Consider the following 60,948-nt stretch of genomic DNA (forward strand, 5'->3'; position numbering starts at 1 on the left):
TTTTGGGGAGAGACGCCGCACAGTCACAGCAAGCGACTAATGAGACAATAGCCTATTTCTCACCATCAACCTAAAATACATATCGTGCTTCGTGGTCGGTCTGGAACGTTCCGGGGTTTCCTTTTCGAGAGCGTTCGTCCCCCCCGGTGTGATATTTGACAGGTCTCTTTGTTGGGTGGAGTCAAGTCCGGAATTCTCGATATTGGAATCATCACTGGCATCATTTCAGGTGGGTGAAACAAACCGCGTTCTTTACGCTGTTTTCATGGTTATACTCCTACACGCGTTACGACATATTCAAATATTGCATGTGAATTTTGAAATGTTAATGATGAGCTATAACTGGGTTATCGCTTAATGGCCTTAAAGTATTATAGAATCATTGTAGGCTAAGGAAGGGCGAGTGGCTGTTACTTTCTAGCGGAACATAACCCATATTGCCATGTCGATAACCATTTGCAGCGCCCCAGCTGCACGGTTAGATATGTCGAACGAGTCCCATAATAAGCCCTATAATCAAACCTATGTTTAGTGTTTATAGTGTCCGGATATAAATGTGTGTGTGGGGTTATCAAACCGTAGATGATGGCCGGGTCTGTAACAACGTTATCGGTTACCACCGGGTTGGGCGCACCCACAATGGAAAAGAATGACATTCAATAACCTAGTAGCCTAGTCTCTCTCTAGTACCCAACCCCGGCCGCAGGCTATGCTGGGCCGTGAAGGCCCTCTAAAAAAAAAAGACCTATACATTATACTGAATAGACAGAAGGCTCCACCTCAAAATATCAGGCCTTTATTTCCAAATATGAATAGAGAAAAAAAGAGAGTCCACTGAGACGGTATATGGAGCAGCTGGGGCTCGGTGAGGGTGAGCTGAATGTACTGTAATGGTAGGATGGGCTGTTTCCCCAGTCATGATGGTGATGAACAGGGCTGTAATGGTAGGATGGGCTGTTTCCCCAGTCATGATGGTGATGAACAGGGCTGTAATGGTAGGATGGGCTGTTTCCCCAGTCATAATGGTGATGAACAGGGCTGTAATGGTAGGATGGGCTGTTCCCCAGTCATGATGGTGATGAACAGGGCTGTAATGGTAGGATGGGCTGTTTACCCAGTCATGATGGTGATGAACAGGGCTGTAATGGTAGGATGGGCTGTTTCCCCAGTCATAATGGTGATGAACAGGGCTGTAATGGTAGGATGGGCTGTTCCCCAGTCATGATGGTGATGAACAGGGCTGTAATGGTAGGATGGGCTGTTTCCCCAGTCATAATGGTGATGAACAGGGCTGTAATGGTAGGATGGGCTGTTTACCCAGTCATGATGGTGATGAACAGGGCTGTAATGGTAGGATGGGCTGTTTACCCAGTCATTATGGTGATGAACAGGGCTGTAATGGTATGATGGGCTGTTTCCCCAGTCATGATGGTGATGAACAGGGCTGTAATGGTAGGATGGGCTGTTTCCCCAGTCATAATGGTGATGAACAGGGCTGTAATGGTAGGATGGGCTGTTTACCCAGTCATGATGGTGATGAACAGGGCTGTAATGGTAGGATGGGCTGTTCCCCAGTCATTATGGTGATGAACAGGGCTGTAATGATAGGATGGGCTGTTTACCCAGTCATGATGGTGATGAACAGGGCTGTAATGGTAGGATGGGCTGTTTACCCAGTCATGATGGTGATGAACAGGGCTGTAATGGTAGGATGGGCTGTTTCCCAGTCATTATGGTGATGAACAGGGCTGTAATGGTAGGATGGGCTGTTTACCCAGTCATTATGGTGATGAACAGGGCTGTAATGGTAGGATGGGCTGTTTCCCCAGTCATGATGGTGATGAACAGGGCTGTAATGGTAGGATGGGCTGTTTCCACAGTCATGATGGTGATGAACAGGGCTGTAATGGTAGGATGGGCTGTTTACCCAGTCATGATGGTGATGAACAGGGCTGTAATGGTAGGATGGGCTGTTTCCACAGTCATGATGGTGATGAACAGGGCTGTAATGGTAGGATGGGCTGTTTACCCAGTCATGATGGTGATGAACAGGGCTGTAATGGTAGGATGGGCTGTTTCCCAGTCATGATGGTGATGAACAGGGCTGTAATGGTAGGATGGGCTGTTTCCCCAGTCATGATGGTGATGAACAGGGCTGTAATGGTAGGATGGGCTGTTTCCCCAGTCATGATGGTGATGAACAGGGCTGTAATGGTAGGATGGGCTGTTTCCCCAGTCATGATGGTGATGAACAGGGCTGTAATGGTAGGATGGGCTGTTTCCCAGTCATGATGGTGATGAACAGGGCTGTAATGGTAGGATGGGCTGTTTCCCAGTCATGATGGTGATGAACAGGGCTGTAATGGTAGGATGGGCTGTTTCCCAGTCATGATGGTGATGAACAGGGCTGTAATGGTAGGATGGGCTGTTCCCCAGTCATGATGGTGATGAACAGGGCTGTAATGGTAGGATGAGCTGTTTCCCCAGTCATGATGGTGATGAACAGGGCTGTAATGGTAGGATGGGCTGTTTACCCAGTCATGATGGTGATGAACAGGGCTGTAATGGTAGGATGGGCTGTTTACCCAGTCATTATGGTGATGAACAGGGCTGTAATGGTAGGATGGACTGTTTCCCAGTCATGATGGTGATGAACAGGGCTGTAATGGTAGGATGGGCTGCTCTGTAGGCAGCAACACCAGGTGGGAGAACCAAGCCCACTCTAATTCAGAATGTCCATTGTACAGTTTATCTAACTACCTGGGAATGAAATAGGCCTATCTTTCTGATGGGGATGCAGGATTCCCCATTAAGCCAGTATTTTCCAGTGTCTTCCTCACTAAACACTAGCAGCTGAAACATCAATCACTGGGATTGTGAGACTGTGGGAGTGATTTCATTATTTATTGTATTTACCCTCTGACTAACAATCTTTACTATGCATTTAGGAATAACTCAATGTGGGATGCAGACAGTCAGGCAGACCTGCAGACACTCCTGTTTATTTCCTATCGCTCAGTCAATGATATCACATGATGATATTCCTATCGCTCAGTCAAAGTCAATCACATAGTAACATGGCTTGAACAACAGTAGGGGATTACCAGTCTGTCACTAAATACATTTCCAATGTGTACAGCCATAGCACTTATTTCGGTCTTGAAACAGGCTACGAATGTCAGACCTCTTGGCTCCATGTCTTTTGAGCTTATTCTACACAACTGAACATGACAAGATAATCAACCGACTCTTCTGAACTTTCTGAAGATGATAAGATATTCAACCGACTCTCAGGAAGTTTCTGAAGATGACAAGATAATCAACCAACTCTTTGGATGTTTTATGGTTCTGGCTTCATCAGTCATATTTCTACTCAACCCCAAGATTATCATCAACACCTTGGCAATGTTCCTCAGGTGGTTTGGTCACAATCCTAATGTGTGATTGGAAGCTGAGTTCAGATTCTAAAATAACACCTAGGTTTATTTTACCTGGTGTTTTATCTTTATTACCCTTGAATGAAAATGTGTGGCCAACACACACACACACACACACACCACAGGGGGGGGGGAGACATGCACACGAACGTACATGCCCCCCCCCAAGCCTCTTGACCCAACGTCTCTTTGTGCTCCTATCCCAGGTCATCATCATGAAGGACAGTGTGGTCAACAACAGCACAGCCAGCATCTCCCACGCCAGGAAAGCTGTGGAACAACTCAAGATGGAGGCTTGTATGGACAGGATAAAGGTAAGTTAGTTTGGGTTAGAACTTATACAGCACATTACAGACATGGAAAGCAACGCAATGTGCTATGAAGATAAAAATAAAAAAAAGTGACACAAACTGAACAACTAAAAATCACCCTGAGGAAAAGCAAAGCTAAAAATGTGTTTAAAGATCTCTGGCAGGCTATTCCAGTGGCTGGGGGCATAGTAACTAGAGGCTGGGGGCATAGTAACTAGAGGCTGGGGGCGTAGTAACTAGAGGCTGGGGGCGTAGTAACTAGAGGCTGGGGGCGTAGTAACTAGAGGCTGGGGGCGTAGTAACTAGAGGCTGGGGGCGTAGTAACTAGAGGCTGGGGGCGTAGTAACTAGAGGCTGGGGGCGTAGTAACTAGAGGCTGGGGGCGTAGTAACTAGAGGCTGGGGGCGTAGTAACTAGAGGCTGGGGGCGTAGTAACTAGAGGCTGGGGGCGTAGTAACTAGAGGCTGGGGGCGTAGTTACTAGAGGCTGGGGGCGTAGTAACTAGAGGCTGGGGGCGTAGTAACTAGAGGCTGGGGGCATAGTAACTAGAGGCTGGGGGCATAGTAACTAGAGGCTGGGGGCATAGTAACTAGAGGCTGGGGGCATAGTAACTAGAGGCTGGGGGCATAGTAACTAGAGGCTGGGGGCATAGTAACTAGAGGCTGGGGGCATAGTAACTAGAGGCTGGGGGCATAGTAACTAGAGGCATAGTAACTAGAGGCATAGTAACTAGAGGCATAGTAACTAGAGGCATAGTAACTAGAGGCATAGTAACTAGAGGCATAGTAACTAGGGGCCATAGTAACTAGGGGCCATAGTAACCAGGGGCCATAGTAACCAGGGGCCATAGTAACCAGGGGCCATAGTAACCAGAGGCCATAGTAACTAGAGGCCATAGTAACTAGAGGCTGGGGGCCATAGTAACTAGAGGCTGGGGGCCATAGTAACTAGAGGCTGTCTCTCTATGCCTCATGGTCCTAGGTTTTGGGGTAGTTAAAAGGCCAGAAGATCTGAGGGACCTACTGGGTAGATAACATAAAGCAGGTCTGATATGTATTCAGGGTAGTTAAAAGGCCAGAGGATCTGAGGGACCTACTGGGTACATAACATAAAGCAGGTCTGATATGTATTCAGGGTAGTTAAAAGGCCAGAGGATCTGAGGGACCTACTGGGTACATAACATAAAGCAGGTCTGATATGTATTCAGGGTAGTTAAAAGGCCAGAGGATCTGAGGGACCTACTGGGTACATAACATAAAGCATGTCTGATATGTATTCAGGGTAGTTAAAAGGCCAGAGGATCTGAGGGACCTACTGGGTACATAACATAAAGCATGTCTGATATGTATTCAGGGTAGTTAAAAGGCCAGAGGATCTGAGGGACCTACTGGGTACATAACATAAAGCAGGTCTGATATGTATTCAGGGTAGTTAAAAGGCCAGAGGATCTGAGGGACCTACTGGGTACATAACATAAAGCATGTCTGATATGTATTCAGGGTAGTTAAAAGGCCAGAGGATCTGAGGGACCTACTGGGTACATAACATAAAGCAGGTCTGATATGTATTCAGGGTAGTTAAAAGGCCAGAGGATCTGAGGGACCTACTGGGTACATAACATAAAGCATGTCTGATATGTATTCAGGGTAGTTAAAAGGCCAGAGGATCTGAGGGACCTACTGGGTACATAACATAAAGCAGGTCTGATATGTATTCAGGGTAGTTAAAAGGCCAGAGGATCTGAGGGACCTACTGGGTACATAACATAAAGCAGGTCTGATATGTATTCAGGGTAGTTAAAAGGCCAGAGGATCTGAGGGACCTACTGGGTACATAACATAAAGCATGTCTGATATGTATTCAGGGTAGTTAAAAGGCCAGAGGATCTGAGGAACCTACTCTGTACATAACATAAAGCAGGTCTGATATGTATTCAGGGTAGTTAAAAGGCCAGAGGATCTGAGGGACCTACTGGGTACATAACATAAAGCAGGTCTGATATGTATTCAGGGTAGTTAAAAGGCCAGAGGATCTGAGGGACCTACTGGGTACATAACATAAAGCAGGTCTGATATGTATTCAGGGTAGTTAAAAGGCCAGAGGATCTGAGGGACCTACTGGGTACATAACATAAAGCAGGTCTGATATGTATTCAGGGTAGTTAAAAGGCCAGAGGATCTGAGGGACCTACTGGGTACATAACATAAAGCAGGTCTGATATGTATTCAGGGTAGTTAAAAGGCCAGAGGATCTGAGGGACCTACTGGGTACATAACATAAAGCATGTCTGATATGTATTCAGGGTAGTTAAAAGGCCAGAGGATCTGAGGGACCTACTGGGTACATAACATAAAGCAGGTCTGATATGTATTCAGGGTAGTTAAAAGGCCAGAGGATCTGAGGGACCTACTGGGTACATAACATAAAGCAGGTCTGATATGTATTCAGGGTAGTTAAAAGGCCAGAGGATCTGAGGGACCTACTGGGTACATAACATAAAGCAGGTCTGATATGTATTCAGGGTAGTTAAAAGGCCAGAGGATCTGAGGGACCTACTGGGTACATAACATAAAGCATGTCTGATATGTATTCAGGGTAGTTAAAAGGCCAGAGGATCTGAGGAACCTACTCTGTACATAACATAAAGCAGGTCTGATATGTATTCAGGGTAGTTAAAAGGCCAGAGGATCTGAGGGACCTACTGGGTACATAACATAAAGCAGGTCTGATATGTATTCAGGGTAGTTAAAAGGCCAGAGGATCTGAGGGACCTACTGGGTACATAACATAAAGCAGGTCTGATATGTATTCAGGGTAGTTAAAAGGCCAGAGGATCTGAGGGACCTACTGGGTACATAACATAAAGCAGGTCTGATATGTATTCAGGGTAGTTAAAAGGCCAGAGGATCTGAGGGACCTACTGGGTACATAACATAAAGCAGGTCTGATATGTATTCAGGGTAGTTAAAAGGCCAGAGGATCTGAGGGACCTACTGGGTACATAACATAAAGCATGTCTGATATGTATTCAGGGTAGTTAAAAGGCCAGAGGATCTGAGGGACCTACTGGGTACATAACATAAAGCAGGTCTGATATGTATTCAGGGTAGTTAAAAGGCCAGAGGATCTGAGGGACCTACTGGGTACATAACATAAAGCAGGTCTGATATGTATTCAGGGTAGTTAAAAGGCCAGAGGATCTGAGGGACCTACTGGGTACATAACATAAAGCAGGTCTGATATGTATTCAGGGTAGTTAAAAGGCCAGAGGATCTGAGGGACCTACTGGGTACATAACATAAAGCAGGTCTGATATGTATTCAGGGTAGTTAAAAGGCCAGAGGATCTGAGGGACCTACTGGGTACATAACATAAAGCAGGTCTGATATGTATTCAGGGTAGTTAAAAGGCCAGAGGATCTGAGGGACCTACTGGGTACATAACATAAAGCAGGTCTGATATGTATTGAGCTGCACAGTGGTGGATTGATTTAAAAACCAATAGTGGAATCCTAAAATGAATTCTAACACTCTCAGGCAGCCAGTGCAGAGACCTTAACACAGGTGTAATGTGTCCTCTCCATCTGGTCTTGGTCAGCAATGGCTTTCATGAGTAGACCAGACAGGAGAGCATTACAGAAGTCTAGCCTGCTTGTAATTAAAGCGATGAGTCGCTCTGTATCAGCCTGAGAGAGAAACGGTCACACCTTGGCAATGTTCCTCAGGTGGTTTGGTCACATTCCTAATGTGTGATTGGAAATTGAGTTCAGAATCTAAAATAACACCTAGGTTTTCTTACCTGGTGTTTAATCTTTATTGCCTTTGAATTAAAATGTGCGTCCAGATTCTCTGTCTGTCCAGAAGAACATCATGGTCAACAGTGTTGAATGCAGCCCTAAAATCCAAGAGTACATGGACAGAGAGCTGTTTGACATCTCTGTTGACTCTAGGATCATTTACCACCAACTAAGACTAGGGATCCATTACTAAATCACTAGGGATCCATTACTATGTCACTAGGGATCAGTTACTGTATCATTAGGGATCAGTTACTGTATCATTAGGGATCAATTACTATATCACTAGGGATCCGTTACTAAATCACTAGGGATCCGTTACAGTAACTGATCCCTAGTGATATAGTAACGGATCCCTAGTGATTTAGTAACGGATCCCTAGTGATATAGTAACTGATCCCTAATGATACAGTAACTGATCCCTAGTGATATAGTATCATTAGGGATCAGTTACTATATCACTAGGGATCAGTGTTGGGATCCATTACTATGTCACTAGGGATCAGTTACTATACCACTAGGGATCCGTTACTCCATCACTAGGGATCCGTTACTATACCACTAGGGATCAGTGTTGGGATCCATTACTATGTCACTAGGGATCAGTGTTGGGATTAGTTACTATACCACTAGGGATCTGTTACTATACCAATAGGGATCCGTTACTATATCACTAGGGATCAGTTACTGTATCATTAGGGATCAGTTACTATATCACTAGGGATCCGTTACTAAATCACTAGGGATCCGTTACTATATCACTAGGGATCAGTGTTGGGATTAGTTACGATACCACTAGGGATCAGTGTTGGGATCCATTACTATGTCACTAGGGATCAGTGTTGGGATTAGTTACTATACCACTAGGGATCTGTTACTATACCAATAGGGATCCGTTACTATATCACTAGGGATCAGTGTTGGGATTAGTTACTATATCACTAGGGATCAGTGTTGGGATCCATTACTATGTCACTAGGGATCAGTTACTATATCACTAGGGATCAGTTACTATATCACTAGGGATCAGTTACGGATCAGTTACTATACCACTAGGGATCAGTTACTATATCACTAGGGATCAGTTACTATGTCACTAGGGATCAGTTACTATGTCACTAGGGATCAGTTACTATGTCACTAGGGATCAGTTACTATGTCACTAGGGATCAGTTACTATACCAATAGGGAACCGTTACTATATCACTAGGGATCAGTTACTATATCACTAGGGATCAGTTACTATGTCACTATTGAGCAATACTATACCACAAGGGATCAATTACTATACCACTAGGGATCCGTGATGAAATCACTAGGGATCAGTGTTGGGGTTAGTTACTATATCACTAGGGATCAGTTACTTTATCACTAGGGATCAGTTGCTATACCACTAGGGATCAGTTACTATATCACTATTAATCAGTTACTTTATCACTAGAGATCAGTGTTGGGATCAGTTGCTATTTCACTAGGGATCGGTTACTATACCACTAGGGATCAGTGTTGGGTACAGTTTCTATATCGCAAAGGATCAGTTACTATATCACTAGGGATCCGTTACTATATCACGGGATCAGTTACTATATCACTATTGATCAGTTGCTATATCACTAGGGATCCGTTACTATACCACCAGGGATCAGTGTTGGGTATAGTTACTATATCGCAAATGATCAGTTACTATGTCACTAGGGATCAGTTACTATATCACTAGGGATCTGTTACTATATCTCTAGGGATCCGTTACAACATCACTCGGGATCCGTTACTATATCACTAGGGATCAGTTACCAAATCACTAGGGATCCGTTACTATACCACTAGGGATCCGTTACAATATCACTCGGTATCCGTTACAATATCACTAGGTATCAGTTACTACATCACTAGGGATCAGTTACTACATCACTAGGGATAAGTTACTATATCACTATTGATCAGTTACTTTATCACTAGGGATCAGTTGCTATACCACTAGGGATGATTGTTGGGATCAGTTGCTATATCACTAGGGATCCGGTACTTAACCACTAGGGATCAGTGTTGGGTATAGTTGCTACATCACAAAGGATCAGTTACTATATCACTAGGGATCAGTTACTATATCACTCGGGATCCGTTACAATATCACTCGGGATCCGTTACAATATCACTCGGGATCCGTTACAATATCACTCGGGATCCGTTACAATATCACTCGGGATCCGTTACTATACGACTAGGGATCAGTTACTATACCACCAGGGATCCGTTTCTATACCACCAGGGATCCGTTTCTATACCGCCGGGGATCAGTTACTATACCACTGGGGATCAGTTACTATACCATCAGGGATCCGTTACTAAATCACTAGGGATCCGTTACTAAATCACTAGGGATCCGTTACTATATCACTAGGGATCCGTTACAATACCACAAGGGATCAGTTATTACATCACTAGGGATCAGTTACTATATCACTAGGGATCAGTTACTATACCACTAGGGGTCAGTGTTGGGATTCATTACTATGTCACTAGGGATCAGTTACTATACCACTAGGGATCAGTGTTGGGATCCGTTACTATGTCACTAGGGATCAGTTACTATATCAGTATTGATCAGATACTATACCACTAGGGATCAGTTACTAAATCACTAGGGATCCGTTACTAAATCACTAGGGATCCGTTACTAAATCACTAGGGATCCGTTACTAAATCACTAGGGATCCGTTACTATATCACTAGGGATCCGCTACTATACCACAAAGGATCAGTTATTACATCACTAGGGATCCGTTACTATATCACTAGGGATCCGTTACTATATCACTAGGGATCCGTTACAATACCACTAGGGATCCGTTACTATACCACTAGGGGTCAGTTACTATATCACTAGGGGTCAGTTACTATATCACTAGGGATCAGTGTTGGGATTAGTTACTATACCACTAGGGATCAGTTACTATATCACTAGGGATCCGTTACAATACCACTAGGGATCCGTTACTATATCACTAGGGATCCGTTACAATACCACTAGGGATCCGTTACTATATCACTAGGGGTCAGTTACTATATCACTAGGGTCAGTTACTATATATCACTAGAGATCAGTGTTGGGATTAGTTACTATACCACTAGGGATCAGTTACTATATCACTAGGGATCAGTTACTATATCACTAGTGATCAGTTACTATATCACTAGTGATCCGTTACAATACCACAAGGGATCAGTTACTACATCACTAGGGGTGGTATGTGTGTCTGATTGAAGGATCCCTGGTCTTTATACAGCTTGCTCAGCCTTTCTGTGTCTGATTGAAGGATCTCCTGTCTAATCACACAGGGAAATGTGATCTGTGCTCATGAGCAGTTCTCCACCTCCATCACGAGGATCTGCTGTAATTACAGACAGTCTGGGATCCTCTCCCTCTGTAATGAGGGCTCTACTGTAATTACAGTCAGCCTTAACCACCCTGAATGCTCTCCTCTTGATGACACACCAAGATAATGTTTTTGGGAAAATGCTAAGGAAAGTTTAGTAGAACAGGAAGTAACAACCATTGTCAGACGCTGTTGGTGGATCTGTGTTAGTGGTGCCTGTAGCTGTGTGTAGCAGCTCAGATGGCTGAGGCTTCCACATTTACCCAGAGCCCCAGTCTTTCCTGAAATACAGCTGCTTCTCCTCTCTCCCTTGCTGAACTATAACCCTCATCTAACCTTCTGTCCAGTGGACTATAACCTCTAACCTCCTGTCCAGTGGACTATAACCCTCCTCTAACCTCCTGTCCAGTGGACTATAACCCTCCTCTAACCTCCTGTCCAGTGGACTATAACCTCTAACCTCCTGTCCAGTGGACTATAATCCTCCTCTAACCTCCTGTCCAGTGGACTATAACCCTCCTCTAACCTCCTGTCCAGTGGACTATAACCCTCCTCTAACCTCCTGTCCAGTGGACTATAACCCTCCTCTAACCTCCTGTCCAGTGGACTATAACCTCTAACCTCCTGTCCAGTGGACTATAACCCTCCTCTAACCTCCTGTCCAGTGGACTATAACCCTCCTCTAACCTCCTGTCCAGTGGACTATAACCCTCCTCTAACCTCCTGCCCAGTGGACTATAACCTCTAACCTCCTGTCCAGTGGACTATAACCCTCCTCTAACCTCCTGTCCAGTGGACTATAACCTCTAACCTCCTGTCCAGTGGACTATATCCCTCCTCTAACCTCCTGTCCAGTGGACTATAACCCTCCTCTAACCTCCTGTCCAGTGGACTATAAACCTCCTCTAACCTCCTGTCCAGTGGACTATAACCCTCCTCTAACCTCCTGTCCAGTGGACTATAACCCTCCTCTAACCTCCTGTCCAGTGGACTATAACCCTCCTCTAACCTCCTGTCCAGTGGACTATAACCCTCCTCTAACCTCCTGTCCAGTGGACTATAACCCTCCTCTAACCTCCTGTCCAGTGGACTATAACCTCTAACCTCCTGTCCAGTGGACTATAACCCTCCTCTAACCTCCTGTCCAGTGGACTATAACCCTCCTCTAACCTCCTGTCCAGTGGACTATAACCCTCCTCTAACCTCCTGTCCAGTGGACTATAACCCTCCTCTAACCTCCTGTCCAGTGGACTATAACCCTCCTCTAACCTCCTGTCCAGTGGACTATAACCTCTAACCTCCTGTCCAGTGGACTATAACCTCTAACCTCCTGTCCAGTGGACTATAACCCTCCTCTAACCTCCTGTCCAGTGGACTATAACCCTCCTCTAACCTCCTGTCCAGTGGTCTATAACCCTCCTCTAACCTCCTGTCCAGTGGACTATAACCCTCCTCTAACCTCCTGTCCAGTGGACTATAACCTCTAACCTCCTGTCCAGTGGACTATAACCCTCCTCTAACCTCCTGTCCAGTGGACTATAACCTCTAACCTCCTGTCCAGTGGACTATAACCCTCCTCTAACCTCCTGTCCAGTGGACTATAACCCTCCTCTAACCTCCTGTCCAGTGGACTATAACCTCTAACCTCCTGTCCAGTGGACTATAACCCTCCTCTAACCTCCTGTCCAGTGGACTATAACCCTCCTCTAACCTCCTGTCCAGTGGTCTATAACCCTCCTCTAACCTCCTGTCCAGTGGACTATAACCCTCTTCTAACCTCCTGTCCAGTGGACTATATCCTCTAACCTCCTGTCCAGTGGACTATAACCCTCCTCTAACCTCCTGTCCAGTGGACTATAAACATCTAACCTCCTGTCCAGTGGTCTATAACCCTCCTCTAACCTCCTGTCCAGTGGACTATAACCCTCCTCTAACCTCCTGTCCAGTGGACTATAATCCTCCTCTAACCTCCTGTCCAGTGGACTATAACCCTCCTCTAACCTCCTGTCCAGTGGACTATAACCCTCCTCTAACCTCCTGTCCAGTGGACTATAACCCTCCTCTAACCTCCTGTCCAGTGGACTATAACCCTCCTCTAACCTCCTGTCCAGTGGACTATAACCCTCCTCTAACCTCCTGTCCAGTGGACTATAACCTATAACCTCCTGTCCAGTGGACTATAACCTATAACCTCCTGTCCAGTGGACTATAACCCTCCTCTAACCTCCTGTCCAGTGGACTATAACCCTCCTCTAACCTCCTGTCCAGTGGACTATAACCCTCCTCTAACCTCCTGTCCAGTGGACTATAACCTATAACCTCCTGTCCAGTGGACTATAACCCTCCTCTAACCTCCTGTCCAGTGGACTATAACCCTCCTCTAACCTCCTGTCCAGTGGACTATAACCTCTAACCTCCTGTCCAGTGGACTATAACCCTCCTCTAACCTCCTGTCCAGTGGACTATAACCCTCCTCTAACCTCCTGTCCAGTGGACTATAACCTCTAACCTCCTGTCCAGTGGACTATAACCCTCCTCTAACCTCCTGTCCAGTGGACTATAACCCTCCTCTAACCTCCTGTCCAGTGGTCTATAACCCTCCTCTAACCTCCTGTCCAGTGGACTATAACCCTCTTCTAACCTCCTGTCCAGTGGACTATATCCTCTAACCTCCTGTCCAGTGGACTATAACCCTCCTCTAACCTCCTGTCCAGTGGACTATAAACATCTAACCTCCTGTCCAGTGGTCTATAACCCTCCTCTAACCTCCTGTCCAGTGGACTATAACCCTCCTCTAACCTCCTGTCCAGTGGTCTATAACCCTCCTCTAACCTCCTGTCCAGTGGACTATAACCCTCCTCTAACCTCCTGTCCAGTGGACTATAATCCTCCTCTAACCTCCTGTCCAGTGGACTATAACCCTCCTCTAACCTCCTGTCCAGTGGACTATAACCCTCCTCTAACCTCCTGTCCAGTGGACTATAACCCTCCTCTAACCTCCTGTCCAGTGGACTATAACCCTCCTCTAACCTCCTGTCCAGTGGACTATAACCCTCCTCTAACCTCCTGTCCAGTGGACTATAACCTATAACCTCCTGTCCAGTGGACTATAACCTATAACCTCCTGTCCAGTGGACTATAACCCTCCTCTAACCTCCTGTCCAGTGGACTATAACCCTCCTCTAACCTCCTGTCCAGTGGACTATAACCCTCCTCTAACCTCCTGTCCAGTGGACTATAACCTATAACCTCCTGTCCAGTGGACTATAACCCTCCTCTAACCTCCTGTCCAGTGGACTATAACCCTCCTCTAACCTCCTGTCCAGTGGACTATAACCTCTAACCTCCTGTCCAGTGGACTATAACCCTCCTCTAACCTCCTGTCCAGTGGACTATAACCTCTAACCTCCTGTCCAGTGGTCTATAACCCTCCTCTAACCTCCTGTCCAGTGGACTATAACCCTCTTCTAACCTCCTGTCCAGTGGACTATATCCTCTAACCTCCTGTCCAGTGGACTATAACCCTCCTCTAACCTCCTGTCCAGTGGACTATAACCCTCCTCTAACCTCCTGTCCAGTGGACTATAACCCTCCTCTAACCTCCTGTCCAGTGGACTATAACCCTCCTCTAACCTTCTGTCCAGTGGACTATAACCCTCCTCTAACCTCCTGTCCAGTAGACTATAACCCTCCTCTAACCTCCCTTCCAGTGGACTATAACCTCTAACCTCCTGTCCAGTGGACTATAACCCTCCTCTAACCTCCCTTCCAGTGGACTATAACCTCTAACCTCCTGTCCAGTGGACTATAACCTATAACCTCCTGTCCAGTGGACTATAACCTCTAACCTCCTGTCCAGTGGACTATAACCCTCCTCTAACCTCCTGTCCAGTGGACTATAACCCTCCTCTAACCTCCTGTCCAGTGGACTATAACCTCTAACCTCCTGTCCAGTGGACTATAACCTCTAACCTCCTGTCCAGTGGACTATAATCCTCCTCTAACCTCCTGTCCAGTGGACTATAACCCTCCTCTAACCTCCTGTCCAGTGGACTATAACCCTCCTCTAACCTCCTGTCCAGTGGACTATAACCTCTAACCTCCTGTCCAGTGGACTATAACCTCTAACCTCCTGTCCAGTGGACTATAACCTCTAACCTCCTGTCCAGTGGACTATAACCTCTAACCTCCTGTCCAGTGGACTATAATCCTCCTCTAACCTCCTGTCCAGTGGACTATAACCTCTAACCTCCTGTCCAGTGGACTATAACCTCTAACCTCCTGTCCAGTGGACTATAACCCTCCTCTAACCTCCTGTCCAGTGGACTATAACCTCTAACCTCCTGTCCAGTGGACTATAACCTCTAACCTCCTGTCCAGTGGACTATAACCTCTAACCTCCTGTCCAGTGGACTATATCCCTCCTCTAACCTCCTGTCCAGTGGACTATAACCCTCATCTAACCTCCTGTCCAGTGGACTATAACCCTCCTCTAACCTCCTGTCCAGTGGACTATAACCCTCCTCTAACCTTCTGTCCAGTGGACTATAACCCTCCTCTAACCTCCTGTCCAGTAGACTATAACCCTCCTCTAACCTCCCTTCCAGTGGACTATAACCTCTAACCTCCTGTCCAGTGGACTATAACCCTCCTCTAACCTCCTGTCCAGTGGACTATAACCTCTAACCTCCTGTCCAGTGGACTATAACCCTCCTCTAACCTCCTGTCCAGTGGACTATAACCTCTAACCTCCTGTCCAGTGGACTATAACCCTCCTCTAACCTCCTGTCCAGTGGACTATAACCCTCCTCTAACCTCCTGTCCAGTAGACTATAACCCTCCTCTAACCTCCTGTCCAGTGGACTATAACCCTCATCTAACCTCCTGTCCAGTGGACTATAACCCTCCTCTAACCTCCCTTCCAGTGGACTATAACCCTCCTCTAACCTCCTGTCCAGTGGACTATAACCTCTAACCTCCTGTCCAGTGGACTATAACCTCTAACCTCCTGTCCAGTGGACTATAACCTATAACCTCCTGTCCAGTGGCAGTATGAGATTCCAAGGCCGTGATTCAAAGCAGTTTGATGTTTATTGTCATGAATCTTTCCCTGGAGGCAGAACTGAGTGATTTCCGCTAGATGGGCCAGCTGCAAAGTCAAAATTGGCTGTATTTTATGTATGAAAACAAAAATTAGCTTTTTGGTCTTAATTTAAGGTTATGCATTAAGGTTAGCAGTGTGGTTAGACATTAGGGTTAGCAATGTGGTTAAGGTTAGGCGTTAAGGCTAGGTGTTGGGATTAGCAGTGTGGTTAAGGCTAGGTGTTGGGGTTAGCAGTGTGGTTAAGGCTAGGTGTTGGGGTTAGCAGTGTGGTTAAGGCTAGGTGTTGGGGTTAGCAGTGTGGTTAAGGCTAGGTGTTGGGGTTAGCAGTGTGGTTAGACATTAGGGTTAGCAATGTGGTTAAGGTTAGGCGTTAAGGCTAGGTGTTGGGGTTAGCAGTGTGGTTAAGGCTAGGTGTTGGGGTTAGCAGTGTGGTTAGACATTAGGGTTAGCAATGTGGTTAAGGTTAGGCGTTAAGGCTAGGTGTTGGGGTTAGCAGTGTGGTTAAGGCTAGGTGTTGGGGTTAGCAGTGTGGTTAAGGCTAGGTGTTTGGGTTAGCAGTGTGGTTAAGGCTAGGTGTTGGGGTTAGCAGTGTGGTTAAGGCTAGGTGTTGGGGTTAGCAGTGTGGTTAAGGCTAGGTGTTGGGGTTAGCAGTGTGGTTAGACATTAGGGTTAGCAATGTGGTTAAGGTTAGGCGTTAAGGCTAGGTGTTGGGGTTAGCAGTGTGGTTAAGGCTAGGTGTCGGGGTTAGCAGTGTGGTTAGACATTAGGGTTAGCAATGTGGTTAAGGTTAGGCGTTAAGGCTAGGTGTTGGGGTTAGCAGTGTGGTTAAGGCTAGGTGTTGGGGTTAGCAGTGTGGTTAAGGCTAGGTGTTGGGGTTAGCAGTGTGGTTAAGGTTGGGTGTTGGGGTTAGCAGTGTGGTTAAGGTTAGTTATTAGAGTTAGCAGTGTGGTTAAGGTTAGGTTTATCACACCTGTTCCTTGCTATATCTTTAGCTATGGTCTTTTACCATGGCAGATTCCTAACCATAATCCCCCCCCAGGTGTCCAAAGCAGCAGCGGACCTGATGGCGTATTGCGACGCCCACATACGTGAGGACCCCCTCATCGTGCCCGTGCCCGCCTCGGAGAACCCCTTCCGGGAGAAGAAGTTATTCTGCACCATCCTCTGATGCCCAGTAGGGGGCAGACCAGCCTTAGGCCGGGCCCTGGTTCAGGCATGGAATAACGCCTGGCGTCTCCTCTTCTGTCTTCGCCGTACCTGAAGCTAACAACACGCTGTGAACGTAACCAGGAAGTGACTGCCCTTTCAGCCTTGTAGTTTTTCAACTTTTAGAGATTTTTTGTTCTTTTTTCTAATTTTTTTTCTAAACATGTGAAAATGTTCTTCATTAAAAAAATCTTAATGAAAAGGCATCTGATAGAAGTAAATTCATCCACAAACACGAATATAATTACACATATCACAAATGTTATGATATAATCTTGAAGCCCATTGAAAAGACGAGGACAGTAAAGTGGAAGTGATCATTCCTTTCACAGTGAACTAACTTTACTACCAACTGGCATAACATCTTACTGGCTACTGTTGAATTGAGGTTGCCAGGTACACACTGTTGTTGTTGGTCAGCTCTGTCCCTAGGGGCTGAAGGGTTTCGGTGGATTAGATACCTTTTAGATCTGGCAACCCTAGTGAGCTTTATTTGAGTGTAAAAGTCAGACTCTAGTTATTTGAGAACTTTTCTCTTTGGAAAAACGTTATTCCAAAGAGAAATACATTAAAGTACAACAACAAAAATGTTTAATTAAAATAAAAATGTAGTTTTTTTGTTTTTGTTTTACACAATTGCAAAATTCAAGATGGTCTGATGCTGCACTCTGTTATCAGCCTGTCCCCTTGCTTGAGGAAACGATAGAGCAGTAATTGAGGACAAAAGAGAGAGCCGCCCCCTTACTGTCATGAGAATACCTGAAGCACCTTTCGAGATGTACCTTTTGTTAAGTAACTCATGTGATAAATGAGGTTCTAGGGAGGCTGGAGTGAGTCTTTAACGTCTCCTGTGTCTTTGATAGGTTGGTTATTAGTGTTTTGGTTTGTAAAAGTCTGGTAGCTGTCCTCAAAATGTGCAGGGTTTCCAGAAATCCTGGTTGGAAGATTCCTGGAATTATGAGGGTAAAACAGGAAATCAGTAGTGCTCCAACAATGATTCCTGGAATTATGAGGGGAAAACACAGGAAATCAGTAATGCTCCAACAATGATTCCTGGAATTATGAGGGGAAAACACAGGAAATCAGTAGTGCTCCAACAATGATTCCTGGAATTATGAGGGGAAATCAGGAAATCAGTAATGCTACAACAATGATTCCTGGAATTATGAGGGGAAATCAGTAATGCTCCAACAATGATTCCTGGAATTATGAGGGGAAAACAGGAAATCAGTAATGCTCCAACAATGATTTGTGGTAAACCAGCGAATTTGGGGAAAGTTTCCAGAATTTTGCAACCTTATTTGTTGGTTGTTAGAGAACAGCCTTAATTAGTGCTTTATGATGAGATGTTTTTATTATCAATGTGTATTTTCTGCTTATTATGCTAGATTATGTTATTTACGTGCCTCAGGAAACAAACAAACGCTGGTATTTTTTATTTGATATAGTCTTTAAACTAAAAGCTCTTTGAGTGTTTCCCCCCCCCCCCTCCCCCCCCACCTACCAATCTAACTACTGTTACCCCGCCCCACCTACCAATCTAACTACTGTTACCCCCCCCACACCTACCAATCTAACTACTGTTACCCCCCCCACACCTACCAATCTAACTACTGTTACCCCCCCCACACCTACCAATCTAACTACTGTTACCCCCCCCCCCCACCTACCAATCTAACTACCGTTCCCCCCCACCTACCAATCTAACTACTGTTCCCCCCCCCCACCACCTACCAATCTAACTATTGTTCCCCCCCCCCCCCTCACCTACCAATCTAACTACTGTTACCCCCCCCCCACACCTACCAATCTAACTACTGTTACCCATGATGTGGTACCCACTGTCCATCCCCCCCCCCACCTACCAATCTAACTACTGTTACCCATGATGTGGTACCCACTGTCCATCCCCCCCCACCTACCAATCTAACTACTGTTACCCATGATGTGGTACCCACTGTCCATCCCCCCCCCACACCTACCAATCTAACTACTGTTACCCATGATGTGGTACCCACTGTCCATCCCCCCCCCACACCTACCAATCTAACTACTGTTACCCAGGATGTGGTACCCACTGTCCATCCCCCCCCACACCTACCAATCTAACTACTGTTACCCATGATGTGGTACCCACTGTCCATCCCCCCCCACACCTACCAATCTAACTACCGTTACCCATGATGTGGTACCCACTGTCCATCCCCCCACACCTACCAATCTAACTACTGTTACCCATGATGTGGTACCCACTGTCCATCCCCCCCCACCTACCAATCTAACTACTGTTACCCATGATGTGGTACCCACTGTCCATCCCCCCCCACACCTACCAATCTAACTACTGTTACCCATGATGTGGTACCCACTGTCCATCCCCCCCCACCTACCAATCTAACTACTGTTACCCATGATGTGGTACCCACTGTCCATCCCCCCCCACACCTACCAATCTAACTACTGTTACCCATGATGTGGTACCCACTGTCCATCCCCCCCACACCTACCAATCTAACTACCGTTACCCATGATGTGGTACCCACTGTCCATCCCCCCCCACACCTACCAATCTAACTACTGTTACCCATGATGTGGTACCCACTGTCCATCCCCCCCACACCTACCAATCTAACTACTGTTACCCATGATGTGGTACCCACTGTCCATCCCCCCCCCACCTACCAATCTAACTACTGTTACCCATGATGTGGTACCCACTGTCCATCCCCCCCCCACCTACCAATCTAACTACCGTTACCCATGATGTGGTACCCACTGTCCATCCCCCCCCCCACCTACCAATCTAACTACTGTTACCCATGATGTGGTACCCACTGTCCATCCCCCCCCCACCTACCAATCTAACTACTGTTACCCATGATGTGGTACCCACTGTCCATCCCCCCCCACCTACCAATCTAACTACTGTTACCCATGATGTGGTACCCACTGTCCATCCCCCCCCCACCTACCAATCTAACTACTGTTACCCATGATGTGGTACCCACTGTCCATCCCCCCCCCACCTACCAATCTAACTACTGTTACCCATGATGTGGTACCCACTGTCCATCCCCCCCCCACCTACCAATCTAACTACCGTTACCCATGATGTGGTACCCACTGTCCACCCCCCCCCCACCTACCAATCTAACTACCGTTACCCATGATGTGGTACCCACTGTCCATCCCCCCCCCACCTACCAATCTAACTACTGTTACCCATGATGTGGTACCCACTGTCCATCCCCCCCCACCTACCAATCTAACTACTGTTACCCATGATGTGGTACCCACTGTCCATCCCCCCCCCCACCTACCAATCTAACTACTGTTACCCATGATGTGGTACCCACTGTCCATCCCCCCCCCCACCTACCAATCTAACTACTGTTTCCCCCCCCCCACACCTACCAATCTAACTACCGTTCGCCCCCCACCTACCAATCTAACTACCGTTTCCCCCCCACCTACCAATCTAACTACCGTTTCCCCCCAACCTACCAATCTAACTACCGTTTCCCCCCCCCCACCTACCAATCTAACTACCGCCCCCCCCCCCCCACCTACCAATCTAACTACCGTTTCCCCCCCTCACCTACCAATCTAACTACCGTTTCCCCCCAACCTACCAATCTAACTACCGTTTCCCCCCCCCCCCCACCTACCAATCTAACTACCGTTTCCCCCCCACCTACCAATCTAACTACCGTTTCCCCCCCCACCTACCAATCTAACTACCGTTTCCCCCCAACCTACCAATCTAACTACCGTTTCCCCCCCCCCCACCTACCAATCTAACTACCGTTTCCCCCCCACCTACCAATCTAACTACCGTTTCCCCCCCACCTACCAATCTAACTACCGTTTCCCCCCCCACCTACCAATCTAACTATCGTTTCCCCCCAACCTACCAATCTAACTACCGTTTCCCCCCCCACCTACCAATCTAACTACCGTTTCCCCCCCCCACCTACCAATCTAACTACCGTTTCCCCCCCCACCTACCAATCTAACTACCGTTTCCCCCCCCCACCTACCAATCTAACTACCGTTTCCCCCCCTCACCTACCAATCTAACTACCGTTTCCCCCCAACCTACCAATCTAACTACCGTTTCCCCCCCCACCTACCAATCTAACTACCGTTTCCCCCCCCCACCTACCAATCTAACTACCGTTTCCCCCCCTCACCTACCAATCTAACTACCGTTTCCCCCCAACCTACCAATCTAACTACCGTTTCCCCCCCACCTACCAATCTAACTACCGTTTCCCCCCAACCTACCAATCTAACTACCGTTCCCCCCCCCCCACCTACCAATCTAACTACCGTTCCCCCCCCCCCCACCTACCAATCTAACTACCGTTTCCCCCCCACCTACCAATCTAACTACCGTTTCCCCCCCCACCTACCAATCTAACTACCGTTTCCCCCCCCACCTACCAATCTAACTACCGTTTCCCCCCCCACCTACCAATCTAACTACCGTTTCCCCCCCCACCTACCAATCTAACTACCGTTTCCCCCCCCACCACCTACCAATCTAACTACCGTTTCCCCCCCCACCACCTACCAATCTAACTACCGTTCCCCCCCCCACCTACCAGTCTAACTACCGTTCCCCCCCCCCCCCCACCTACCAATCTAACTACTGCCCCCACCCACCTACCAGTCTAACTACCGCCCCCCCCCCCCCCCCCCCCCCACCTACCAATCTAACTACCGTTTACTACCGTATTAAACATCCTGCCATTTGACAGGTTGATTAAAGTCAGACAGGTTTATAACCTTTTGCCATATTATCTTTCTCTCAACACTCTGTTCTATTTTACAATATACTCTTTTCTGAATACATACTCAATACTCTAAACAATTGTGTTCTTTGACATTTAGGAAAAGTGTGGATGTTGTGAACGTGTCTACATATTTATTCTGTTTTCAAGCTACAGGAACCCTGTGCTTGAGTCCCATCTGTTGATATAGTGTACCACACATCCCTTTCATATACAGACAAATCCCCCTATTTTAACAGCTTTTTATACCAGCTCTTTTGTATATCTGAAAGGGGTAGTGGGTAAAAAAAACAAGGAGAAATAAAACCCACCTAAAGACCTAGTTGCGATTCCTGCATTTTCACAGACCCTGTAACCAACATGCAGGTATCAGGTCTGTGCGAATGCTTCTCTGCTTTTTTTGTAGGTTAATTCATTAACACTTCCATTGTTTAACACCTCCCTAACTTGAAAAGCAACCAGCCCCCATGGTTTAACAACTCCCCACCCCTCCCAGTTTGCCAGTTACCCACTGATCTGTATTAAAGGGGTGTACCTGCAGGAAAGGGGTCAATAAGGGGCTCATATAAACATGACCTTTTCTTCTTTACAGGCAATATACCACGTCTTATGTCTGAAATGTGTAAAAGAGATGGAATAGTTGTTTCTCTATAGAGTTCACTATGGACAGCTGTCAACTCTGGGCCAACCCCTCTCATACACACCTGAGCCCCGGTTCACTATGTATGGTTAGACTCAGGTGTAACATCCAACGAGCAGTTATTCTAACCAGGCAACTAAAAATTAAGACACGTTTTAAAGGCATTACACAGTATACAGTTATTATACTGTATACATATTACATCTCACCCTTACTTACTCCTCATCATATAGGATCTTACTACTGGTGTCCCCCAGGGCTCTGTACTAGGTCCTCTAATATCTCACTACTGGTGTCCCCCAGGGCTCAGTACTAGGTCCCCTTTAATATCTCATTACTGGTGTCCCCCAGGGCTCAGTACTAGGTCCTCTTTAATCGATCCTACATCAATCTGATGCCAAACCAGTCTATCCTGCTTTAACTGCAGAACATAAACATTTTGCCCAAAGCCGTCTGATAATATTGAACTTTACTATTTTTGACATAACTTTTCTATGTTTCTTATTCCTTCGTTTTATTATAAAAACCGCTTCATTTGTTTCCTGAGCCTGTTTCTTTTTCCTATCTATTTGTTGCCTGTTGTGTCCTGAGTGAATGGTTGAATGGCAAGTTTTTATACCTTACAGCCAACCAACCCAAGGCCTGCATGTTTCTCTCTATGCTCCATCCAGGTCTAGGATTGGTCAATTACGGAAACTTCGCCAGGATTCCAGATTTCCTGCTGATTTCTTCCAACTGGGATTTCTGGGAAAAACCTTGGAATTTTGGGAAGGTTACTGGAAATGTCTTACAGTCTCCTCTTTTGCCGACAGGGTTCAAAGTGTTTTAGAGGGTGCGTCCGAAATGGCCCCCTATTTCCTATATTAGTGCACTACTTTAGACCAGGGCCCTGGTCAAAATAAGGGCACTATATAGGGAATAGGGTGCCATTTGGGACTCAGCCAGAGTGTGCAGTGTACAGTCAGTGTGTAAGTCATCAGTGGATGTTGGAGGCCTATTCTCTACGACACTGGCAACCCAAAGGCTTTTATTTTGTTTTCAAAAAGCACAATGTGTCAAAGCGTTTCCTGTTCGTGGTGGTAGATACCTATTTAGCACATTTTTTCAAAAACAAATACAAAAAATATTATTGGTATTATTAGTTGTATTTATTATTATTATTATTATTGTAATATATCTGTGGCACAGCACTGACGATGACAACATGGTGTGTAGTGCTACTGATTGAGATTGTATGATACTTAGGTTTAAACCATTTATAAAATGTGTGATTGATACTCCTGAGTATTTTTTAACAAAAACTAATATAAGGGTCTGTTTACATGTTATATGATCCCTTTTTATGGTTCAGGTTTCATCTGCTTCAAACACTTTACATTCTGTAAAAAAGGTTATCTGCTTCAAACACTACATTCTGTAAAAAGGTTCATCTGCTTCAAACACTACATTCTGTAAAAAGGTTCATCTGCTTCAAACACTTTACATTCTGTAAAAAGGTTTCATCTGCTTCAAACACTTTACATTCTGTAAAAAGGTTCATCTGCTTCAAACACTTTACATTCTGTAAAAAGGTTCATCTGCTTCAAACACTTTACATTCTGTAAAAAAGGTTTCATCTGCTTCAAACACTTTACATTCTGTAAAAAGGTTCATCTGCTTCAAACACTACATTCTGTAAAAAAGGTTTCATCTGCTTCAAACACTTTACATTCTGTAAAGAATCAAATTAAAATGGTTTTGTTTAGGCTTGCAAAATTCAAATAACTTTTTCAAAATTCTCACGTTTTCCAGAAGTACCGTTGTAAAATGTACAAAAGAAGGAGGGAATAAGCAGCAAATACAGACTTCACAAGGATTTCAGGAAAATCTGGGAATTTTTGGAAAGTTACCAGAATTTTGCAACCCTGTCTTTTGTTGTTGTCGTTGTTCTTGGTACTTTACAGTAGTAGCCTAGTGTTTCCTCATTAGGTATCATGCATCTTTCCTAGCCTGCGTACCAGTCTGTTTGTGCCATCCTGCCACTCTTTGATACCCAAGCTACACAATTCCTTGAACTGTCCTAGAACAGTCACTGAAACCAGATATTGGACTTAACTCAGACTTCAGTTTGTGTTTGTGTGAACTCTTCAGGGTCTCAAATCCAACAGACCTCAGTTAAAGGGTGGTGCCAAATCTGAACATGAAACATGGGCTACATCCCAAATGGCACCCTATTCCCTATATAGTGCACTACTTTAGACCAGAGACCTATGGCACGCTATTCCCTACAATAGTGCACTACTTTAGACCAGAGTCCTATGTAATGCCCTATGGGTCCTGGTCAAAATAGTGCACTACTTTAGACCAGAGTCCTATGTAATGCCCTATGGGTCCTGGTCAAAATAGTGCACTACTTTAGACCAGAGTCCTATGTAATGCCCTATGGGTCCTGGTCAAAATAGTGCACTACTTTAGACCAGAGCCCTATGTAATGCCCTATGGGTCCTGGTCAAAATAGTGCACTACTTTAGACCAGAGTCCTATGTAATGCCCTATGGGTCCTGGTCAAAATAGTGCACTACTTTAGACCAGAGCCCTATGTAATGCCCTATGGGTCCTGGTCAAACTAGTGCACTACTTTAGACCAGAGCCCTATGGCACCCTATTCCCTACATAGTGCACTACTTTAGACCAGAGCCCTATGTAATGCCCTATGTGTCCTGGTCAAAATAGTGCACTATTAAGGGAATCGGGTGCCATTTGGGACATATCCATGGGTTTCATGTCTCAAACATTAACTTTGCACAAATTTATTTCTGACTGAAGAATCTTATGATGAGAAATATTGCCTATTTTAATGTCTTTGTTCCATATGGCACCTTATTCCCTATGGGCCCTGGTCAAAAGCAGAGGACTATAAAGGGAATGGAGTGCCATTTGGGATCCAACAATGTATAGATTATGGGTGCTTTACTTAATGCACATATTGTGTAGAGGTTTGGTTGCTTTAGACGTGCAGCTGTGCAAATCAATGGAATTACTTATTTTAAAAATAAAATGTAGAAATTAATTGCAGGCTTTGTATTTACCCCGTAGCTGGATCAACATTAATTAAATGAAATGGCAACCCAAGTGACCTGTGGTCCCTTTTTCTATCATCTTTTCTAGTATTTCAATTCATGCACAGCACCAGTCCAAAGTCTGGACACACCTACTCATTCAAGGGTTTCTTTATTATTATTATTATTATTATTGTTTTTACTATTTTCTACGTTGTTGAATAGTGAAGACATCACAACTATGAAATTGGGAATCATTGTTTACAAAAATATATATATTTCACCTTTATTTAACCAGGTAGGCTACTTGAGAACACCTTTATTTAACCAGGTAGGCTAGTTGAGAACAAGTTCTCATTTGCAACTGCGACCTGGCCAAGATAAAGCAAAGCAGAGTGACACAGACAACAACACAGAGTTAAACATGGAATAAACAAACATACAATCAATAATACAGTAGAAAAATATATATATACAGTATTTGCAAATGAGGTAAGATAAGGGAGGTATGGCAATAAATAGGCCATGGTGGCACATTAATGACAATATAGCAATTAAACACTGGAAAGGTAAATGTGCAGAAGATGAATGTGCAAGTAGAGATACTGGGGTGCAAAGGAGCAAAATAAATAGGTAGTTGGATGGGCTATTTACAGATGAGCTATGTACAGGTGCAGTGATCTGTGAGCTGCTCTGACAGCTGGTGCTTAAAGCTAGTGAGGGAGGTAAGAATCTCCAGCTTCAGAGATCTTTGCAGTTCATTCCAGTCATTGGCAGTCATTGGAACTGGAAGGCGAGGCGGCCAAAGGAGGAATTGGATTTGGGGTTGACCAGAGAGATATACCTGCTGGAGCGCGTGCTACGGGAGGGTGCTGCTATGGTGACCAGTGAGCTGAGATAAGGGGGGACTTTACCTAGCAGAGACTTGTAGATGACCTGGAGCCAGTGTGTTTGGCAACGAATATGAAGCGATGGCCACCCAACGAGAGCGTACAGGTCGCAGTGGTGGGTAGTATATGGGGCTTTGGTGACAAATGGATGGCACTGTTATAAACTGCATCCAATTTGTTTAGTAGAGTGATGGAGGCTATTTTATAGATGACATCGTCGAGGATCGGTTGGACGGTCAGTTTTACGAGGGTAGTAACCAAAAAAAGTATATATATATAAAATATATTTTATATTTGAGATTCTTCAAAGTAGCCACCCTTTGCCTTGATGACAGCTTTGCACACTCTTGGCATTCTCTCAACCAGCTTCATGAGGTAGTCACTTGGAATGCATTTCAATTAACAGGTGTGCCTTGTTCATTTGTGGAATGTATTTCCTTAATGTGTTTGAGCCAATCAGTTGTGTTGTGACAAGGTAGGGGTGGTATACAGAAGATAGCCCTATTTGGTAAAAGACCAAGTCCATATTATGGCAAGAACTGCTTAAATAAGCAAAGAGAAACGACAGTCCATCATTACTTTAAGACATGAATTTCAGTCAATGCGTAAAATTTCAATAACCTTGAACGTTACTTCAAGTGCAGTCACAAAAACCATCAAGCACTATGATGAAACTCTCATGAGGACCGCCACAGGAAAGGAGGACCCAGAGTTATCTCTGCTGCAGAGGTAAGTTCCTTAGAATTATCTGCACCTGTAAATGAGAACTTGTTCTCAACTTGCCTACCTGGTTAAATAAAGGTGAAATAAATAAAATAAATGATTGCAGCCCAAATAAATGCTTCAGAGTTCAAGTAACAGACACATCTCAACATTAACTGTTCAGAGGAGACAGAATCAGGCCTTCATGGTCAAATTGCTGCAAAGAAGCCACTACTAAAGGACACCAATAAGAAGAAGAGACTTGCTTGGGCCAAGAAACACAAGTAATGGACATTAGACCGGTGGAAATCTGTCCTTTGGTCTGATGAGTCCAAATTTGAGATATTTGGTTCCAACGGCCGTCTCTTTGTGAGATGCAGAGTAGGTGAACGGATGATCTCCACATGTGTGGTTCCCAGCGTGAAGCATGGAGGAAGAGGTGTGATGGTGTGGGGGTGCTTTGCTGGTGACACTGTCTGTGATTTATTTAAAATTCAAGGCACACAACCAGCATTGTTACTACAGCATTCTGCAGCAATACGCCATCCCATTTGGTTTGGGCTTAGTGGGACTATCATTACTATCATTTGTTTTTCAACAGGACAATGACCCAACACACCTCCATGCTGTGTAAGGGCTATTTGACCAAGAAGGAGAGTGATGGAGTGCTGCATCAGATGACCTGGCCTCCACAATCACTTGACCTCAACCCAATTGAGATGTTTTGGGATGAGTTGGACCCCAGATTGAAGGAAAAACAGCCAAGAAGTGCTCAGCATATGTGGGAGTTCCTTCAAGACTGTTGGGAAAGCATTCCAGGTGAAGCTGGTTGAGAGAATGCCAAGAATGTGCAAAGCTGACATCAAGGCAAAGGGTGGCTACTTTGAAGAATCTAAAATATATTTAGATTTGTTTAACACTTGTTTTGGTTAATACATGATTCCATATGTGTCATTTCGTAGTTTGATGTCATCACTATTATTCTACAATGTAGAAAATAGTAAAATAAAGAAAAACCGTTGAATGAGTAGCTGTGTCCAAACTTTTGCCTGGTAGTGTACATACATGTAACAATACTAGCAATGCTTAAATATCAGTAATAGCCTACGTTGAAATGTTGAAACTTGTATGTTGAAATCTCAATGATAAAATAAGATCACAGGACAGCTCCCAGTTGTACAAATATTTTTTGTTTTAGCGACCTGTGGCGTAATGACTACAGTACTTCATATCCCAGAGAACATAGCGGTTCGATGTCTGCACTTCCATTGGTTGAATGACCATCATCATCATCTTCAGAACAGGAGCGGAGGCAGACATGAGACATTTAGGACCGAAATGTACAGGAGGCACATACCGTTTTATGCTACACACAGATAACACCACTACCGGATCCAGTTTATAGCCTCCTCGTTAACCGTTGGAATCTCCACCAAGCGATCCGTCCATGCGAAGCCTAGCCTTGCTTCTAGTTCCGTGTGTTGTCGCGGTAGTGGTGCACTTCTGGTTGTGGACAAACAGAGCGACCATCTCGTTGGAGAAAGATTCTGGTACAGTCATGTTTTCTTCAGTCAACTTTTTATCTAGCTGTGTTGAAACCGCTCATTGGAATATACATTGTTTAGTTGGACTAGAAAAGTATAAAACTATACTGAAAATGTTTATACTGTATTTAGTCTCGTGGGTTTCGAGACCACGTCTTTATAACAATTTTAAATAGCGATGAGACCAGAATCACACTCACAAAATAAAAGGTTCCTGGAGTATCCTTTAGGGATTCTTCACATTGAAACTGAGGGGGACACAAGTTCTACAAATAACCCCTTTTAATGGATCCTCGAAGAACCTTTTGGGGTTAACTACCCCCCTCGCCTATTATAGTTCTTAATAATAATACGCACAACACCATATTTTAGTTCTCCGTTTTTATTATGATTTTAGTGGCAAAGCAGAATTAAAACGATGGCAATATGAGGTAGACTCCCAGCAGAGCCTCAAGTCCAATGGGTATATCCTCTGCCGTGTTTGATGTTAATGTTGTCCGTATCCACAGCCAGAATGATTTTGCAGTGCATGGTAATCGAACAGGTTTCCTGTTTATATTCATCAGAGGTGTAGGGAGGGTGAAGTCTGTGAATTCTAAAAATAGTAGTTGTACAGATGATTAACAAAACATGCACACAACAGTATTCATACCTTGGTTTTTGTGGTGAATGTGAAACTGTTTTGCTAATGGTTTTCATACACTTACCTTGTCCATAATGTAGAGAGAGGCCTATGGGATATTAATTGAAGAGGTGAGGGAGGAGGATGGTACATGTGATCTGCATAGCATACCAATAGACACACCTTTGTATACCTCCTCGTCTGTATACCTACAGACACAAAAGTGAGTAGTTCAGTCATCTGCACCCAGTACAGCTAACCTTTAACATATTCGTATAGCCTACATTTTGTTAACTCTTTGTTGATTGATATCCATTGAATTGTGTCCATTTGACTGTTTTTAGAAAGATAGATGGTGTCATCACAAAACAATATTGATTTAAGTCATATAACCTTACCTTAAATTGAGGAGAGCTTTACATGTTTCATTTAAGTTACTGCACCTGCTGTCAATCCAAATGTTTGTTGGGCAGTTAGGTGTCTCTCTCTCCCCGCTAAGGAGGTTCCTTGATGAATCCCACCTCCTATGGGGGTTCTTGGGAGGAACCTTTTTGGTGGCAATTTTCAGAGCCAAGAACCTTAAGGTTCTTCAAAGAACTTTGAGGATCTTAGCCGGACCCTTGTTGAACCCCTACTTTTTAGAGTGCAGTTCAACCATTTATATAGAATGTGATATTTACAACACAGCAATTACCCATGATACTCTGCGGCAGAACCCCAATACTAGGGTGTTGGGGGGACAAAATGAAACTGTGGTTCAAGGTGTTGTACTTTGTATTCCATGTTATAGAGAAGCTTATCGTGAACACACAACTTAGATTTCATGTGGATAGAATTTTTCCGTTGCTGAGATCTTATTTTCAAATTGTCAGACAAGAGTGCAGACGGTTATCCATGTTAATCCCTGAGTCCAGGGGTAGGCCACCCTGTTCCTTGAGTGCCGCAGATACTTCAGGACTTTGTCGTTCAGTTCCCTTGAAGGTTTGCTACATTGCGGAACGGTTTGTACTGAACAACACTCCCCCCCCCCCCCCCCCCCCCCCCCCCCCAAACAGTCTTGTTGGTTCTTGAACAGATTTTGAGATACTGTACGTTTGCTCTGTTCGGTGGGTGTGCCGTGGTTTGAAGCATTGAGCGATGTTTTTAAAGGGCAGCGGTTCATTTGGAATTCACTACACAACCTATCCAGTAAAGCACAGTTTCCATTCAATTAAACGTTCGATTACGTTGTGATGTACTGAACGCAGCCCTGACCAACTGAACGCAGCCCTGACCAACTGAACGCAGCCCTGACCAACTGAACGCAGCCCTGACCAACTGAGCTAATTGATCAGTTCAGTGATTGCAGAAATTCAACACACCAGGTCTTCCAGTTTTGGTTAAATCAGAGGTCCATACAGAAATGGTTTGTCAAGATCTGTGTGGAAGCACTTGACTGGCCTGCACAGAGCCCTGACCTCAACCCCATCTGTATGTGACCAAGAACATTTGATTTGATCTAATCCCTTTGGGATGAGTCGGATTGCTGAATTCCAGCTTCGCAGAGATCGGCCACAGGTTTATTGGCAAGAATACAATTCAGTACTTTGCTAAAAGTTGCCCAGAATCAAGTTTTGAAACTGTTTTTCTAATGGTTTTGAAACTGTTTTGCCAATCAATTCAACACGTTTTGTCCAATTTCTCAAGATAGGGTGGTCATATTGTTATGACGTTTTCAAGAATTCTCTGAGTTCTTTTTGTTTCTGCAAACCACGTCCTGACACCGGCCACGTCCTGACACCGGCCACGTCCTGACACCGGCCACGTCCTGACACCGGCCACGTCCTGACACCGGCCACGTCCTGACACCAGCATATCAGCCTGATGTCCCACTTTGCCATGTCCCTTGATTTCCCTGACTCTGATGTTCAGTTACGACTCTGAAGTTTTCCCCGACAAACTCAACTGAGTCTCTTTCAGCATCTAGTGCTGATTTTCAATGGCACTTGTCAAGGTCAGATGACTTTCAGTCAATAGTCTCTGTGTAGCTTCAGTCCGTAGCCCACGTACTAGTCTGTCTCTAATGGTGTCATTTAGAACAGCGTTAAACTCCGTGCTCTGTTAGTTAACGCAGCGGCAAATACTGTCACTGATTCTCCCTCTTTCCGATTTTCTTCTGTGGAACCTTTCAACAATAACTAGTGGTTTCGGTGAACTGTGTCCTTTTTCAGTATTTCCACAACATCTCCTTTTACCAGGCCTGTGTGGCTGTAGCAGGCTGCGTAGTAAATTAGTTGTCTGTAGCCCCATAACACTCAAATGTGGGCTCAATTTGTCCTCGTCTATGTCATTTGCAAGAACAAAATATTCAAACCATTCTCTATATGAACTCTACTCCTCAACGCTTTCATCGTACTGTCCAATGTTTACAACAATCCCAGCCATTTCTCCATTTCTCAATAGGCTCCTGATTTGTCTTTCACTTCAATATTGCCCTCAAACACCGCAAGATTTTCCTCCGTCACGTGATCTTCATTCACTTCACTCGCTGACGTTTCACCAAGTTCGCGCATTTAGCAGTTTTTAATTCCCAAGTTTGTTTAATCACGTTGTTTTCTTGCTTTGATGTCCGTCTCAAATCATTTTCTTCCGCCTGTGACGATGCTAACTCTCTCTCTTAACTAGCTTGATTATGTATTTACCTCTGTTAGCAATACACTGTGCTATCAATAGCCTAGAGGCTATACCACGGAAAACCAACTTCTTCCGGACAGAATTGTTCCAGTAGGTTCAGAATTACTCGTCGCCAATCTGTTGTTACGTGGTTATGAAACCCATGAGACGTCTTTATAATAATTTAATCATGTTGCGACTGGAGGCAGGAATCAGTTCAACCGTTTCCCAGTTAGCAACGAGCTATCGGCATGCAGGCAACCCTCCAAAGTGATAATGGTTCCCCGTCAGGAGACTAGCTCGGTGGCCTTGCTGGCGGGGTGCCAGCTTTTAAGTCCAATTTTCCCCATTTTGGAAAATCGACCCATTGGAGTTGTAAATCGACCCATTGGAGTTGTAAATCGACCCATTGGAGTTGCAAATCGACCCATTGGAGTTGCAAATCGACCCATTGGAGTTGCAAATCGACCCATTGGAGTTGCAAATCGACCCATTGGAGTTGCAAATCGACCCATTGGAGTTGCAAATCGACCCATTGGAGTTGCAAATCGACCCATTGGAGTTGCAAATCTTGTCATAAGCGGCAAACTCTCCTCTCCCGCTGGTGGTAGGACTTCATAGCCATCTGCTTTAGGAATTTATTTTCCAGGTTTGAATATAATGTAGACTATGTGAAGTTTTAAAATGGACTGTCTATACGTGGTTCACATTTTACATAAATCCCCCCCCCCCCCCCCCCTTTCCCTTTCCCATTCATTTACCTGTATGGTGATGATTTTAACTTAACAGATGAGGACTCGGCAGCATCTCCCTGTGGTGAGGTGCTGGTGGGGGTGTTGTCTGCCAGACATCACTATGATCTCAGACAGGCTATAAGAGAGACGTGGTTGGGATACCTCCGGGACCACACGCACTACCAACGCAGGTATGGACCATAGACGTACACTACATGTGTGTTTGTATACATTGGTCTGAGTGGGGATACTGGTCAAAAGTAGTCCACTAATATAAGGGACATGGTCCCATTTGGGATACAGGCAGAATTATCTATACATGTGTGATATACAGAGGGAGTGAGATGACCTTTTAGCAAACCATAGTAACCATGGTAACTGAAGAGAAGTACCTTGGGAAATGACTGTGTCTGAAATGGCACCCTATTCCCTACATAGTGCACTACTGTAGACCAGAGCCCTATGGCACCATATTCCCTACATAGTGCACTACTTTAGACCAGAGTCCTATGACACCCTATTCCATATATAGTACACTACTTTAGAACAGAGCCCTATGGCACCCTATTCCCTATATAGTGCACTACTTTAGACCAGAGCCCTATGGCACATTATTCCCTACATAGTACACTACTTTAGACCAGACTATGACACCCTATTCCCTACATAGTACACTACTTTAGACCAGAGTCCTATGGCACAATATTCCCTACATAGTGCACTACTTTAGACCAGAGCCCTATGGCACCATATTCCCTACATAGTGCACTACTTTAGACCAGAGTCCTATGACACCCTATTCCCTATATAGTGCACTACTTTAGACCAGAGCCCTATGGCACCATATTCTCTACATAGTGCACTACTTTAGACCAGAGTCCTATGGCACCCTATTCCCTACATAGTGCACTACTTTAGACCAGAGCCCTATATTGTGCACTACTTTAGACCAGAGCCCTATGGCACCATATTCCCTACATAGTGCACTACTTTAGACCAGAGTCCTATGGCACCCTATTCCATATATAGTACACTACTTTAGAACAGAGCCCTATGGCACCCTATTCCCTATATAGTGCACTACTTTAGACCAGAGCCCTATGGCACATTATTCCCTACATAGTACACTACTTTAGACCAGAGTCCTATGACACCTTATTCCCTATATAGTGCACTACTTTAGACCAGAGCCCTATGGCACCATATTCCCTACATAGTGCACTACTTTAGACCAGAGTCCTATGGCACCCTATTCCCTACATAGTGCACTATTAGGGTCTCTGGCCAAAAGTTGTGTAATATACAGAGCATTCAGAAAGTATTCAGACCCCTTGACTTTTTCCACATTTTGTTACGTTTTAGGCTTATTCTAAAATTGATTAAATTATTATTTTTTCATCTATCTACACACGATACCCCATAATGACATCACGATACCCCATAATGACATCACGATACCCCATAATGACAAAGCAAAAACATGTTTTTAGACATTTTGGCAAATGTATTAATAATAAAAAACGGATATCTTATTTACATAAGTACTCAGACACTTTGCTATGAGACTCTAAATTGAGCTCAGGTGCATCCTGTTACCATTGATCATCCTTGAGATGTTTCTACAATTTGATTGTAGTCCACCTGTGGTAAATTAAATTGATTGGACATGATTTGGAAAGGCACACACCTGTCTATATAAGGTCCCACAGTTGACAGTGCATGTCAGAGTAAAAACCAAGCCATGAGGTTGAATAAATCATCCGTAGAGCTCAGAGACAGGATTGTGTCGAGGCACAGATCTGGGGAAGGGTACCAAAAACATTTCTGCAGCGTTAAATGTCCCCAAGAACACAGTGGCCTCCATCATTCTTAAATGGAAGAAGTTTGGAACCACCAAGACTCTTCCTAGAGCTGGCCGCCCAGCCAAACTGAGCAACCGGGGGGACGGGACCAAGAACTCAATGGTCACTCTGACAGCGCCCCAGAGTTCCTCTGTGAAGATGGATGAACCTTCCAGAAGGACAACCATCTCTGCAGCACTCCACCAATCAGGCCTTTATGGTAGAGTGGCCAGACGAAAGCCACTCCTCAGTAAAAGGCAGATGACCGCCTGCTTGGAGTTTGCCAAAAGTCACCTAAAGACTCTGACCATGAGAAACAAGATTCTCTGGTCTGATGAAACCAAGATTAAACTCTTTGGCCTGAATGCCAAGCATCACGTCTGGAGGAAACCTTGCACAATCCCTATGGTGGTGGCAGCATCATGCTGTGGGGATGTTTTTCAGTGGCAGAGACTGGGAGACAAGTCTGGATTGAGGGAAAGATGAATGGAGCGAAGTACAGAGAGATCCTTGATGAAAACCTGCTCCAGAGTGCTCAGGACCTCAGACTGGGGTGAAGGTTCACCTTCCAACAGGACAACGGACCCTAAGCACACAGTCAAGACAACACAGGAGTGCCTTCAGGATAAGTCTGAATGTCCTTGAGTGGCCCAGCCAGAGCCCGGACTTGAACCCGATCTAACATCTCTGGAGAGACTTGAAAATAGCTGTGCAGCAACGCTCCCCATCCAACCTGACAGAACTTGAGAGGATCTCCAGAGAAGAATAGGAGAAACTCTCCAAATACAGGTGTGCCAAGCGTTTAGCATCATACCCAAGAAGACTCGAGGCTGTAATTACTGCCAAAGGTGCTTCAACAATGTACTGAGTAGAGGGTCTGAATACTTATGTAAAACTGATATTTCAGTTATTTATTTTATACATTTCCCAAAATGTCATTATGGGGTATTATGTGTAGATTGAGATGTTTTATTTTCTTTGTCAATTTTAGAATGAGGCTGTAACATAAAAGAAAAGATGTAGATAAGGTCAAGGGGTCTGAATACTTTCTGAATGCTCTGTACCATTTGGAAGCCTGTAACTCATCAGAGGAGCCAGAATAAGTGGAGGGATGACTGTTTTATATGGTGTTATGTTACGGTGGTAATAGTGTTGTGTTTTACTGTGGTGTTGTTGTGTTTCAGGGTGCAAGTGAAGTTTATCATTGGGAAACATGGCTGTCCAATTCCAGAGGAGGACAGAGAGGATCCCTACTCATGTTCCCTCTTGAACCTCACAGACCCAGGTAGGACCTCACAAAGCCCCCCCAGGTAGGACCTCACAAACCCACCCCCCCCCCCCCACTGTTACGCACGCCTCTATGAAGAGGGAACGCAACACCCTGCTACAACTAAACTCTCCGTGAAGCGAAAAAGGTATGGACTGTAGGTGCGAGTAAGAATGACAACAGACAGAATGTGGTACCGTTTACAAGGACTTTATTCCTTTACACGGTAATATGGGGAAAAGGGGCTGGACGGAACCAAAGCAAAGAAAGTAAATCTCAAAGCCCCCCCTCTCTTACCTGCCTAACCACTTTTACCTAGTTTAGCACCACCTGGTGCCCTAACCAAAATACAGGGGGTGGTCCGCCCAGGTCTTGCCTAGTGTGCCTAGACAGTGAATATACTACGGGTATACAGTGCCTTGCGAAAGTATTCGGCCCCCTTGAACTTTGTGACATTTTGCCACATTTCAGGCTTCAAACATAAAGATATAAAACTGTATTGTTTTGTGAAGAATCAACAACAAGTGGGACACAATCATGAAGTGGAACGACATTTATTGGATATTTCAAACTTTTTTAACAAATCAAAAACTGAAAAATTGGGCGTGCAAAATTATTCAGCCCCTTTACTTTCAGTGCAGCAAACTCTCTCCAGAAGTTCAGTGAGGATCTCTGAATGATCCAATGTTGACCTAAATGAATAATGATGATAAATACAATCCACCTGTGTGTAATCAAGTCTCCGTATAAATGCACCTGCACTGTGATAGTCTCAGAGGTCCGTTAAAAGCGCAGAGAGCATCATGAAGAACAAGGAACACACCAGGCAGGTCCGAGATACTGTTGTGAAGAAGTTTAAAGCCGGATTTGGATACAGAAAGATTTCCCAAGCTTTAAACATCCCAAGGAGCACTGTGCAAGCGATAATATTGAAATGGAAGGAGTATCAGACCACTGCAAATCTACCAAGACCTGGCCGTCCCTCTAAACTTTCAGCTCATACAAGGAGAAGACTGATCAGAGATGCAGCCAAGAGGCCAGTGATCACTCTGGATGAACTGCAGAGATCTACAGCTGAGGTGGGAGACTCTGTCCATAGGACAACAATCAGTCGTATATTGCACAAATCTGGCCTTTATGGAAGAGTGGCAAGAAGAAAGCCATTTCTTAAAGATATCCATAAAAAGTGTCGTTTAAAGTTTGCCACAAGCCACCTGGGAGACACACCAAACATGTGGAAGAAGGTGCTCTGGTCAGATGAAACCAAAATTGAACTTTTTGGCAACAATGCAAAACGTTATGTTTGGCGTAAAAGCAACACAGCTCATCACCCTGAACACACCATCCCCACTGTCAAACATGGTGGTGGCAGCATCATGGTTTGGGCCTGCTTTTCTTCAGCAGGGACAGGGAAGATGGTTAAATTGATGGGAAGATGGATGGAGCCAAATACAGGACCATTCTGGAAGAAAACCTGATGGAGTCTGCAAAAGACCTGAGACTGGGACGGAGATTTGTCTTCCAACAAGGCAATGATCCAAAACATAAAGCAAAATCTACAATGGAATGGTTAAAAAATAAACATATCCAGGTGTTAGAATGGCCAAGTCAAAGTCCAGACCTGAATCCAATCGAGAATCTGTGGAAAGAACTGAAAACTGCTGTTCACAAATGCTCTCCATCCAACCTCACTGAGCTCGAGCTGTTTTGCAAGGAGGAATGGGAAAAAAGTTCAGTCTCTCGATGTGCAAAACTGATAGACATACCCCAAGCGACTTACAGCTGTAATCGCAGCAAAAGGTGGCGCTACAAAGTATTAACTTAAGGGGGCTGAATAATTTTGCACGCCCAATTTTTCAGTTTTTGATTTGTTAAAAAAGTTTGAAATATCCAATAAATGTCGTTCCACTTCATGATTGTGTCCCACTTGTTGTTGATTCTTCACAAAAAAAATACAGTTTTATATCTTTATGTTTGAAGCCTGAAATGTGGCAAAAGGTCGCAAAGTTCAAGGGGGCCGAATACTTTCGCAAGGCACTGTATGTATGCCCGCGGGCCTCTTGCCTAAGCACTCCCAAGGTGCCTTCCCCTTCCCCCTGGGAACAAATGAAACAGAATATTAAACAAACTAAGAAACAAAGGACATTAACTAAGCTCTACCTGAGCAACAAACTCACAGAACATACCACTTCCCAGCAATGAACTCCCAGCAAATCCCAACCTCCAGCAAAATCTACCTCTAGCAAAATCTCTCTATCACAATCAATCGCTCTGCAATGACCTCAGCAAAATCTCTCTATCACAAACAATCGCTCTGCAATGACCTCACAGCAAATCTCTCTGCAATGACCTCACAGCAAATCTCTCTGCAATGACCTCACAGCAAATCAAAAATCTCTCCTGAACAGAACACTGGCTTTTATATAGCTTCAGAAGGAACAGGTAATTGGAGACAGCTGTGTCTTGACGAGGGGGCGGGGTCAGCTCTCCAATTAGCCCTGGAGTTGACCAATCAGCTGCTTGAGGGATTTCAGGAAGCCATTTCCTGAAATAAAACACATGCAAATACACAAACTACAACACATAAACTGGGGAACGTAACACTCACAAACCCCCCCCCCCCCCCAGGTAGGTCCTCACAACCCCCCCCCCCCCCCCAGGTAGGACCTCACAAACCCCCCAGGTAGGACCTCACAAACCCCCCCCCCCCGGGTAGGATCTCGCAGACCCCCCAGGTAGGACCTCACAAACCCCCCCCCCCCAGGTAGGACCTCACAACCCCCCCCCCCCCCAGGTAGGACCTCACAAACCCCCCAGGTAGGACCTCACAAACCCCCCCCCCCGGGTAGGATCTCGCAGACCCCCCAGGTAGGACCTCACAAACCCCCCCCCCCAGGTAGGACCTCACAAACCCCCCCCCCAGGTAGGACCTCACAAACCCCCCCCCCCAGGTAGGAACTCACAAACCCCCCCCCAGGTAGGATCTCGCAGACCCCCCCCAGGTAGGACCTACACCAGTACAGCTTTTAGCTACACCAGTACAGTAGATGACAAAACAGCTTGGATGAATATGTGTTATATAAACAGAGACTGACATCCTTTGCTCTGTCTGTCTAACCAGGTTTCCATCCACAGTAAAATCTCTTACCCTATAAAATGATCACTACAGCTGTGATGGAAACAGGAAGTTTCCTTACCATTACATAAATGCTGACGGATCATTTGTTCGTTAGACATGGTGGGATCTTTTTGTGGTGGAAATGTCTTTATGCTCGAATGTTGATATAATACCCATCATACTGAAGTAACCTTGGGAGTCACGTGATGATGTGTTGTGTGGTCGTCCCACTAGGACTCAGGAAACCACGCAGTTTATTAGACTACAGATGAAACAAGTTCTGATGAACTTCACAGGGGGGTGAAAAGAGCCTGGTGATTATCTAGATGCTCCTTTATAATAAATATCTGGGGTCTTATTCAGGTGACATGATGATCGATGCTCGAGTGCTGTTGGACAAATACAAATATTCTCTCTCTCGTGTATAATAATCAGTCTTACCGTGGACTGATGAACATCAAGGCTTTTAGAGATACTTTTGTAACCCTTTTCCAGCTTTATGCAAGTCAACAATTCTTAATCTTAGGTCTTCTGAGATCTCTTTTGCTCGAGGCCTGGTTCCCATCAGGCAATGCTTCTTGTGAATAACAAACTCAAATTTTGTGAGGTTTTTTTTATTTTTATAGGGCAATGCAGCTCTAACCAACATCTCCAATCTCGTCTCATTGATTGGACTCCAGGTTACCTGACTCCTGACTCCAATTAGCTTTGGGATAAGTCATTAGACTAGGGGGGTGCACATACTGTTTCCAACCTACACTGTGAATGTTTTAAATGATGTATTCAATTATAGACAAGAAAGAAGTTAAAGCAGATTATGTTTGTCTATTGTTGTGACTTAGATGAAGATCAGATTCAACATGTTTATGTTCCTGTGATATTAAACATGATATTCAACACAATTTGAAACCAGTTTGCTACAGGAAATGTGGATTATAGTTCATGGACATTTTACAGAGCATTGGGAAAGTATTCAGACCCCTTTCTTTCTTCCACATTCTGTTACGTTACAGCCTTATTCTACAATGGAATAAATGAAATGTTTTCCTCATCAATCTACACACAATACCCCATAATGACATCACAATACCCCATAATGACATCACAATACCCCATAATGACATCACAATACCCCATAATGACATCACAATACCCCATAATGACATCACAATACCCCATAATGACATCACAATACCCCATAATGACATCACAATACCCCATAATGACATCACAATACCCCATTAATGACATCACAATACCCCATTCATGTGCAAATAAACATCTTATTACATCAGTATTCAGCCCCTTTGTTATGAGACTTGAAAATGGGCTCCGGTGCTTCCTGTATCCATTGATCATCCTTGAGATGTTTCAACAACGTGATGGGAATCCGCCGGTGGTAAATTCAATTGATTGGACATGATTTGGAAAGGCACACACCTGTCTATATAAACTCCAAGCCTCGAGGGCGAAAGGATTGTTCAGTAGAGCTCAGAGACAGGATTGTGTTGCTTATGTTTGCATAAAACTATATCCCATAATGACAAAACAAAAACGGGTTTTTAGAAATGTAAACTGAAATATCACATTTAACATAAGTATTCAGACTCTTTACTCAACATAAGTATTCAGACCCTCTACTCAGTACTTTGTTGAAGCACCTTTGGCAGCGATTACAGCCTGGAGTCTTCTTGGGTATGACGCTACAAGCTTGGCACACCTGTATTTGGGAAGCTGTCAGGTTGGATGGGGAGCGTTGCTGCAGATATTTCCCCCAGATCTGTGCCTCGACACAATCCTGTCTCTGAGCTCTACGGATAATTTCTTCAACCTCATGGGCTGGTTTTTACTCTGACGTGCACTGTCAACTGTGGGACCTTTATATAGACAGGTGTGTGCCTTTCCAAATCATGTCTAATCAATTGAATTTACCACAGGTGGACTCCAAATCAAGTTGTAGAAACGTCTCAAGGATGATCAATGGAAACAGGAGGCACCTGAGCTCAATTTCGAGTCTCATAGCAGTGTCTGAGTACTTAAGTAAATAAGGTATCTGTTTTTTATGTTTAATACATTTGCCAAAATTTCTAAAAACGTGTTTTCGCTGTTGTGTGTAGATTGATGAGGAACATTATTGATTTAATCTATTTTAGAATAAGGCTGTAACGTAACAAAGTCAAGGGGTCTGAATACTTTCCGAATGCCCTGTATAATAAACTTGCTCCCTTTCAGTGTTTTTGGGTGTGGGGTTGGGCTGTTCCTTATCTTCTCTGGGGGGAGTAGAGACAATACTTTAGATTCACCCTGTCTCTCTCCCTCCGTGTCTCTCTTTGTCTCTCTTTCTCAGCTCCAGGACAGGATAAGGAGATGGAGCTGGTGGAGGTGTCTGACCCGTCTGTCCTTGTCCCTGGGGAGGTCTCCTCTGTGGCCCTGGACTTTAAGGTCCTCCACCCCCTAGTCATCACCAGGTTGGGGGTGTTCCCTACTGGACCTCACATGGAGATAGAGGGGAATGTCACAGTCAGGCTGCTGCAGCTGGAACAACAGGTAGTGTGGAGGCTAGCAGCAGAACCCGACAGTAGAACACCAGAACCCGACAGCAGAACCCGACAGCAGAACCCGACAGCAGAAGAGTAGCACCCAACAGTAGAAGAGTAGCACCCGAGAACAGTAGAAGAGTAGAACCCAACAGAAGAGTAGAACCCAACAGAAGAGTAGAACCCAACAGAAGAGTAGAACCCAACAGAAGAGTAGACCACAGATCAAGGAGAATGTCACCATCAGGCTGTGAGTGAAGTCATACTGCATAAATCCTAATCACAACAGTTGTGATGGATACGGGTAGTTTCCGTACAATTTTATAAATGCCGACAGACAATTTGTTCGTTCGACATGTTGGGATCTTTTTGTGTTTAAATGAATTATGTTTTCGCTTTGTCATTATGGGGTTTTGTGTGTGTGTGTGTGTGTCTGTGTGTGTGTCTGTGTGTGTGTGTGTGTGTGTGTGTAGATTGCTGAGGATTTTATTATCCATTGTAGAATAAGTCAATGTTACAATGAGGAAAAAGTCCAGGGGTCTGAATACCTACCGAAGGCACTGTACATACAGCATTGTATATGCTTTATATGCAGCATTGTACATAGCTAGTGAACTTGAGGTGGTTGACGGAGTGGCTTTTATTGGTAGACAGGAAGAGTTTGTATTGCCTTAAATCTAGTATTAAATCCATGGCAGAATAGTTCATATCTCCATGTTTGTTGATTAGTAATGTTGTGTTTCCAGGTCTAATTTAGCATGTCTGGTAAAGGCTCAAGCCTCTTCCAACTAAAATAAGCTCCAAAAAAAGTGAATTATGACAAAAACATTTGTTTGTGTGACTAGCAATAAAACGTCAAAATATAGACCCGTTCCAATTCAGCGAGTTGTCAAAGGGGACAACCCGGTGTCGGTTGGGTCATTATAATGCAAAACAATGCATCCTAAAATATTAAACACACCTCTTGCACGCTCGCCTTTGGTGAGTTAAGGCCATTCTACTCCGTCGGTTTTTAGACAGAATGTCGCAGCCACACCCACCTTGTATTGCTTGTTATTACTACGTTTTAGAAAGTACAGTATGTCTAAGGATGACTTTTAAACATTGCCTGCTGAGCATTCTCAGTAGAAACGTAATACTGTAGGGTTTCCCTCATGACTGCGCTATCGGCCAGGGCTTCCCTCGTGACTGCGCTATCGGCCAGGGCTTCCCTCATGACGGTGCTGGCGCCCAGGGCTTCCCTCGTGACGGTGCTGGCGCCCAGGTCTTCCCTCGTGACTGCGCTATCAGCCAGGGCTTCCCTCGTGACTGCGCTATCGGCCAGGGCATCCCTCGTGACTGCGCTATCGGCCAGGGCTTCCCTCGTGACGGTGCTGGCGCCCAGTGCTTCCCTCGTGACGGTGCTGGCGCCCAGTGCTTCCCTCGTGACGGTGCTGGCGCCCAGTGCTTCCCTCGTGACGGTGCTGGCGCCCAGTGCTTCCCTCGTGACGGTGCTGGCGCCCAGGTCTTCCCTCGTGACTGCGCTATCAGCCAGGGCTTCCCTCGTGACTGCGCTATCAGCCAGGGCTTCCCTCGTGACTGCGCTATCAGCCAGGGCATCCCTCGTGACTGCGCTATCGGCCAGGGCATCCCTCGTGACTGCGCTATTGGCCAGGGCTTCCCTCGTGACTGCGCTATCGGCCAGGGCTTCCCTCGTGACTGCGCTATCGGCCAGGGCTTCCCTCGTGACTGCGCTATCGGCCAGGGCTTCCCTCGTGACTGCGCTATCGGCCAGTGCTTCCCTCGTGACTGCGCTATCGGCCAGGGCTTCCCTCGTGATGGTGCTGGTGGCCAGGGCTTCCCTCGTGACGGTGCTGGCGCCCAGGGCTTCCCTCGTGACTGCGCTATCGGCCAGGGCATCCCTCGTGACTGCGCTATCGGCCAGGGCATCCCTCGTGACTGCGCTATCGGCCAGGGCATCCCTCGTGACTGCGCTATCGGCCAGGGCTTCCCTCGTGACTGCGCTATCGGCCAGGGCTTCCCTCGTGACTGCGCTATCGGCCAGGGCTTCCCTCGTGACTGCGCTATCGGCCAGGGCTTCCCTCGTGACTGCGCTATCGGCCAGGGCTTCCCTCGTGACTGCGCTATCGGCCAGGGCTTCCCTCGTGATGGTGCTGGTGGCCAGGGCTTCCCTCGTGACGGTGCTGGCGCCCAGGGCTTCCCTCGTGACTGCGCTATCGGCCAGGGCTTCCCTCGTGACTGCGCTATCGGCCAGGGCTTCCCTCGTGACTGCGCTGGTGGCCAGGGCTTCCCTCGTGACGGTGCTGGCGCCCAGGGCTTCCCTCGTGACTGCGCTATCGGCCAGGGCTTCCCTCGTGACTGCGCTATCGGCCAGGGCTTCCCTCGTGACTGCGCTATCGGCCAGGGCTTCCCTCGTGACTGCGCTATCGGCCAGGGCTTCCCTCGTGACTGCGCTATCGGCCAGGGCTTCCCTCGTGGTAGTGCTGGTGGCCAGGGCTTCCCTCGTGACGGTGCTGTCGGCCAGGGCTCTCCACTGCCGCCAGCGGAGCGTGTTTTGTTCCCTTGTTGAAATGTTTGTTGTTGCTTTCACAAGTTAAAAATGGGTATTTGTTAAATCCATATTAGTTGCTAGCGTTTCACCATTCCCTTCCCTTTTTTGTTTCAACGTTAAAATACATTTCTGAATCACGTTTGATACAGGTTACATTGTTACGTTTTCATTTGTCTTTTCTTACCTTCAGTGGGTTCAATGCTTATAGTGCACATGAGCGTTCGCAACACTCACGACGTAGAAGGTCAGATTTTTATTTCGGGAACACGTAGGCCTATTTGTGTGCTGTTTAGTCCTGAGAACTTCTCCGTGTTCACTGAACGCAGGCGCGTAGATGTACCTGGTGTGGCCAAATGTTTCTAAGTGCCCATTTTGGGAAGTTCTGGTCAGTTCACGTTTGGTAACTCATTGGGAAGGCTGTGTTTGGGCCTAAGAGACCCCACCTATGCCTTTATGGACAGGTTTTTCCTTAATAAGAGGCCTTTTCTTTTGATTTCTGACATTTTTAAAGTCAGAAATATAATATACTTTTATCACAAGCGCTGTGGAATTAAAGCCACCCACGTGTTGAACCTGGTCCCCTCCTGAATCGTTGTCCTTGGGACTGCTGTAAGGCCCCTGTTTTACAATTGGAAAGAATGTTTGTTTTTCCCATTTATGGGCGTGGTGGAGAAGAATTCCTTATGACGTGGATATGGACTCGGAGTGTAGCTGTCCGTGGACTCGGAGTGTAGCTGTCCGTGGACTCGGAGTGTAGCTGTTCTCTGAGTTGAGGCTGTCCGCCAGATAACTTATTGAACTCCTGCTGGTGGAACTTATAGAGCTGAGGGATAGCAAAACATATCAAGCAGAGGAATAGTTTTGTGTACTGAGCAGTAGACCAGCAGCAGTAGATCAGCAGCAGTAGACCAGCAGACCAGCAGTAGACCAGCACACCAGCAGTAGACCAGCAGACCAGCAGTAGACCAGCAGCAGCAGTAGACCAGCAGCAGTAAGGCTCTAGAATAGTAGAGCGTACTGGATACAGAAGGTGAATCTCCAGAGTATGTTGTTGATTCCTCAACCACCTCATCTGTGTGTGGCAGGAGGCAGTGGTGACTGCCTGCTTCAGCCCGCTCAGTCCTGGGACAAGTCTGAACGGTGTGTGGCACAAACCAGTGGAGTGGTTCATTCTGCCCAAGGTGAGGTTTATGTCATGGTAAAGTCTCTAAACAGAGAATACTAATAGGGAATTGTCTGACTGGACTGTCATGTCCTTCTCTCCTGTCCAGGGCTTTGAGGGGACTCTGGTCTGGGAGAGTCCTGACTTAGCTGGTCTGACTACGGTCAACACATCCCGGGTGAAGCTGAACAACGGGGGAGGAGTCCTCAAGTTTTCCTCTGTACCTAATAGCTTCCCATTCTTTTTCACATATATGCTACACTTTGTGTTTGTTCAATAGTCTTTAAAATATGACAATAGCTAAATCTAGCATTATTCCACAGTTAAATCTCCTGCAAATGTTCATGTGACAAATGTATCGTCTCCAATATCTCTCTCTCTCTCTCTCTCTCTCTCCTGTGTGTGTCGACAATCTCTCTCTCTCTCTCTCCTGTGTGTGTCGACAATCTCTCTCTCTCTCTCCTGTGTGTGTCGACAATCTCTCTCTCTCTCTCTCCTGTGTGTGTTGACAATCTCTCTCTCTCTCTCTCCTGTGTGTGTCGACAATCTCTCTCTCTCTCCTGTGTGTGTCGACAATCTCTCTCTCTCTCCTGTGTGTGTCGACAATCTCTCTCTCTCTCTCCTGTGTGTGATGTTACAGATCGATGAGGGGACGTTGCCTCACAGGAGTGCTCTGGGCTTCCCAGGGTTGGCTGGAGGGTTCACCTTCAAAATCCATGGTGAGTCCAGTCCAATGGCATGTGACTTCAGAACCAAACAATATACCCATTCATGGTCTTTGTGTTTAGACCAATCAAAATACCCATTCATGGTCTCTGTGTTTTAGACCAATCAATATATGAGCCACGGTGAGAAGCAGAAGAGTTCATGCAGAAAATAAACAGACATTGTGGGCCTTTGTCAAAAGTAGTGGACTATATAGGGAATAGGGCTCTGGTCTAAAGTAGTGCACTATATAGGGTACCATAGGGCTCTGGACTAAAGTAGTGCACTATATAGGGCATAGGGTGCCATAGGGCTCTGATCTAAATTAGTGCACAATATAGGGAATAGGGCTCTGGTCTAAAGTAGTGGACTATATAGGGAATAGGGCTCTGGTCTAAAGTAGTGCACTATATAGGGTACCATAGGGCTCTGGACTAAAGTAGTGCACTATATAGGGCATAGGGTGCCATAGGGCTCTGATCTAAATTAGTGCACAATATAGGGAATAGGGCTCTGGTCTAAAGTAGTGCACTATATAGGGAATAGGGCTCTGGTCTAAAGTAGTGGACTATATAGGGAATAGGGCTCTGGTCTAAAGTAGTGGACTATATAGGGAATAGGGCTCTGGTCTAAATTAGTGCACTATATAGGGAATAGGGCTCTGGTCTAAATTAGTGCACTATATAGGGAATAGGGCTCTGGTCTAAAGTAGTGCACTATATAGGGAATAGGGCTCTGGTCTAAATTAGTGCACTATATAGGGAATAGGGCCCTGGTCTACAGTAGTGTACTATATAGGGAATAGGGCTCTGGTCTAAATTAGTGCACTATGTTTATTTTATTTTTTATTTCACCTTTATTTAACCAGGTAGGCCAGTTGAGAACACCTTTATTTAACCAGGTAGGCCAGTTGAGAACACCTTTATTTAACCAGGTAGGCTAGTTGAGAACACCTTTATTTAACCAGGTAGGCTAGTTGAGAACACCTTTATTTAACCAGGGAGGCTAGTTGAGAACACCTTTATTTAACCAGGTAGGCTAGTTGAGAACACCTTTATTTAACCAGGTAGGCTAGTTGAGAACACCTTTATTTAACCAGGTAGGCTAGTTGAGAACACCTTTATTTAACCAGGTAGGCTAGTTGAGAACACCTTTATTTAACCAGGTAGGCTAGTTGAGAACACCTTTATTTAACCAGGTAGGCTAGTTGAGAACACCTTTATTTAACCAGGTAGGCTAGTTGAGAACACCTTTATTTAACCAGGTAGGCTAGTTGAGAACACCTTTATTTAACCAGGTAGGCTAGTTGAGAACACCTTTATTTAACCAGGTAGGCCAGTTGAGAACACCTTTATTTAACCAGGTAGGCTAGTTGAGAACACCTTTATTTAACCAGGTAGGCCAGTTGAGAACACCTTTATTGAACCAGGTAGGCCAGTTGAGAACACCTTTATTTAACCAGGTAGGCTAGTTGAGAACACCTTTATTTAACCAGGTAGGCTAGTTGAGAACACCTTTATTTAACCAGGTAGGCCAGTTGAGAACACCTTTATTGAACCAGGTAGGCCAGTTGAGAACACCTTTATTTAACCAGGTAGGCTAGTTGAGAACACCTTTATTTAACCAGGTAGGCTAGTTGAGAACACCTTTATTGAACCAGGTAGGCTAGTTGAGAACAAGTTCTCATTTACAACTGCGACCTGGCCAAGATAAAGCAAGGCAGAGTGACACAGACAACACAGAGTTACACATGGAGTAAACAATTAACAAGTCAATAACACAGTAGAAAAAAGAAAGTGAAAAAAGAGTTTATATACATTGTGTGCAAAAGGCATGAGGAGGTAGGCGAATAATTACAATTTAGCAGATTAACACTGGAGTGATAAATGATCAGATGGTCATGTACAGGTAGAGATATTGGTGTGCAAAAGAGCAGAAAAGTACATAAATAAAAACAATATGGGGATGAGGTAGGTAGATTAGGTGGGCTATTTACCGATGGACTATGTACAGCTGCAGCGATCGGTTAGCTGCTCAGATAGCAGATGTTTGAAGTTGGTGAGGGAGATAAAAGTCTCCAACTTCAGCGATTTTTTTAAAAAATTTTAAAAATGTTTTTATTTATTTTTTGCAATTCGTTCCAGTCACAGGCAGCAGGAAACTGGAAGGAAAGGCGGCCAAATTAAGTGTTGGCTTTAGGGATGATCAGTGAGATACACCTGCTGGAGCGCGTGCTACGGGTGGGTGTTGCCATCGTGACCAGTGAACTGAGACAAGGCGGAGCTTTACCTAGCATGGACTTGTAGATGACCTGGAGCCAGTGGGTCTGGCGACGAATATGTAGCGAGGGCCAGCCGACTAGAGCATACAGGTCGCAGTGGTGGGTGATATAAGGTGCTTTAGTGACAAAACGGATGGCACTGTGATAAACTGCATCCAGTTTGCTGAGTAGTGTATTGGAAGCTATTTTGTAGATGACATCGCCGAAGTCGAGGATCAGTAGGATAGTCAGTTTTACGAGGGTAAGTTTGGTGGCGTGAGTGAAGGAGGCTTTGTTGCGAAATAGAAAGCCGACGCTAGATTTGATTTTGGATTGGAGATGTTTGATATGAGTCTGGAAGGAGAGTTTACAGTCTAGCCAGACACCTAGATACTTATAGATGTCCACATATTCTAGGTCGGAACCATCCAGGGTGGTGATGCTAGTCGGGCGTGCAGGTGCAGGCAGCGAACGGTTGAAAAGCATGCATTTGGTTTTACTAGCGTTTAAGAGCAGTTGGAGGCCACGGAAGGAGTGTTGTATGGCATTGAAGCTCGTTTGGAGGTTAGATAGCACAGTGTCCAAGGACGGGCCAGAAGTATACAGAATGGTGTCGTCTGCGTAGAGGTGGATCAGGGAATCGCCCGCAGCAAGAGTGGGAATATGGTGCCGTAGGGCTCTGGTCTAAAGTAGTGCACTATGTAGGGAATATGGTGCCATAGGGCTCTGGTCTAAAGTAGTGCACTATATAGGGAATAGGGTGCCATAGGGCTCTGGTCTAAAGTAGTGCACTATATAGGGAATATGGTGCCATAGGGCTCTGGTCTAAAGTAGTGCACTATATAGGGAATAGGGTGCCATAGGGTTCTGGTCTAAAGTAGTGCAGTATGTAGGGAATATGGTGCCATAGGGCTCTGGTCTAAAGTAGTGCACTATATAGGGCATAGGGTGCCATAGGGCTCTGGTCTAAAGTAGTGCACTATATAGGGCGCCGGTCTAAAGTAGTGCACTATATAGGGAATATGGTGCCATAGGGCTCTGGTCTAAAGTAGTGCACTTTATAGGGAATATGGTGCCATAGGGCTCTGGTCTAAAGTAGTGCACTATATAGGTAATAGGGCTCTGGTCTAAAGTAGTGCACTATATAGGGAATAGGGCTCTGGTCTAAAGTAGTGCACTATATAGGGAATATGGTGCCATAGGGCTCTGGTCTAAAGTAGTGCACTATATAGGGAATAGGGTGCCATAGGGCTCTGGTCTAAAGTAGTGCACTATGTAGGGAATATGGTGCCATAGGGCTCTGGTCTAAAGTAGTGCACTATATAGGGCATAGGGTGCCATAGGGCTCTGGTCTAAAGTAGTGCACTATATAGGGCGCCATAGGGCTCTGGTCTAAAGTAGTGCACTATATAGGGAATATGGTGCCATAGGGCTCTGGTCTAAAGTAGTGCACTTTATAGGGAATATGGTGCCATAGGGCTCTGGTCTAAAGTAGTGCACTATATAGGGAATAGGGTGCCATAGGGTTCTGGTCTAAAGTAGTGCAGTATGTAGGGAATATGGTGCCATAGGGCTCTGGTCTAAAGTAGTGCACTATATAGGGCATAGGGTGCCATAGGGCTCTGGTCTAAAGTAGTGCACTATATAGGGCGCCGGTCTAAAGTAGTGCACTATATAGGGAATATGGTGCCATAGGGCTCTGGTCTAAAGTAGTGCACTTTATAGGGAATATGGTGCCATAGGGCTCTGGTCTAAAGTAGTGCACTATATAGGTAATAGGGCTCTGGTCTAAAGTAGTGCACTATATAGGGAATAGGGCTCTGGTCTAAAGTAGTGCACTATATAGGGAATATGGTGCCATAGGGCTCTGGTCTAAAGTAGTGCACTATATAGGGAATAGGGTGCCATAGGGCTCTGGTCTAAAGTAGTGCACTATGTAGGGAATATGGTGCCATAGGGCTCTGGTCTAAAGTAGTGCACTATATAGGGCATAGGGTGCCATAGGGCTCTGGTCTAAAGTAGTGCACTATATAGGGCGCCATAGGGCTCTGGTCTAAAGTAGTGCACTATATAGGGAATATGGTGCCATAGGGCTCTGGTCTAAAGTAGTGCACTTTATAGGGAATATGGTGCCATAGGGCTCTGGTCTAAAGTAGTGCACTATATAGGGAATAGGGCTCTGGTCTAAAGTAGTGCACTATATAGGTAATAGGGCTCTGGTCTAAAGTAGTGCACTATATAGGGAATAGGGCTCTGGTCTAAAGTAGTGCACTATATAGGGAATATGGTGCCATAGGGCTCTGGTCTAAAGTAGTGCACTATATAGGGAATATGGTGCCATAGGGCTCTGGTCTAAAGTAGTGCACTATATAGGGAATAGGGTGCCATAGGGCTCCGGTCTAAAGTAGTACCACTATATAGGGAATAGGTTTATATAGGGCTCTGGTCTAAAGTAGTGCACTATATAGGGAATAGGGCTCTGGTCTAAAGTAGTGCACTATATAGGGAATAGGGTGCCATTTTGGACGTATCCCAGACATGGCCTGTCTGTCTGTCGGTATGTCTTCTATTCTCTCATTGTTTCTCCTCCTAGACATGGCCTCCCTGTGGGAAGTGCTGCATGGCCGACAGGGGCGGATCCAGAGTCATGGCACCAGACTGCAGATGGAGGACAGGTCTCTGGAGCAGGAGGGTCTGCGATATGGAGACATAGTGTTTGTGGATGTAGTAGATACATACAGGAACGTGCCTTCTAAACTACTGCAGTTCTACAAGTGGTACGTACCCAGTGTGACTGGTCTAACCTCGCAACTACACTGCGAGAGTCGCGGTTTCCCTCTGTTAGCGTGGTTTTTGGTCTGCTACACAAGTAACATGGAAATGGACACAAATCTTATAGTTTGGCTCTGCTGCTCGGGGCTGCTCGGGGCTGCTCAGGGCTGCTCGGGCTACTCTGGGCTACTCTGGGCTGCTCTGGGCTGCTCTGGGCTGCTCGGGGCTGCTCTGGGCTGCTCTGGGCTGCTCTGGGCTACTCAGGGCTGCTCTGGGCTACTCGGGGCTGCTCAGGGCTACTCTGGGCTACTGTACATCTATTCTTGCACACCAAGGACGATTTTCTCTTCCAAAAATATTTGCATGAACTTGGTGAGGATTTATTTTTTTATTTTATGATGGTCCATCGCTGGAAGACAGTTTCTCAATTTCACCATTGATGTAAAAGCAGGAAACAGAGTCCTTCTGGAGCAGCACCATTGATGTAAAAGCAGGAAACAGAGTCCTTCTGGAGCGACACTATTGAGGCCCTATAGTCCACTACTGTAGTTAGCTGAAAATTATCAATTATGAAATTAAGTTCATAAGCTCATGACGCTACCATCCCCAGCCTGACGCTACCATCCCCAGCCTGACGCTACCATCCCCAGCCTGACGCTACCATCCCCAGCCTGACGCTACCATCCCCAGCCTGACGCTCCTATCCCCAGCCTGACGCTCCTATCCCCAGCCTGACGCTCCTGTCCCCAGCCTGACGCTCCTATCCCCAGCCTGACGCTACTATCCCCAGCCTGACGCTACTATCCCCTGCCTGACGCTACTATCCCCTGCCTGACGCTACTATCCCCTGCCTGACGCTACTATCCCCTGCCTGACGCTACTATCCCCTGCCTGACGCTACTATCCCCTGCCTGACGCTACTATCCCCTGCCTGACGCTACAGCTGAAAACTGTTGTGCTGATTAAAGAAGCAATAAAATTGGCCTTCTTTAGACTACTTGAGTATCTGGAGTATCAGCATTTGTGGGTTCGATTACAGGCTCAAAATGGCCAGAAACAAAGCACTTTCTTCTGAAACTCGTCAGTCTATTCATGTTCTGAGAAATTAAGACTACTCCATGGGAGAAATTGCCAAGAAACTGAAGATCTCATCCAACGCTGTGTACTACTCCCTTCACAGAACAGCGCAAACTGGCTCTAACCAGAATAGAAAGAGGAGTGGGACGCCCCGGTGCACAATTGAGGACAAGTACATTAGTGTCTAGTTTGAGAAACAGACATCTCACAAGTCCTCAACTGGCAGATTTATTAAATAGTACCCGTAAAACACCAGTCTCAACGTCAACAGTGAAGAGGTGACTCCGGGATCCTGGCCTGCTAGGCAGAGTTGCAAAGAAAAAGCTAAATCTCAGGAAGATTGGAAAAAAAGTGTTATGGACAGACAAATCTTAAGTTTGAGGTTTTCAGATCACTAAGAAGAACATTCGTGAGACGCAGAAAAGATGCTGGAGGAGTGAACCATCTGTCAAGCATGGTGGAGGCAATGTGATGGTCTGGAGGTGCTTTGGTGGTGGTAAAGTGGGAGATTTGTACAGGGTCAAAGAGACCTTGATGAAGGAAGGCCATTTTGCAACGCCATGTCATACCCTGTGGACGGCGCTTAATTGGAGCCAATTTCCTCCTACAACAGGACAATGACCCAAAGCACAGCTGTAAATGGAGGATTATTTTACGAAAGAGAAGGTTGAAGGACGCAAAAATAATTGTATGTATTATTATTTATAACCTTGTCAACTTCTTGACTATATTTCTTATTCGTTTTGCAACTCATTTCATGTATGTTTTCATGGATAACAAGGACATTTCGAAGTGACCCCAAACTTTTGAATGGTAGTGTGATTATGTTGTCTGACAGGTGAGTTAATTCATGATCTGTTGTCTGATAGGTGGGTTAATTCGTTATCTGTTGTCTGATAGGTGGGTTGATAACTCCCTGCTGTTTTATAGGTCGGTGGGAAACGCTGTGTTTGATCTGCTCCTGAAGACTGATGATGATTGTTATATTGACGTGGACAAGGTTTTAATGAAGATCGACCACAAGGGCCTGAAGAGACACAACTTCTGGTGGGGGAAGTGAGTACTGTACAGATACAGTGTGGTAGACGGCGTCTGGATACAGACACGGTATGGTAGACAGTGTCTGGATACATGATTCAGTGTGGTAGACGGTGTCTGGATACAGACACGGTATGGTAGACAGTGTCTGGATACATGATTCAGTGTGGTAGACGGTGTCTGGATACAGACACGGTATGGTAGACAGTGTCTGGATACATGATTCAGTGTGGAAGACGGTGTCTGGATACGGACACGGTATGGTAGACACTGTCTGGATACATGATTCAGTGTGGTAGACGGTGTCTGGATACAGACACGGTATGGTAGACGGTGTCTGGATACATGATTCAGTGTGGTAGACGGTGTCTGGATACGGACACGGTATGGTAGACAGTGTCTGGATACATGATTCAGTGTGGTAGACGGTGTCTGGATACGGACACGGCGTGGTAGACGGCGCCTGGCTACGGACACGGCGTGGTAGACGGCGCCTGGCTACGGACACGGCGTGGTAGACGGCGCCTGGCTACGGACACGGCGTGGTAGACGGCGCCTGGCTACGGACACGGCGTGGTAGACGGCGCCAGGCTACGGACACGGCGTGGTAGACGGCGCCTGGCTACGGACACGGCGTGGTAGACGGCGCCTGGCTACGGACACGGCGTGGTAGACGGCGCCAGGCTACGGACACGGCGTGGTAGACGGCGCCAGGCTACGGACACGGCGTGGTAGACGGCGCCAGGCTACGGACACGGCGTGGTAGACGGCGCCAGGCTACGGACACGGCGTGGTAGACGGCGCCAGGCTACGGACACGGCGTGGTAGACGGCGCCAGGCTACGGACACGGCGTGGTAGACGGCGCCAGGCTACGGACACGGCGTGGTAGACGGCGCCTGGATACGGACACGGCGTGGTAGACGGCGCCTGGATATGTTGATACGGCGTGGTAGACGGCGTCTGGATATGTTGATACGGCGTGGTAGACGGCGTCTGGATATGTTGATACGGCGTGGTAGACGGCGTCTGGATATGTTGATACGGCATGGGAAGACGGCGTCTGGATATGTTGAAACGGCATGGTAGACGGCGTCTGGATATGTTGATACGGCGTGGTAGACGCCGTCTGGATATGTTGCCTGTGTTCAGTGCTGATCTAGGATCCTTTGAAGTTTATTTGGATGGGAAATCTGTTCCTAGATCAGCACTCCTCACGGCGTGGTAGACGGCGCCAGGCTACGGACACGGCGTGGTAGACGGCGCCAGGCTACGGACACGGCGTGGTAGACGGCGCCAGGCTACGGACACGGCGTGGTAGACGGCGCCAGGCTACGGACACGGCGTGGTAGACGGCGCCAGGCTACGGACACGGCGTGGTAGACGGCGCCTGGATACGGACACGGCGTGGTAGACGGCGCCTGGATATGTTGATACGGCGTGGTAGACGGAGTCTGGATATGTTGATACGGCGTGGTAGACGGCGTCTGGATATGTTGATACGGCGTGGTAGACGGCGTCTGGATATGTTGATACGGCATGGGAAGACGGCGTCTGGATATGTTGAAACGGCATGGTAGACGGCGTCTGGATATGTTGATACGGCGTGGTAGACGCCGTCTGGATATGTTGCCTGTGTTCAGTGCTGATCTAGGATCCTTTGAAGTTTATTTGGATGGGAAATCTGTTCCTAGATCAGCACTCCCCTGGTCCGTCCTGTAGTAGATGAGTATATATTGGAGCAGCAGGTAGCCTAGTGGTTAGAGTGTAGGGGTGGCAGGGTAGCCTAGTGGTTAGAGTGTAGGGTAGCCTAGTGGTTAGAGTGTAGGGGCGGCAGTTAGCCTAGTGGTTAGAGTGTAGGGGTGGCAGGGTAGCCTAGTGGTTAGAGTGTAGGGGCGGCAGGTGGCCTAGTGGTTAGAGTGTAGGGGCGGCAGGTGGCCTAGTGGTTAGAGAGTTGGGTGGCAGGAGGCCTAGTGGTTAGAGAGTTGGGCGGCAGGAGGCCTAGTGGATAGAGCGTTGGGCGGCAGGAGGCCTAGTGGTTAGAGCGTTGGGCGGCAGGTGGCCTAGTGGTTAGGGCGGCAGGTGGCCTAGTGGTTAGAGCGTTGGGCGGCAGGTGGCCTAGTGGTTAGAGCGTTGGGCGGCAGGTGGCCTAGTGGTTAGAGCGTTGGGCGGCAGGTGGCCTAGTGGTTAGAGCGTTGGGCGGCAGGTGGCCTAGTGGTTAGAGCGTTGGGCCAGTAACCGAAAGGTTGCTGGATTGAATCCCCGACATGACAAGGTAAAAATCTGTCGTTCTGCCCCTGAACAAGGCAGTTAACCCACTGTTCCCCGGTAGGCCGTCATTGTAAATAGGAGTTTGTTCTGAACTGACTTGCCTAGTTAAATGAAGGTTTAAACCAGGGGAAAACTGCCTACAGCCTAGACAGTTCTCCAGACTCATTTTGCTCAGAGCAGCTCCTACTTAGATAAATTCATATTCCAGCCTAATCATATGGAGGTAGTTCTGCTGAGTAAGATCTGATGCAGATGTTGGTCTGTTGTTCTTCCTACTGTTAGACAGCTAGGTGGTGGCCCGCATTGGGAAGTGTGTCTGTCTGTTATTCTTCCTACTGTTAGACAGCTAGGTGGTGGCCCGCATTGGGAAGTGTGTCTGTCTGTTGTTCTTCCTACTATTAGACAGCTAGGTGGTGGCCCGCATTGGGAAGTGTGTCTGTCTGTTATTCTTCCTACTGTTAGACAGCTAGGTGGTGGACCGCATTGCGAAGTGTCTGTCTGCCCGTTGGTCTGTTGTTCTTCCTACTGTTAGACAGCTAGGTGGTGGACCGCATTGCGAAGTGTCTGTCTGCCCGTTGGTCTGTTCTTCCTACTGTTAGACAGCTAGGTGGTGGCCCGCATTGGGAAGTGTGTCTGTCTGTTGTTCTTCCTACTGTTAGACAGCTAGGTGGTGGACCGCATTGGGAAGTGTGTCTGTCTGTCTGTTGGTCTGTTGTTCTTCCTACTGTTAGACAGCTAGGTGGTGGCCCGCATTGGGAAGTGTGTCTGTCTGTCTGTTGGTCTGTTGTTCTTCCTACTGTTAGACAGCTAGGTGGTGGACCGCATTGGGAAGTGTCTGTCTGCCTGCCTGTTGGTCTGTTGTTCTTCCTACTGTTAGACAACTAGGTGGTGGACCGCATTGGGAAGTGTCTGTCTGTCTGTCTGCCTGTCTGTTGGTCTGTTGTTCTTCCTACTGTTAGACAGCTAGATGGTGGACCACATTGGGAAGTGTCTGTCTGTCTGCCTGTTGGTCTGTTGTTCTTCCTACTGTTAGACAACTAGGTGGTGGACCGCATTGGGAAGTGTCTGTCTGTCTGCCTGTTGGTCTGTTGTTCTTCCTACTGTTAGACAGCTAGGTGGTGGACCGCATTGGGTAGTGTCTGTCTGTCTGTCTGCCTGCCTGTCTGTTGTTCTTCCTACTGTTAGACAGCTAGGTGGTGGCCCGCATTGGGAAGTGTGTCTGTCTGCCTGTTGGTCTGTTGTTCTTCCTACTGTTAGACAGCTAGGTGGTGGCCCGCATTGGGAAGTGTGTCTGTCTGTCTGTTGGTCTGTTGTTCTTCCTACTGTTAGACAGCTAGGTGGTGGACCGCATTGGGAAGTGTCTGTCTGCCTGCCTGTTGGTCTGTTGTTCTTCCTACTGTTAGACAACTAGGTGGTGGACCGCATTGGGAAGTGTCTGTCTGTCTGTCTGCCTGTCTGTTGGTCTGTTGTTCTTCCTACTTTTAGACAGCTAGATGGTGGACCACATTGGGAAGTGTCTGTCTGTCTGTCTGCCTGCCTGTCTGTTGTTCTTCCTACTGTTAGACAGCTAGGTGGTGGCCCGCATTGGGAAGTGTGTCTGTCTGCCTGTTGGTCTGTTGTTCTTCCTACTGTTAGACAGCTAGGTGGTGGACCGCATTGGGAAGTGTGTCTGTCTGCCTGCCTGTCTGTCTGTCTGTTGTTCTTCCTACTGTTAGACAGCTAGGTGGTGGACCGCATTGGGTAGTGTCTGTCTGTCTGTCTGCCTGCCTGTCTGTTGTTCTTCCTACTGTTAGACAGCTAGGTGGTGGACCGCATTGGGTAGTGTCTGCCTGCCTGCCTGCCTGCCTGTTGGTCTGTTGTTCTTCCTACTGTTAGACAGTGTGTCTGTCTGATGTTCTTTCTTTCCCAGTTTCCGTCAGAGCTGGGCGGTGGACCGCATTGGGAAGTGGCAGGAGCTAGAATACGCCAGTCCAGCCTACCCGGCCTTCGCCTGCGGCTCGGGGTACGTGGCCTCCAGGGACCTCGTCCAATGGCTGGCCAGCAATGCAGAGCAACTCGAGGCCTACCAGGTACCGGGACCACACGGCACCAAACACTTTCAAAAATAAAGGAGGACCAAGGCACTCTTCATATAATTAGTTAACATGCCTTTATTAGTATGGCATGTTCAATAGAAACAACGTTTTAGAAATCTGGGGGGGGATTTCTCCCCCTTCCTGTAGGGTCGTGATTGGTCCATTTGCTGTCATCTAGTGGACATTTTGCTCAATTGCCCTCAGCTATGTTTAGACTGTTGTTGTTCATGTTTTGCTGTGTTTTAGTGTACTATGGAATATTTAGCTTTCCTATTCTTGACACTTCTCCCAGTCATATTTAAGGTTAGAACTACCTTTCGAAGTGTTACTGATACTTCTAGCTTGGAGTTGTATTTTTATGATCACATAGCTACAGTATTTCACTTTTTAATGTGTATAATATTGTTTACTAGTTGTGTCAAATCAATTGTGTAACCACTCCCTCTTCTAATTAGGGCTGATTGAAAAAGCTGTTCAAAAGAGGACATTGTGTTTCTTTGTTTCTTTGTACTCCCTGACGAAGGCCATGCAGCCGAAACGCATCGGATTTTTAAAACCTTGTTTCTATTGAACACGCCATACAAATAAAGGCATTTTAATGAATTATATGAAGAGTGCCTTGGTCCTCCTTTCTTTTTGATGACCAATTCACCCCTTTTACCAAAGAGCACCTTCTGTCTACCAAAATGTACTATTGTGTACCTTAGTAGCGCTTCCCTCCCTCCTCTTTCTACCAGAAAAGCAAGGCACCATTGGAGACTCATAATGTGTTACGTGTTGTTTCAGGGGGAAGATGTGAGCATGGGGATCTGGATGGCTGCTGTTGGACCACAGAAATACCAGGTAAAGAACCAGATGACACGACTATAGTAGACATACCAGGTAAATAACCAGATGACAGGACTATAGTAGACATACCAGGTAAAGAACCAGATGACACGACTATAGTAGAAATAGCAGGTAAAGAACCAGATGACACTAGTATAGTAGAAATACCAGGTAAAGAACCAGATGACACTAGTATAGTAGACATACCAGGTAAAGAACCAGATCACACTAGTATAGTAGACATACCAGGTAAAGAACCAGATGACACGACTATAGTAGACATACCAGGTAAAGAACCAGATGACACTAGTATAGTAGAAATACCAGGTAAAGAACCAGATGACACGACTATAGTAGACATACCAGGTAAAGAACCAGATGACACGACTATAGTAGACATACCAGGTAAAGAACCAGATGACACTAGTATAGTAGACATACCAGGTAAAGAACCAGATGACAGTAGTATAGTAGAAATACCAGGTAAAGAACCAGATGACACTAGTATAGTAGACATACCAGGTAAAGAACCAGATGACATGACTATAGTAGAAATAGCAGGTAACATAGTATGGTAGCCTACCTGAAAACAGCCACCCTAACCAACAAGCTCATGTTATTCTTGTCTTGCACCTTGGTTGTTAACACGAATGCCAGTTAGCATTGATAGACCTTAATAAACCTAACCCTAATTGTCTGACTGTTGTCTGATGGTTGTTGTTGTTGTCCTCTCCCCAGGATGCAGGCTGGCTGTGTGAGAAGGACTGCTACCAGGACATGCTGTCGTCGCCCCAACACTCCCCCGAGGAGCTCCGCTCGCTCTGGGCTAGGAAGAGGGCCTGCGGGGACCCCTGTGGATGTCCCTGGCGACACAGTTAACGTTAGCTAACAGTCTGGGAAGGTAGTTAGCTAACAGTCTGGGAAGGTAGTTAGCTAACAGTCTGGGCAGGTAGTTGGCTAACAGTCTGGGCAGGTAGTTGGCTAACAGTCTGGGCAGGTAGTTGGCTAACAGTCTGGGCAGGTAGTTGGCTAACAGTCTGGGCAGGTAGTTTGGCTAACAGTCTGGGCAGGTAGTTGGCTAACAGTCTGGGCAGGTAGTTAGCTAACAGTCTGGGCAGGTAGTTAGCTAACAGTCTGGGCAGGTAGTTGGCTTACAGTCTGGGCAGGTAGTTAGCTGACAGTCTGGGCAGGTAGTTAGCTAACAGTCTGGGCAGGTAGTTAGCTAACAGTCTGGGCAGGTAGTTAGCTAACAGTCTGGGCAGGTAGTTAGCTAACAGTCTGGGCAGGTAGTTAGCTAACCGTCTGGGCAGGTAGTTAGCTAACAGTCTGGGCAGGTAGTTAGCTAACAGTCTGGGCAGGTAGTTAGCTAACCGTCTGGGCAGGTAGTTAGCTAACCGTCTGGGCAGGTAGTTAGCTAACAGTCTGTCTGGGCAGGTAGTACCTGTTCACTGCAAACAAGAGCCTTGTTGAACACAACTCTAGGTATCATCGTCTCAGTAGGATTGCTGATCTAGGAACAGGTCCCTCCTGTCCGTGTTAACTTATTAATTATGATCTAAAAGGCTAAGCTGATCCTAGACCAGCACTCCGAGACGCTTGACACATACAGCCCTAGGTCTCTACAGTGTACAAAACATTAGGAACACCTTCCTAATATTGAGTTGCACCTGTTCAAAAGCACTTAAATATTTTGTCTTGCCCATTCACCCTCTGAATTGCACACATACGCAATCCATGTCTCAAATATATCAAGGCTTAAAAATCCTTCTTTAACCTGTCTCCTCTCCTTCATCTACACTGATTGAAGTGGATTTAACAAGTGACATCAATAAGGGATCATAGCTTTCACCTGTTTAGCCTGTCAAGGTAAGAGCAGGTATTCCTAATGTTTTGTACACTGTGTATACTTCAACGCTGAGGACTTCAGTGATTGACGGGGACAATGGATACTGGTTTCTGGTTTCTGAACAGTGACATTTCCTGTCAAAAGGCAGGATGCCGGCGTAACCAAATGTAAAGTGCTGAAGGATGTGGGAGAGACATGGATGACCATGTTACGGCTCATTCTACTGGTGTTATTTAGTCAATTATTCTCCCAAGCTACTCGTCATCGTCAAGCCTCGTCAGTTTTTTGTAGATTACAAACCAACACCGGGTTTGTCCCACATGACCCCCTATATTACCCATCTAGTGCACTAGTTTAGACCAGAGCCCCCTATATTACCCATCTAGTGCACTAGTTTAGACCAGAGCCCCCTATATTACCCATCTAGTGCACTAGTTTAGACCAGAGCCCCCTATATTACCCATCTAGTGCACTAGTTTAGACCAGAGCCCCCTATATTACCCATCTAGTGCACTAGTTTAGACCAGAGCCCCCTATATTACCCATCTAGTGCACTAGTTTAGACCAGAGCCCCCTATATTACCCATCTAGTGCACTAGTTTAGACCAGAGCCCCCTATATTACCCATCAAGTGCACTAGTTTAGACCAGAGCCCCCTATATTACCCATCTAGTGCACTAGTTTAGACCAGAGCCCCCTATATTACCCATCTAGTGCACTAGTTTAGACCAGAGCCCCCTATATTACCCATCTA

The 60,948-nt window shown here is 46.0% G+C and overlaps 2 protein-coding genes across 3 annotated transcripts; both read left to right on the forward strand.

Moving 5' to 3' along the window:
- The first annotated feature begins 119 nt into the window (after positions 1-119).
- LOC139367400 (guanine nucleotide-binding protein G(I)/G(S)/G(O) subunit gamma-4) lies at positions 120-17,447 on the forward strand. The gene is made up of 3 exons (XM_071105598.1): positions 120-229; positions 3,644-3,751; positions 17,064-17,447. Exons 2-3 carry the CDS (start codon positions 3,653-3,655, stop codon positions 17,190-17,192), a joined length of 228 nt encoding a protein of 75 aa, XP_070961699.1. The 5' UTR covers positions 120-229; positions 3,644-3,652; the 3' UTR covers positions 17,193-17,447.
- An 11,161-nt stretch (positions 17,448-28,608) lies between these two features.
- LOC139367857 (beta-1,3-N-acetylgalactosaminyltransferase 2) lies at positions 28,609-60,121 on the forward strand. Of its 2 annotated transcripts, XM_071106190.1 has the most exons (13): positions 28,609-28,846; positions 32,904-33,039; positions 35,874-35,974; positions 38,621-38,636; positions 41,417-41,621; positions 45,248-45,343; positions 45,434-45,544; positions 45,965-46,043; positions 50,883-51,066; positions 53,069-53,194; positions 57,355-57,514; positions 58,307-58,363; positions 59,087-60,121. In XM_071106190.1, the coding sequence occupies exons 1-13, from the start codon at positions 28,744-28,746 to the stop codon at positions 59,225-59,227; spliced, it is 1,515 nt and encodes a 504-aa protein (XP_070962291.1). In that variant the 5' UTR covers positions 28,609-28,743; the 3' UTR covers positions 59,228-60,121. The 2 variants fall into 2 exon arrangements, with proteins under 2 accessions (XP_070962291.1, XP_070962292.1); XM_071106191.1 differs by lacking the exon at positions 38,621-38,636 and having other exon boundaries at positions 41,422-41,621.
- Positions 60,122-60,948: the final 827 nt, after the last annotated feature.

The sequence above is a fragment of the Oncorhynchus clarkii genome, chromosome 16 (genome assembly GCF_045791955.1).
Source record: "Oncorhynchus clarkii lewisi isolate Uvic-CL-2024 chromosome 16, UVic_Ocla_1.0, whole genome shotgun sequence".
NCBI lineage: Eukaryota > Metazoa > Chordata > Actinopteri > Salmoniformes > Salmonidae > Oncorhynchus > Oncorhynchus clarkii.

Excerpts from the sequence above, each read along its gene's own strand:
- LOC139367400 (XM_071105598.1), top strand. The coding sequence starts at position 3,653 with ATGAAGGACAGTGTGGTCAACAACAGCACAGCCAGCATCTCCCACGCC. Across the intron at positions 3,752-17,063 it reads CTTGTATGGACAGGATAAAG|GTGTCCAAAGCAGCAGCGGA; the intron begins GTAAGTTAGTTT and ends ATCCCCCCCCAG.
- LOC139367857 (XM_071106190.1), top strand. The coding sequence starts at position 28,744 with ATGCGAAGCCTAGCCTTGCTTCTAGTTCCGTGTGTTGTCGCGGTAGTG. Across the intron at positions 33,040-35,873 it reads CACACGCACTACCAACGCAG|GGTGCAAGTGAAGTTTATCA; the intron begins GTATGGACCATA and ends GTTGTGTTTCAG. Across the intron at positions 46,044-50,882 it reads GTTCACCTTCAAAATCCATG|ACATGGCCTCCCTGTGGGAA; the intron begins GTGAGTCCAGTC and ends TTCTCCTCCTAG.